At 37.1% G+C, this 72,089-nt stretch overlaps 5 protein-coding genes and 1 long non-coding RNA gene across 15 annotated transcripts; 3 read left to right on the top strand and 3 right to left on the bottom strand.

Annotated features, from left to right (window-relative positions):
• Positions 1-9,095: 9,095 nt before the first annotated feature.
• LOC112204028 lies at positions 9,096-9,989 on the bottom strand. The gene has a single exon (XM_024344913.1). The coding sequence runs from the start codon at positions 9,987-9,989 to the stop codon at positions 9,096-9,098; it is 894 nt and encodes a 297-aa protein (XP_024200681.1).
• Positions 9,990-11,466: 1,477 nt separating this feature from the next.
• On the top strand, positions 11,467-14,274 carry LOC112164708. 2 transcript variants are annotated; one of them, XR_005800864.1, is made up of 2 exons: positions 11,467-11,503; positions 13,445-14,274. It is a non-coding gene; the product is annotated as an uncharacterized LOC112164708 (long non-coding RNA). The 2 variants fall into 2 exon arrangements; XR_002922457.2 differs by lacking the exon at positions 11,467-11,503 and adding an exon at positions 12,134-12,170.
• A 478-nt stretch (positions 14,275-14,752) lies between these two features.
• LOC112164706 (cell division cycle protein 123 homolog) lies at positions 14,753-24,762 on the bottom strand. Of its 9 annotated transcripts, none has more exons than XM_040506481.1 (8): positions 24,600-24,762; positions 22,612-22,763; positions 21,211-21,295; positions 19,317-19,583; positions 18,358-18,447; positions 18,156-18,241; positions 16,820-16,880; positions 14,753-16,112 (listed from the first exon to the last, which is right to left on the bottom strand). In XM_040506481.1, the coding sequence occupies exon 8, from the start codon at positions 16,055-16,057 to the stop codon at positions 15,059-15,061; it is 999 nt and encodes a 332-aa protein (XP_040362415.1). In that variant the 5' UTR covers positions 16,058-16,112; positions 16,820-16,880; positions 18,156-18,241; positions 18,358-18,447; positions 19,317-19,583; positions 21,211-21,295; positions 22,612-22,763; positions 24,600-24,762; the 3' UTR covers positions 14,753-15,058. The 9 variants fall into 9 exon arrangements, with proteins under 9 accessions (XP_040362415.1, XP_024156770.1, XP_024156769.1 ...); XM_024301002.2 differs by lacking the exon at positions 21,211-21,295 and adding an exon at positions 22,452-22,527; XM_024301001.2 differs by lacking the exon at positions 22,612-22,763.
• A 6,279-nt stretch (positions 24,763-31,041) lies between these two features.
• LOC112202667 (disease resistance protein RPM1) lies at positions 31,042-34,172 on the top strand. Its single transcript, XM_040507004.1, has 2 exons — positions 31,042-33,844; positions 33,982-34,172. The coding sequence occupies exon 1, from the start codon at positions 31,042-31,044 to the stop codon at positions 33,823-33,825; it is 2,784 nt and encodes a 927-aa protein (XP_040362938.1). The 3' UTR covers positions 33,826-33,844; positions 33,982-34,172.
• A 1,519-nt stretch (positions 34,173-35,691) lies between these two features.
• LOC112202668 (phenylacetaldehyde reductase) lies at positions 35,692-42,059 on the bottom strand. The gene is made up of 6 exons (XM_024343669.2): positions 41,863-42,059; positions 40,680-40,849; positions 39,179-39,370; positions 37,837-37,999; positions 36,952-37,138; positions 35,692-36,074 (listed from the first exon to the last, which is right to left on the bottom strand). The coding sequence occupies exons 1-6, from the start codon at positions 41,972-41,974 to the stop codon at positions 35,930-35,932; spliced, it is 969 nt and encodes a 322-aa protein (XP_024199437.1). The 5' UTR covers positions 41,975-42,059; the 3' UTR covers positions 35,692-35,929.
• A 23,833-nt stretch (positions 42,060-65,892) lies between these two features.
• Positions 65,893-67,676, top strand: LOC112167092 (phospholipase A1-Igamma3, chloroplastic). The gene has a single exon (XM_024304056.2). The coding sequence runs from the start codon at positions 66,002-66,004 to the stop codon at positions 67,565-67,567; it is 1,566 nt and encodes a 521-aa protein (XP_024159824.1). The 5' UTR covers positions 65,893-66,001; the 3' UTR covers positions 67,568-67,676.
• Positions 67,677-72,089: the final 4,413 nt, after the last annotated feature.

Consider the following 72,089-nt stretch of genomic DNA (forward strand, 5'->3'; position numbering starts at 1 on the left):
GTTAAAATATTAACGAAGCACTACCCAAAGGTTTCTAGCACTAGCCTCATTCATGTACTCAAATTGGAGTGCCATCTCCATGTGGCGCTTCATCAGGGTAAGTGCCCTGGAATTATCTATCTCAGTTTGTGAGTCTTGAGCGGTTCCTTTAGAACAAGGCTCTTGGATTGTAGGCAATAAATATCTCGTGCCCGTAGAATCCAATGGAGTAAAATCGAGCTCGTTCAAGTTTGATATCCAAAAAGAAGAAACAAGAACGGATTAGTTCCGGAGTCAATTCTTCCACGAAAACTAATATTAAGATTTCCGAGCCTTAATGCTACCAAGAAATCGATTTCCAAGAAATTTAGATTAGACCGAAACAATGATGTTTTAATATGGTCACAATTTGATGCTTGCGGACACTCTTAGTCCGAATATTATGAACACTCTTAGTTCATTGATTACGAATGCTCTTAGTTCGTTTATTATGAACACTCTTAGTTCATTGATTACGAACGTTCTTAGTTCGTTTAGCGTGAATCCCCACAATTCCGCTTATTAAATAATCGAACTCATGTTCGTATTATACAAATCATGCAGCAAATAAAGGAATTTAAAAGACAAAAAAGCAAGAACTTTAATTGCAAAAGCTTACTTGATGATTCAGGTCTTGAGAACACGCGCGTGTTGGAGCAGGCGTGTTAGGGCAGCAGCAGTAACAATTGGCAGCAACAGCAGCTAATGGCAGCAGCAGGACTTGCGGAAGTGGGCTGCAGTGCTTGCGGCAGGAGGCTGCGGGGCTTGAAACCATGAAAGGATTGCAGCGGCTGTTCGATCCTAAGCTAGGATTGCAGTGGCTGTTCGATCCTAATCTAGGATTGTAACTTGTTTACAATCCTGGTTGTGGCTAATGGCTCGGTGGTGATACAGGAAGCAGTTTGCGGGTGCTGCCGGTCGGTGGCTTTGCTAGCTGGAACACGAGAGCTTGTGGCAGGAGGCTACAGATGCGCGCGGGGTGTAGGCTGCAGGGCTGCAGGTAGTAGCAGGCTCGGCAGCAGTACGGCAGCAGGCGCGTGGAGCAGGACTGTAAGGCGAGGGACGCTGGCAGGCTGGTGCAGGGACTTGCGACTAGGGTTGTAAGCTGCGGCAGTTCAGGGTTTTGTTTCTCTTTTCTTTTTCTTTTGGGCTAGGGTTAGAGCTCATGCTGATAACGTGCTTAAGGAAAATATGATTTGCAAAGAGATTGATGAGAGAATTGTGTGTGTTCTATTGTTGATAATAGGAGCCCTTTATATAGGGATTTACAAAGTACATAATCTTGTCATACAAGGAAATAGAATCCGAATATAATTTGGAAATCTAGAACCTTCTCTTCTATTACAACTCTAGAACTAAATCCTAGTTTGAAGAGGCACACTCAATGTCGATATCCTTCAACAGTTTTTATTTTTAGCATGTATTTTATTTTAATAATCACATCATTCATTCTCTAGTAACCTACACATATGAATCCTACAAAAAATTAGCCAAATTGGAAAATGTTTAACCATTTGATTAGCACAATGTTTAGTTTATCTAACGGACTACATTTGTTAAACACTTGTGTCACCTCCCTTCCCCCACCAGAACTTACTCACCTTAGATTGAAATTTCTCGCACACTCAAACGGGCAAATGAAAAACACTCATTGAATAAGTGGGAATAGCTTAGGCAACAACTTTATTTAACACAAGCTTACCCACTTTTGAGAGGAACTTTCCTTGCCAACCTTGGAGATGAATATCTAACCTTTCATTCAACTTCTTGAAGACATCCTTTTTGTTTCTTCCAATTGTCATTGGTAACCCCAGGTACTTCTCGTGAAAGTCAACTAATGGTACGTCTAGAATCCCTTTTACCTCATTCTTCACCTCTTTAGATACATTGGGCCCAAACGACAATGCAGACTTTTGGAAGTTTATATGCTCACCTGCTGCACACTCAAAGAGGAGAAAACATTGTTTCAGCGCAACACATTCTTGTATCGTTGCATTACCAAACAGAAGACTATTGTCCGCAAACAACAAGTGTGAAACTGAGGGTGCTGTAGGAGCCACTTTAACTCCATTAATAAGTGTCATAGAATCAGCATCATGAAGAAGCCCAGACAACCCTTCAGAAACAAAAAGGAAGAGATATGGGGATATTTGGTCACCTTGTTGTATATCCCTCGAGTTGGCTTGAAACACCCCACTGGTTGTCCTCTCCACAACACCAAAAAAGATACAGAATTTACACATTTCATTATCAGATTCACCCAATCCTCCACGAACCCTAGTTTCAGCATTACATCCTTCTGAAAACCCCATTCCACACAACCATATGCTTTATTGATGTCCAATTTAAGGACCATTTTGGGAGTCACCGTGTTCTTCTGTACTTGGATAGTATGAACTGTTTCAAAGGCGGCAATCACATTGTCTTGGATGTTTCTTCCTGGAACAAACGCACTCTAAGTACAAGAAATGATCTCAGGTAAAAACTTTTTGAGCCAATTAGCAAGTGTCTTCGATATCAACTTGTAGACAATGGAACAAAGGCTAATCGGTCTAAACTCTGTTACATGCTTGGGACTTGAGCACTTTGGGATAAGGGAAATCAAAGTATGATTGAAATCACCAAACTCCTTCCCATCATTTAACACCCCTAAACAAAAATCACAAACCGTGTCTCCCACTATAGGCCAGTAGGTCTTGAAGAATAAAGCGGGCATTCTGTCAAAACCCAGAGATTTTTGTGCTACCATATGCCTTAAAGAGACTTCAATCTCCCATCTTTCAAACCTTCTCATCAGCTTAACATTAACCTCATCCGATACCCTTTGCTGGATCTTGTCCAGAACCAGCTCAAGATTAGCACAACCCTCTGTAGAATATAACTTCGTGAAATAAGAGATAAAAGCATTTTGCACATCATGTAACTCCTCACACCAGTTACCGTTTTATCTGAAATCCCTTCCACTTTATTTTGCTTCCCACGACCTTTTGCATATGCATGGAAGAACTTGGTATTTTTATCTCCCTTAAAAGACTTTAATAAAATAAGTTTGTTGTCCTTCCGTTAAAAATAAAAAAATAAAAAATAAAATAAAATAAAAACTTTAAAGAAATAAAAATAAAGGCTCGTAAATAAGTAATTATGTGAGTCCGTGTGTGTGTGGCAAAATTAAAGAGGAACAAATCGGAAGATATTAGTATTTGGGTTTGTTAACTGTGGACCTTCCTCAAATTATGACGAAGCCAGCCTTTGGAGTGAGTACATGGAAGTCTTCCCCTGGTGTTGTTGCTACTCTACTGTCGTTACTATAATGTTGTCATTGCGATCTTCTCAATTATGTTGTTTTGGTTGCAAGTGATGTAATAGAAGAAGCAAAGAAATTTTTCCGCTTCTTTCTTACAGTTATTTGTACATACGCCCTAGGAATTATTTTCAGGCAGCGCATGTTTTAGTTAGGTAGCACTTTTGTTCCCTTCTTTTCCACAAGGGGTATTGGGTAGACCTCACTGGCTATCCAATGTACTAATACCTGTTTTACTTATCTAAATTGCTTAATAATATGTAATTCCTTCTTCTAAAAAAAATGTGAGTCCGTGTGTGTGTGTGTGGGGTTTGATGGATACATAGGTGGTAAGAAAAAAAATTTCTATTTGAAAGGTCATGTATTCGAGTAAGAAAAAAAAATTACATATATTTGACCAAGAAATATAGAAATGCGTAATGGTAGCTTTGTTGCATCGGTGCATTGACATTTGACGTGTTCTTATTCTTATTCAGACCCAATAAAACAAGTTCATGTTTTTTTTTTCTTTTTAAAAAGAGGATCAAAAGATTTCACTCATATCCCCATGGTGACTCGAACCTATGACCTCGATCTTAGGTCGTGAGTGCTCCAACCACTTAGCTAACACCCTCTAGAAAGACTTATATTGATTAATGTTATAAAAAAATGAGTCAAATTTGATTATAGTAAAGCCACTTTCCAATTAGCCAAGTGGTGAGGAAGTGCGCATATAATTAATACTTTGATAAAATATCAGGTTCTGATTTGGTTTACGGAAGATGTGGAAAAAGAAACTCATTTATTTCTGTTGGGTTAAAAATTGCACAAAGTGTAAAATATCACCCAACGTAATTTCACTCGTATTCATTAACAGAATAGAGTTTTAATTATCTTGGGTTCGACCCATTCAAGACAGAATGTGTCTCTTAATTACAATCCCTTGTTACAAGGGAAACACCCTTTGATTCCATTTATAAAGAAACCAGTGTGTGATTGTTTGTTTTTGCAGCTGCACTCGAATTTTGTAATGGGTTGCCTACGTACCCGGGAGGAGATCAAGCCACTTGTAGTTCAAGAGTTCCAATAAGTGAATGACCCATTGGAAGTCTTGGATTTTGGAATAGGAATAGTGTTTAGGATGTGGTTGCATCTAGATTATGATTCCAAATTGCCTACATACCCTTGCGGGATCAAACCACATGTAGTTCCAGCATTTGGGATTTAAATGGGTAGATGACCCATTTATTTTTGGATTTGTGTTTGAGATGTTTGTGAGGGTTTAGAGCCCTTGCATTTGCTTTTGGGTAATTTGGGAATGATTTGATTTTTCTGGTGTTTGGGTGAATTTGACTGGTGGAGTCAGAGATTTGGATCTGCTGAATTTGACTGGTGGAGTCAGGGATTTGATTTGAATTTGTGGTTGCATCTAGTGGGTCGCTAGATTGCCTACATACCCTGTGAAGGGATCAAACTATTGTAGTTCTGACATTTGTGGGTTTTTGAGCTTTCTTGGTTTTGTACCAAAAGAAATTTCATTTTGGGTTTCGAAGCACTTTTACGAAATCTATGTTTGAGTATTTTTGATTTGGACGCCCATAGCATCGAGTAAACTCCGAGTCGCACTTTTTAATTTTTGCTTGAAGATCAGAGGCACTTTCGAGCTTTTCTTTTTCTCTTTTGAACACCCAGATTTATTATGGGTCACCATCAGAAGCTCCATAGAGGCCCAAAGTGATACGGAGGTCCAGCTGCTATATTTTCCCAATTTCCCTTTTCACCTCTTTTTCACTTCTTATATTTCTTTCTTTCTTTCTTTCCATCGTCTTTACCCAAAACCCAGATAGAACATGAGCTCGGCGCTACTGCCAAGTCGAATTGGAGATGGGTCCGAAGATGGAATGTGATTTGGAGATGGGAGCAGGCATGGGTCTTCGACTAGAGGAAATCTCTCAACACTTAGAAGCTTGAAATTTTCTGTTGTGCTTTCCTGTGAGAAATTGGGTAGGAATACTCCCCACTCAGTTCTTCCTTCGTGTTCACAAGCCCAGCTCTACATCAATCTTATTGTTGCACTTAATTAAACCTCTTGTCTTATGCATAGCTTAATTAAGAGCTTTTGTCTTGTGCATGAATTGATGGTCTGCAATGCCACTTTGTCAGCTTCTGCAATTGTGTTGGAAACTTTGTTAATTAAGCCCTTTTGTTTTATGCATAGCTTAATTAATCTATCTCGTGGCCTGCACATCACCAGAGCACTCGTTCTTTGTTTTTTCTTTATTCATTCATATATATATTGCTTTATGCTTTGTCAAGTTCTGGGATGGTTTGGATCACATTGACCACACTTAAATTAAAGCTCCATGCCCAGATTAAATGCCACCGCCAAGACTTTTCTCATTTGGCCTTTATATTGGCACCGCTTCGAAGCTTTTTGGGACGCAAATATTTCAAAGCTGCTGCATTGAAATTTGAAGTTTGCTTAGTCACTTTTGCTGCAAATTCTCATCTTTCTTTCTGTTGAAGCACAGACTATGCAAACACAAGAACACAATAGTATTTGGGAGTTTGAAGCTTATTCGTTTAATGCATCAATGTTGGCTTATAACCAAGCCTTTTACAACTAGAAAGAAACATGACAGCCCACGTTATCAACAACCCTAAGAACGTGGTACATGGTTGGGAATAATTCAAACCTAAGCAACTGAACCCTATTAACTAGGGATTATTAACAAGAACAATAAATAACCAAACGTTAAATGTGTTTAACCCTAACAGTTTAACACAACAAACCCTAATGCTCCATCAGTTCCTCCCTTAAACTGTATTGCGGTTAGCAATCAGTTTACTCACAAGGCACCTTGCATATCCCAAGCAGCTCACGCATCCTTTCGAAAGTATCCAGCTTAAGAGGTTTGGTCATGATGTCTGCAATCTGACTTTGAGAACCACAATGTACTAGCTCCACTACTCCATCTCTTGTAAGATCACGCAAGAAATGGAACCTAACATCGATATGCTTGCTTTTTCCATGCATCACTGGGTTTCTAGACAGCTTAATAGTGGAACTATTATCACAAAAGATAGTCGTGCACTTACTTTGATTGCAGCCAAGCTTATCAAGAATTCTCCTCATCCATATTCCTTGGCATGCACATGAAGCTGCTGCAATGAATTCAGCTTCGGTAGTGGACAGAGTGACTACAGGTTGCTTTTTTGAGGACCACGACACAGCTCCTGAGCTTAGCAAAAATACATACCCTGAAGTACTCCTCCGGTCATCGAGGTCTCCTGCATAGTCACTATCTGAATAGGCTGCTAGCTTCTCATCATCTTCCTTCTTGTAACAATCTGAATAGGCTGCTAGCTTTCCATTACCTCCCTTCTTGTAACAAATTCCCAAATCAGTTGTTCCCTTCAAATATCGAAGAATCCTCTTAATGACTTGCATGTGTAACTCCGTGGGTCTCTCCATATATCGACTTACTAAACTCATCACATACATCAAATCCGGTCTAGTGGCTGTTAAGTACATGAGGCTCCCTACCGTTTGCTTATACGTCGTTGCATCAACTCTAGCCCCTCCTTCATCCTTCACCAACTTACACCCTGGAACAATTGGGTTCTTTACTGAGTTACTTCTCTCCATGCCAAACCTTTCCAACACTTCTTGGGCATATTGCTTCTGACTGATGTATATTCCTTCAGAATTTTGCACAACTTCCACACCAAGAAAGTGATTCATCATGCCCAAATCTGTCATGTCAAACTCCATCTCCATTGAAGCTTTAAACTTTCCAAACATAACTTCATCATTGCCTGTGAAAATTAGATCATCTACATACAGACTTACAATCAACATCTTACCTCCCTCTTCGGATTTTATGAACAGAGTGTGTTCACATTGACATCTTTCAAAACCCTCTTTCACAAAGTAAGCTTCAATCTTACTATACCAAGCTCGGGGAGCTTGTTTTACCCCGTACAATGCTTTCTTCAACTTGTACACTTTATGCTCTTCTCCCTTCTTCTCATATCCCTGTGGCTGCTCGACGTAAACATCCTCATATAACTCCCCATGCAGAAATGCACTTTTAACGTCTAACTGATAAACACACCGATTCTTTTGTGCTGCAATTGCCAGGATCATTCTGATTGTGTCCCATCGAGCTACTGGAGCAAATACTTCAGTATAATCAATGCCATATTGTTGAGCATACCCCTTCGCCACAAGCCTAGCTTTATACTTATCAACTTCTCCTTTCTCATTCAACTTTGTTTTAAAAATCCACTTCACACCAATTTTCCTTGCTCCAGTTGGTAAAACAATCAAATCCCACATTCCATTCTTTTCGATAGCACTGATCTCCTTGTCCATAGCTTCTCTCCACCTTGGACTTTCATTAGCTTCTTCAAATGAGCTCGGATCTCCAGTAGATGTAGACATGACCAAATTATGCACTTCTTCCTCTTCTGACAAACCCTCGCCTGTTTCGTAATCTTGCATCCACCATGGCCTCTTTCTACTCCTCCCTTCTCGTTCATTCGGTGAAGCCCTTTCTGAGGAATCTATGAGTGGTGTGCTATCGACTCCACTCCCATCAATTTGTTCTACTTCTCCTCCATTAGTTTGCACATTTTCTTCATTCTCATTTTCACTTTCACCCTGCTCCTCATCCTCTTCAATCTCTGATTCATCACCCCATTCTAAGATGTCATTCTTCATCTCTTCTGCACTCTTATTCCAGTCCCACTTCGCATGCTCGTCAAATACCACATCCCTACTCACCACAACCTTCCTTGAAACCGGATCATAGAGCCTGTATGCCTTAGACTCCTCACTTAAACCAAGAAGCACACACTTAAAGCTCTTGTTATCCAATTTAGTCCTCTTATTGTCAGGAATGTGAACATAGCCAATACACCCAAATACTCGAAAGTGATCCACTGTTGGCTTGATTTCACTCCATGCTTCCTCAGGAGTCATGTCTTTGACAACTAGGGTTGGGCTTCTGTTAAGTACGTGAACTGTCCAGTTGACAGCTTCGGGCCAGAACTCCTTTGGAATTTGCTTCTCTGACAGCATACTACGCACCAAATTCATAATTGTTCAGTTCTTTCTTTCAGCCACCCCATTTTGTTGAGGAGTGTAGGCAGCGGTGAGTTGCCTACGTATGCCATGTGTGCTACAAAACTGATTAAACTCATGTGAAGTAAATTCTCCGCCTCTATCCATACGTAAACAGCAAATGACCTTCCCAATTTCCTTCTCAACCAAGTTTTGAAACTTCTTGAAGATGACAAAAGCTTCAGATTTTTCAGACAAATAATACACCCACACTTTCCTACTAAAGTCGTCAATAAAACTAATCAAGTACCTTTTCTTGCTGTTCGATTCAGGCTTCACAGGTCCACAAATGTCAGCATGCACCAAATTTAGTTTTTGAGTGGCTCTCCATAAACTCTTCTTAGGAATAGAGTCTCGGTGTTGCTTCCCTACCAAGCAATCTGTGCACAAATTGGATGGAGCTTTAAGTAGTGGTAGACCACTCACCATTCTTTTGTAATGAAGTGTCCTCAATCCTTTGAAGCTAAGATGTCCATACCAACGGTGCCACAGGTGCGTTTCATCCTCAGAGACAATTTGAAGGCAGGTTGACACTTTAGGTTTTTGTGCAATGGATGCTAGCAGCACAAACATTCTGTTAGCCGACATTGTAGTCTCCATAATTAGACCTCTTGTGGGATGGTATAGCTTGCACAAACCATGCTTAATTAAAATGGCTAATCCCTTCTCCTAGAGTTGACCAACACTCAATAAATTGTTCCTCAACTCAGGTATATAATAAACTTCACTGAATACCTGAGTTATTCCACCAACTTGTAGCTTGATATTGCCTTTCCCCATCACAGCCATTCTTGAATTATTTCCAAGTTTTACTGAGTGCCTAAACTTCTCATTCAAATCCAAAAACCAACTCTTATTACCACTCATGTGGTTACTGCAGCCAGAGTCGAGAAACCATACCTCTTCTCTCTTTGAGTTGTGGAGTTCTACATATGACATTAGAAGCATCTCCTCCTCCTCATCAAACTCTGCGTAGTTGGCCCCTTTTTCCCAGTCAAGACACTCATATTGAAGGTGTCCTAACTTATGACATTTGTAACACTCAATTGTAGCCTTATTGAAAGGTATTCTGCCTCTCCCTCGACCTCTTCCTCTGTAGCCACCACGAGTTCTTCCTCTCCCTCCAAACCTCTCTTCTTCTCTTCCTCCAACCCTTACTGCATTTGTGATCTTCAAGGCATGTTCATCCTCCCTATGACCTTGCATCCTTTGCTCATGTACGAGCAGACTACTCTGTAATTCATCAATGCTCATTGTTGTAAGGTTCTTTGACTCCTCGATAGAACATACTACATAATCAAACTTCGGAGTCATTGACCTCAGGATCTTCTCTACTATCACGATCTCTTCCATCCTTTCACTGTGAGCCTTCATCTTGTTGGCAATGGTGAGAGTCCGAGAGAAGTACTCATTGACTGTTTCTCCCTCTTGCATTTGAAGTATCTCAAACTCCCTTCGAAGTGCTTGCAACTGAGCTCGTTTCACCTTGGTGGAACCTTGGTATTTCTGCCTCGTTGAGTCCCATATGCTCTTCGCTGTTTCTTTATTAAGGATTGTCTCCATAATTGTCCTGTCGATGGCTTGGAACAAATAATTCTTGACTCTCAGATCTCTCAGTTTTGCATCTTCGATTGCTTTTCGCTGTGTAATGCCCCGTACCTTAAAGTCTTTATTAGTTACTTTTTACCGTGGTTGACCGAGGAGTGACTTTTTCTTTAGTCCGGTAAATTAGAAAATTTATTTGAGATTGTCGTAGAATACGAAAATCGAGTTCGTGGACACGTAGTTTGTTTAAATTGGATTTATATCGGAAAAGTTATGACCAAAAATAGAAATTTCTATTTTTGGCATGGCTTTTTGTTTGTGAGCTTCTATTTGTGGAAGGGGGCTTATTAAAACAGATGGAAGAGAGAGAAAAGGGAAAGAATCAAAAAAAAAAAAAAAGAGAGAGAGAGCACGGGTAGAACCCGAGTCACCCCCTCCCCCTTTTTTCTTTTCTTTTCGCCGTCGCACTCCTCCGGCGAATTCGTCGCCGTCCGGCCACCCCAAGACGCATCGTTGGGCACGGCGTGATCCTCTCTTCCTTCTCCTTCTAGCTATGTAAGTATTTCACCTTGGGTAGCTTTGGTTTTGGAGATATGAGGAGAATTGCAGAAATGGAAAAAAATGGATTTTTGCTTTGATCTCAGTTTTCCGGCGATTTCCGGTCGAATTTCCTTGGGTTTTGGTTGTTGGGGAAGTACTGAATGTATTCCTAACCTTGTTGCAGCTCGTTTTGATCGGTGGAGGAAGATTTGAAGGTGTTTGAGACTGTGAACAGTACCGTGAACAGTAACTCTCGAATTCTTGGGTTCTTGTTTGATTTTTCTGGATATTCCTACTTGAATTTGGTTGTTGTTGCAGGTTTAGAGATAGTTGTGTGGGTTATGAAGTTGATTTTGGAATAAATGGGTTGATTGGAATTGAATTTAATCTTTAAGTTTGTGTTAAATTTGAAATTGTTGGATATTGAGGTTTTGTTGGTTTTGGATTGTTGAACATGGTTGTTGGATTTGTCATGTTGGTAGTGTTGGGTGAATTCTCTTGTTAAAGAACTATTGTGAATTATTTGTTAGGTAGGAGAGTGAATTTGAGAAGGTGGAGTTGGAATCGTGAATTAGAAAAAGGGAAAAATTAAGAATGATTGTGGAAATTTTTGGAAGGATTTATATTATCGATTGGTGGTAATTTGTGATGAAGGAGGTGAGATTAAATTGATTTAGTTATCGAAAGGTTCTTGTGAAGATTTAAATTAAGTGAAGTCCTTGATCGATTGAGAATCGAATTAAAAATCGGTTGAGTAGTTTGAGTTAGAGGGCATTGAGATTTTAAGGAATTATAGAATTAATCCCAAATTAAAGTGTGGGAGTTTTATAACAATTTGTGAATAACGGATGCTTATTCCGAGGGAAATAAGTTGTTTTTGAGAGTATTTCCTTATTATGGTTAATTATATCCATGCAATTGTGACAGGACGTACTGAGCCCTCGAGCGAGGAGGACACAGGCAGGCAGCAGGGTTAGCTGCGGGATTCACTTGTGAGTGGACCTTTATTTTTATTTAAATAATGCATGCAGCATGGTATTAAGTTTTGAAATGTGATTTTATGGAAAGAAAAGGATTAAAAAGGAAATAGTTGACAAGGAGGCCAGTTTGGCGCATGCGTATCTTACCTAGTTGGCAGACCCTTCTAGGTAATAGTCTGGTTGGCAGTCCCTTCCAGACTACAGCTCGGTTGGCAGTCCCATCCGATGCGTCATCTGGTTGGCAGTCCCTTCCAGATGACTTGAGGTAGTTAGTCGGCAGTCCCGTCTACTACATGTGGCTAGTTGGCAGTCCCAACTAATCACCGCCTCCTACTCCGGTTGGCAGTCCCTCCCGATGCGTCATCGGGTGGCAGTCCCTCCCCGATGGCATGAGATGCCTAGGAAGCAGTCTTTCCTAGCCATCAAATGAGTTTCATGGAAAAAGGATTGAGTTGGAACTTCATAGGGTTCAGCTGCATGATGGTTTTGTTAAAAAGAGAAATGGGGAAGCATACCATAAATTGTTTTGATTCTAGTTTCGGTTTTGTCCACTCACTCTAATGGATTTTATATGTTTTCCCCTGAGCCCTTCGTTTTCAAATGCCCAGATTTCAGATTAGCAGAGATTGCGTCCAGGCTCAAGGACTTTGGGAATCAGCGCTTCCGTTTTTGTCCGTAGGTTATTACTTAACCTACCTTGTATGATATCGGCTTAGTTTTAGTGTTGCTCTGATAAGCCTTTTCTTTTGATTTTGATGGATGTTGTTGTTCGGATTGTGGTTGCTTACAGAGGTTATATTGGGATTTGAACTTTCCGGATGTAATATATGTGCTTGGATTGTAAATATGATATTGTAGGTTGAGTAGAAGTTAATGTTGTAATCATATCCAGGTTTGTGAAATTTTTGGGTAGCCCATATTTAGGGGAGGTTCTGCCGAATTCTCGGTAGGATTTCGCTTAATGTGGGCCCCGCAGGCTCGTATCCAGGTAATTGGGGTGATTCCTGGGTCGGGTCCTGTCACGCTGTCCCTCAGTGAGTTCAGCCCTTTTTGCTGGTATTCCATCCTCCACTAAACCCCAGTACTCCTTTGATCTAAGGAAGTTCTCCATCAACATAGCCCAATGGTCATAGTGACCATCAAACCTTGATATTGCCAGCTGCACGAAGTTGTTCTCCATTGCCATCCCTCGATTACTCTTCTCTCTTTGTTGTTTTTCTCTGTTCTCTCACTCTTTCTTCTTCTCTAAGAAACTGCAGTTTCTTAATCACTCTCAATCAGGCCCCGTGATAGGGCTCTGATACCACTTGTTGAAGCACAGACTATGCAAACACAAGAACACAATAGTATTTGGGAGTTTGAAGCTTATTCGTTTAATGCATCAATGTTGGCTTATAACCAAGCCTTTTACAACAAGAAAGAAACATGACAGCCCACATTATCAACAACCCTAAGAACGTGGTAGATGGCTGGGAATAGTTCAAACCTAAGCAACTGAACCTTATTAACTAGGGATTATTAACAAGAACAATATATAACCAAACGTTAAATGAGTTTAACCCTAACAGTTTAACACAACAAACCCTAATGCTCCATCACTTTCTTCCCTTGACACGCTGCACCCACGAACACATACTTGTCACCTCTTGAAATCAAGTCTAGACTGTTTCATTTGATTGTCTTGACCTTTTACAAATATAAGAACCTGTGCATCAGATTTGTCTTGGAATTGGCTGTGACAAAGTGTGTGTTTAATTTTGACAACTTGAGACTCGCCTTGCAATTCCACTACACAGCTTTCTTTCTTGCTTGTCATCTTTTGGTGTTAAAGGCCTCAGACCTCCTCGGACTATTTTGGCCTTCTGCAAACATAAAGGCTTGTGCACCAAATTTGTTCTCAATTGGATGCTTCAAAGCTTGTCTTCAATTTTAACAGATTTGCTTGCTGTGCAGGTTCAAGAAGGACTAGGTGATTATAGTCACAGCAATGTCAAAGTCTTGAAGCTTTATTTTAAGGGTGAGCATCTTCTTCCAAGTGCCAGTTCTGGTTTCATCTCATTTGCTGCAGAATTGTATTTATTTTGACAGCCTTTCTCCGTCTCCTTCCTTTGAATCAAAAGGTCGGAACTGGCTTATTTTTGGCTGTAGTGTTTTGAAAGAATGCAGGGGGATCACGTGTAGTGTTTAAGTGAAATTGACAGAGTTCCCTTATTTTTATCATCATTTTTAATTTGAACCAAGACCTCTTATGAAAGCATGGCCTGGATGATGATTCGTGTGAGGTCCTCTGCCAGTTTCAGGGTGTATTAACCGAAACTTGAGACGTGAGAATGATATCGACACCTGAAGGCATGCCGTGTCAGAGCTCTAACAGTGTTGATACCGTAAGGCACCACCACTGGAGCTTTGATAGTAGTTTCGGCACCCTAAGGCACGCCGTGCTGGAGCTCAACGACAGCCGTGCTGCAGATCGGTGGAAGTCTCACCCACTTCTTTCTTGCTTTCTTCCACTCCTCAAGCTGCTGTGTTCCTCTCCTCCGTCCCCCCTTTTTCCTTTTCATGAAGTGCTTTTATATTGCACCGATCTTGAGTTTGGTTTGTATAAAACATAGAGTTTTAGAGTTCAACTTGGAGTGAACTACTTGGGGAACTTGTATTTCGTGAAGACTACAACTCTTGTATTTTGTAATTGCTTTGTAATCTAGATTTTGACAAAACAAGAAGGCTGACGTCTTGTAAAATCCAATAGACCAGCTTAATGACTCTTGTGCTTTTTCCTTTCACTTAGAGTTTTAAAAGCTATCAACTTTGTCCATCCTTGCTTTCATGAGAGGCTTTTAATTTTATTTAAATAAAACACTCATTTTCCTGATATGGACGGGCCTCGTTGTAATTGCATGTGCGAAGTTTTTCCATTTCAACAATTTCCTATAGTTAGTAAGCACAAGAAAAGAAAAAAGTTTCACAATACAAGGGGCAAAAAAATGAAAGAGTGAATCCTCCAGCACCTTTAGGCCTTGTTTGGTTCGCGGAATCAAAACTTTGGTGAAAAATCATTCATTTCCTCTGTTTAAGATGACAAAAGAAAGGAAAATGATTCCCCGGACCTATCCTAGAATTCATTTTCCCTCCCAATTTCCTGCATATATTTGTAATATATGACCATGTTCCTGGCCTTCAAACACTGGAAAAAAAAATTGATGGGACTCGCAATTTCCCATGCTCGTGGATAGAGCAAAGAATTGATTTTCTCTCATTTCCTTTCCGCAAACCAAATGAGGCCTTAAGAGATTCATTTTCTCTCACCCTTTTTTTGAATTAGTCACTCATTTTGTATTATTTTCTTGTATTAATTACAGACTATCCAAGTAACTTTTCCAAAATTACCAAATACCGGAATGAAAATTTCATACGTTGCTTTCTACACCTATGGGTTGAACTGTCCTACTCCTGCCAGAGTATTAAATAAGTAAGATGGCGACAGTCACAAGACTCAAGGAGTGTCATCTAACAATGTAAATGCAAATTTCATTCTTGTCCAAGCAATGAAGGACCTTAAGCACCTGCTTAAGGAGACCTACTTTGCCGCTGTAACTCTTTATCGGCATTCCTGAAAAACTGGTCCCAGCCACTCCCAGAGCTAGTGTCCACATAATCGTAGGGCACTGCTGTCTTCAAACCTGGCCTAACACCACACTGGCTCTCCACAATTCTGAAGTCCACACCATCCCCTTGTTCATTATCACTCTGTTCCAGTTCCTCCCATGTAAACATCAGAGGCAGTGTAAATGCACCCCAAGGGTTGAAATCCATAACCTTAACTCGCTTGTCCTTCGTCACGTATACATCAAAGGTATAATTTTCTGACTCGAATCTTGACCTTAAATTTTCCATAAAGAACTCTTCGATCAACTCTCCCAGATGCTCTTTGCTTTTAAGCAGAGAAGGGTAGAAGGTTGTGGCCTCGCGCTGGGAAATTCCAACTAAATTCTGATTCCTCACAAAGCAGCGGAATTCCATCTCTGGCTGAAGGGATGGGTACCATTTACGGAGAGCAAGGAAGAAGCTCTTGGGCCGTGAGGAGGTCTTGTCATTGCAGGAATCATAAGCATGACACAAATCATGCACCAGTGAGTCAGATGATCGTAGCAACAGTGCAATCTCACTGAAGGAAGAGCATCTGAGAGTCCCAGTTGTGCTAATCCAAGCAGAATCTTTTGGTGCACTCCAGTTTAGCTTCGGGAACACAGCACCTCCAAGTGATGCAATGGATTCCTTAATCTCCAACTCAAGTTCAGGAAAAGAAGGGGGCAAAGAAGGCTGCTCTGACTCATCATCAGATCCTTCTATTACTTGATAGTCATCTTCCTCCTCTGGATTATGAATTCTGTTGGGTAAGGCATCTTCATTTGAGATGGAAACTGGAAGAAGGAAGGGGCCTGAATCATCAAGAAGATATTGGACAAAGGATTCTGGAAGTTCATGAATCCGTGTTTTGATAGACACGGATTTAAACTTAGGGTACCATTCCTGTATCTGGCATCGATTCACTTCTTCTTCCTTCATTTCTTGGCTCAGTGTACAGATCAAAGGCTGTTTGCTATATGTTATTGTTTGCTATCTGCTAAACCAAAAGATATGATCAGTATAGTGTATCAAAAATTGATATAAATGAAACCATCAGAAATGTGCCCTCGCGTTGCTGCGGGCTTCATTTTTATTAACGAATTCGAAGTATGCAATGTGGAAAACAAATGATTACAGATTTGATTTGATTTGAAGTCTTTGATTTTGATGGAGGAATTGGGGATTAGGGGGAAGTTGGTAAGTTGTACTTGACCAAAGAATGTTGAATGCCTTATTCAAATGACTGTAATCTATATGCATGGCATAAAGAAATTTAGTGCAGCTTCTGTAGTGGTGCTGAAATCAATCATAAATGAGGCGAACCATAAAAGGTCCCAATCTTTCAGTTATGATTTACAAAGCAATAACCCAATAAGTTAAACAGAAATAAGGGAAAGCATCAATTGGGGATCCAACAGTGATAAGTAAACATGAAATTCTTTAGACAATAAATTCAAGCATTAACCCAGTTAAATATCCAATTGGGGTTTGTATGATACACATCTTCAAAATCGAAACATAAACCCAATCAAATGACATACCCACTAAATTGTGAGATCACACATTTGCATAACAAAATTTCAGTGATTAAATCCTTTCCACAGCAATCAAACACAAATATTGTTCCAATGAACAACATAAACAGACCCAATCACACTAAAAATAAAAAAAATAAAAAAAAAGCCAGCCCTATAAACCTACCTCAGAAAAAAGCAGATTCTCTGGAACTAGCTTTGACGCTTCTGGAGGAAGAACCACACGCCTGTATTACAAACACAGTTCATGCTCTTAGCAAAAAAAAAAAAAAAAGAGACAAGAAGAAAGAAATAGTTCATTGCACCAATGACTAATGATAAATGGATAGCCTTTATCTTTTATTTTTGGATATGATAAAAAAAGTGCAACTGGGGTTTGAATTGTCTGGGTTCCTTCCTAAAGTTCCCAAATTTAAAAGGGATATCTTTTATTCTCACAGCTGAAAGACCACATCAAATCAATTATTAGCATTCTCACAAAATATAAAAAAATAAATAAATAAGTTCCTTCCTAAAGTTCCCAAATTTAAAAGGGATATCTTTTATTCTCACAGCTGAAAGACCACATCAAATCAATTATTAGCATTCTCACAAAATATAAAAAAATAAATAAATAAGAATCAGCATATATGGTAAGAACTCATGTTAACGACCAAACAGCCTCTCTCTAATTCTAGTTTCACCTCTTGCTTTCCCAACTCATCAAACCCTAAGCTGCAGGTTTCATCTTATATCTGGAAGTTAGTTTTCAGTTCTCACAAACCGAAAAACCAGAGGAAATTTGGATAAAATCACAGGCCGATAGTTGGGCAATTTCTTGCTCCACATCCATTCCCTCACAGTAAACTTTTGTCTCTATGCTTAACTCCCCCATCAAAACTTATCAACTTGCAGCTGTGGGTTCCCACTCAATCCTTCTCTTTATTCCCAACCGTAATGCCATACTCCTTCATACCCTTCCAACCTTCAATAATTTCAAAGCAGAAATAGTAGTACTCCCTCTTCTTCATACTTCATTACACTTTTATTGCAATTAATGCTCTGTTTTTCTAGCAAGTGCCAACTGCAAGACGAATAGAATCTGCTATATACTGATTTAGATATTCTATTGCTAACACACAGTTCTATTTTCATTGTTGGTCTGTAGGAAGTTCCTAAGAATAGCCCCCCAATTATTGCCAATACATCTAATTCAAAAGCACCAACAGCAGCAGTCACTCCTGAATCTTCTGAATCAAAGGGTGCAAGCAAAGCAGCCATCAATAAGGTAAAGGATTCTAAAGAAAGTGATGATGAATCTAAGAGATCAATTTAGGACATGTTAGAATATCAATTCTTGATCAAAATTCAAAACCCGGTACTGGAAACTAAGCAATTAGCACCATTTTGATACATAACCAATAAGCATAAGGATACAGAAATTGAACCTTGATCGATTCTGTGAAGAGGAGCAGAAGGCCGGCTGAATTTTAAACAAAACTCAAATAAAAAAAGTCCCTCACCTAGTTGATCTAGCACGATTATTTTCAAAACCCAAGCACGATTGGTTTAGTTGCAGCAGATCACCTACCCAAACACAATTATTATCCTGAAACCAAAGATAAACCAAACTGCTAAAAACTCATTCTCAATAATGTGCACATAATCTTTAAAATAAAGAAGGAATGGAAACGAATAAATGAAGATGGTTCAGAGCCCACTTACAGTCAGTCTGTCTTCTTCTCCTACCCTGAGTCGCTTAGAGCTGCTTCTTCCTCTGTCACAATTGGGACTGGACAATACTTATTTCTGTCGCTGGAATGGATATTAATCACAAATTCAGAAGCAGAAAGACCTAACAGCTCAGAAATTATAAGGCAAATCGGGTCAAAAAGAACTCGTGCTGTACTTCTTCGATGTTGTACTGAGTGATAGCGATAGCTTAATAAACCTAGGGGCAGAAGGTTTATTATTGGGGATAGAGACTCTGATTTTGTTAAGTTTTATTTGTTTTTGAAGATGCATTATTGGGGATTAAGGATTTATTCGTTAAACATCCAGAGGAGTTGAGGTTACATAAGTACGTTGTTGTTGAAAAACTACGTGAACATATTGGTGATGATGACACGAGCTGTTCGAGAAACGCTATATCAACTTTTTAAGTTAGTGATATTCTCTTGTTTTAAGGAGGTAATTTTTCCTTTTCTTGTATGCAAGTTTATATAAGCAGGTTGCTTTGATTCTCCAAATATATACATGCGAGAAAGACGGTTGCTTTGATTCTCCAAATTCAAGAAACTTTTGGCTAGTTACTTATGCTATTTACCTTGTTAATCTTTTCATGACATATCATCTTCCTATACAAAATTTCACACAATCGTTACATGTACAACATGTACTTTCTTTTAAGTTGTGAAGGGCCAAGCTAGAATTCTTCCTGTTGGAGCAGTAGGCATTAATTTTATGATCAAATTAATCTTTTATCTCTTCACTCAAAGGGACTCAAATTTTTTCATAAAACATATTTTCAGATTTTACTTCTAAACCAACCCTTTAATTCTACTAGAAAACTTACCCATGCTTTGCTGCGGAATATGTTTTTATCAATGAATTAGAACAATGAAATACAAAAGGGAAATTATTACATATTATTGAAATAGTGAAAGAGTTTTTACATATTTTACCTTTTAGTTGAAGTCCATTCAACTGGAGCTGGTGCAAAAATGCTAGCTTTACAAAAGGGTTATAAGCTAATCTAGCAAAAGTTGCTGCTGGAGGCTGTTCAAAATAGTAAGTGCTCCAGTTGTTCAAAAGGTGATTGTTTCAGTTGCAGCTGCGGAAGATGCTGGGGTTGGTTAGCAAAATCCTTAAACTCCCAAACCGCTGCCTCTAGGAGTTTAAAAAACCTGGTCTTCCCAGCTTCTTCAATATATGCAACTTTCAAGGCCCAACTGCACAAAAAACAACAAACCAGATTTTTTAGGGTTTCTAATAGCATCTAAACAAATCAAAACAAACACATAGAACCTAAAACCATTTTACTGAGCAGATTATTTTGTCGTTTTTAAAGAAGGTATACTTAATGAATTTAAACTCCACAAAGGAAAACAAACGATTATTCACACAAAGAATAAAAGCATTTGAGAGATCAATACTAATTTCATCAAGCTTTTTCTGCTATGATTTTTGCTCCATTCTCACTCCATTATCAAACTCCAAAATTCAATAAACAGAATCTAAACAGTTCCATATAAAATCAGAACCAAACTCTGATTACAGAAACATTGTTTCCAAAAGTCACTACTGCTAACAAATTACAGCAACCCAAATCATACCTCACGGGCATCAATCTATCATGTCCCTAAATTTCAAATTTGATGTGCATCTATAGAATTTCAGACAAAACAATACGGCAAGTAAAGAATATCAATCCACACGTAGTTGAAATTAATGTCTTCATGATTCTGCAATTGTCATTGCTTGAGATTTCACACTGAAAAATAAAAGAAAAGAAGAATAGGAAAAAAAAAAAAAAAAAACTTATAACTCGTAACAATGGTGCACTTTGAATTGACTAATTATATCGAATTTGCGTCCTCTGTTTGGATTTTGTGAATTGCTCGAAGTATTTGATTTTTAATCTTCACCATGCTTTATACATTTTCTGGTTGCAAAATAATTTTTGTAACTCTATGAAACACACAGAATTAACTTTTCCAAGCAGACAAAACATATCCAAATATATAAGGGTGAACTGCTTGTGCTCACACCATTTCTGAATACACAGTGCTATTTAGAAATAGTTTATATATGCAAGGCAAGTGGTCATAACTGCATAGATATGACTCCACTACTTTTCTCTACTTGACGTGATTTCAAAGTTTGCCTAATATATAAACCAAATGCCTATATATGAATTGCACCTCTGTAGCTGTTTCACACTTGCCTGGTCACGAACCACAAGAAGAAGGCAGACACTTTATGGTGTGACAGTGAAGCAAATACATTAGTCCACAGTAGGATTATTGAACACTCATTCTCTCCGGCTCCGAACAATTGGCTGAGTTATCTAAACATTCCCAAAGATTATAACTTTATCTAAAATTCTGACAGAAAACCACACTCTGACCACTTTCATTAAACAACACCCCAAAACAAACCCAGACCAATTCCTCTAAATCACACTACGCAAATTTATACAAATCCAAGTCTCAAATATCCTCCTAAATGATAACAGTGAATTAAAAAAATAAGCAAACCTAGAAAAAATAAAAATCACACCCAAATTTGCTTAGCAACCAATTCAATTCAAAACTACAAACCAAAATTCATCGACAAAAACAACAAAACGAAACCAAACAAAAACCTTCATAATTAGGTTACAGAACTCCGCCTATGCTTATTAAAACCAGAAAGACGATGACCCATTTGGGTGCTTTTCACTTGGGCATTTTCACAAACACATGTAGTGCAGGTTGTAAGAGCGAGCAAAGAAACAGAGGTAAAAGGTGAATAGCTACTGTGAAAGAACATGGGTAATTAGGAAATGGAAAGAAATGAAGGAAACTCAGTAAACACCAGTTTCACGGCGGTGATTGCTGTGGAAAACGAAAGCTAAAAGGGTCTCTGCGTCTCCACTCTCTCAATCGTGATCATACAACAGCTGGGAAAAAAAACACATGATATAGCTATGTCAGTGGCAGAGCCGTAAAAGAAAAAATCAAATGAGGGGAAAATCATCTTTTCATATCCCATGAACATCAACAGTTAACTTACTCAACTCTTATATATAGTATAAACTAGAAAATTCTTCCGCGCGATGCTGCGGGTTTATAAAGCTTTACATAACCATATCCTCACTAAAGTTACAGACCTTCTATTACAACAAACAGGTTTGGATCTCTTTACTATCGAATAAAAGATCCGTGGATTCATTGATTGTAACATGCTCACTCAGGTTTGGAGATTAGACTCAAAAGTAACTTTCTTTCTACTGTAAGAAGAAAAACAGAGGTCAGAGTAGAAGTCTAGAATTAGAAGCACCACTATTCCGAGGAAGAGTACTGTTCGTAAGCTATTCTTACTGGTTTGGAGATTAGAAGCACACTGTTCCTTAGGGAGTTACTATTCATAAACTACAGTAACCCCTATTCTGGTTTTCTTTTTGCTACCATAAATGATAGTAATACAATGAAAATGAACATGTTCTCTTCAAAACTGACACAGCAAAAGTTCATATTCTGAAATCTAATCTATAAATGTCACAACAATTTTGTCTGGAGGGAAGACTTGTATGATCACTGACATTTTAAGTAAATGTCACATTTCATGTGTTTCTGAAATAGGGAAAAACCAAAGAATGAAAAATGAAATGGGCTAGATATAAGCCCAACCCTGCCCCCCAAAAATCCTTGCCTCTGCTAGTATATTGCCAGGACATTGACATACAGTACTCAACACACAGGAACAGAAAATCAAAAACGAAAGTATTAATAACAAATTAACTCTACTTGATGGTTCGATATCATAATAATAAAGGTAATATCGATCTTCATTCATAGCAAACTGCATAAGCAAATTTTATTTCAAAAATCACGGATAGTATTATTCTGTCACGCTTTCATTTAGTAGAGTTATTGTTACGCTTTCCATATACTGAGGCTTAATTCAAGGTGTATAGAAAATGACATTAAAAGTGTAAACAATAATTCAACTGAAGCTTATTGAAGATGCATAGAAAATGACCTTAAAAGTGAAAGCAAAATATGTGATGGCATAATGTTTTCATTGTTCACTCATCTAATCCTAATCATAATCACCATTATTATCAGCTGAAACCTTTAACCCCCAAAGCAGCACCATGAATCTGTTTGCCCACCTCCAAATTATTTGTGCCTACAATTGCAGATAGAATAATAAATAATGCCACACTTTCATACCCAACTTTTGATCTAATCATATTTCTAAAGCAGTCTATACCAGCCCAATTTTCACCAGCTCGTTTCACATGCTTGATCTTGTTCCATGTGCCTCCTGCCTTCATCATAATCAACTTTGCCTCTTGTCATGACCTAATCCACTCTGATGCAACTTAGAGAAAAGACCTAGTGCTTCTTCCTGAACCTATAGCACTATAGAACGCAGCATTTGAAACTAAAAATTGGAACACACATATTTAAAAAATTATGAGATAACTAAAAATTCACTCACTTTATCAGCAATGGATTGACAGAGAAGTGAGTTTCGTAGATTATATCCTCTAAGACAGAGGAAATACTAAAGAACATATACCACAGTTCTACATCAATGACGAAAACTATTTGATCTAATTCAAGTATCATATCTAAGTCCAACAGCTTCTCTTCAACACAATGCAAAGGTAAGCAAGTAGGCTCTCTTATGCCAATGCTAAGAACATTAGATTTATTCAAAAAATAAGGTCAATCCAAATTATTCAACACAATCCAAATTAGTTATAACACCACAAATCTTACATCAAATCCAGAACACAAAATCTCAAATTTCACATCAAATATGGCACATAACCCAATAGCCTCACATAACTCAAACTTAAAAAACCTCCTCCACTTTCTGCAACCCTATTTAAAACAACAAAACAGACAATCAATAATCAACAACCAATCATTGAAAAAGGGATAAGACCAAAAGAGTACCCAATCATACTACAAAGAAAACCACAAAAGAAAGAAAGAAAGAATGAAAGAAGAAGAGGAGAAAAAAAAATTTACGCAGGGCTTAATACCTCTCTCTTTCTGCAATCATTATGTATAATACCACCCTCACTCTGAAGCAAGTGTAACCCAAAAACTCCTCAATGTTTTACATAAAGAAAATTACAAACAGCTATTCTTTTTTGCTTTTATGCATAAGGCAGTCAATAGGTTCGACTATAAAGCTAGATTATATAAACTATAAAGCTAGATTATATAAAAGAGACAAAAGCCACCATTAGCAAAATAGAAATATACCCAGTAAAGCAAAACTTAAAAACAACAACACAGAGAACTAAAATCACCCCAAGATCTAATGTTCTAAATGCTGCTCTTATTTGCACGAAGTCAGCACAACAAAGCAACTATAAACTACTGCAACATGCAATTCCAATTCTATACTGAGTTAACCACATGTTTTCTTGTATTTTAAATCTCTAAATACCTTGAAGTCTTGAACCACAGCAAACTTGAAAGTCACCTCATGTTTTCTACTTTCCTGAGTAGCCGGAGCAAGCTTTATGAGAAAAGAGGCTAATGGGATTCAAAATGATGACTTGGGTTTCACCTAATCAATCATATTCTAATTCAAGCCAACTAACAACCCGTATGAGTATGATCACTTCAGAATTTCTGAACTTTACAGGAAACAAATAGGTACCCACTTTCAGGTTGGTAAGAAATCGAGAAAATAAAAAAACCCATATGTTTTTTCAGGAGAAATCCCTGTATGATAATGCAAAATTAAGAGCATATCCTCTAAGACAGAGGAAATACTAAAGAACATATGAAGAAACAAAACTATCGAAAACCAACACCACAGTTCTAAGAAGAAGAAAAAAAACTATCCAACACCACAGTTCTATATCAAGGACGAAAACTATTTCATCTAATTCAAGTATCACATCTAAGTCCAACAGCTTCTCTTCAACGCAATGCAAAGGTAACGAAGTAGGCTCTCTTATGCCAATGCTAAGAACATTAGATTTACTCAAAATATAAGGTCAATCCAAATTATTCAACACAATCCAAATTAACTGTAACACCACAAACCCAATAGCTTCACATAAGCCAAACTTACGAAACCCGATTTAAAACAACGAAATAGACAATCAATAATCAACAACCAATCATTGAAAAAGGGCAGATCGTAAGACCAAAAGAATACCCAATGACAGAACGAATGAAGAAGAAGTAGAAGAAGAACCAAAAAAAAAAATTCGCAGGGCTCAATACCTCTCTCTTTCTGCCGCAACTCTCTGAAACCCCCTTTTTCTTTCTATCCCTAGATCGTTATGAAGCTATTTGTCTCACTCTCCCGCTCTCTCTCGTTCTCTAGACTCTCAGTCTAAAACTCCCCCTAAAGCCTATATCTTTCCGCTCTCTCCCTTTTGATACATTGAACAAACCAAATACCACAAAAATCCATCGCACAACAACAGTAACCACCGAAACCAAACTGTAATTGAGACAAAAAATGAAGGGCAAAAGCGTCATTCAATTCGAGCTCTAAGGAACAGTGCTGTGAACAGATGACCGTCCTTGGATGTATGTACTAGCAAAGGAAGCCGCGCGTTGACGCGAGACTTGAAATTTAGCAGAAACAGAGGTGTAATGAGACAAAGTATACCAACTATAGCCATAGGCAGAGAAACATAAAATTTTATTCCAAAGTATAAGAAAAGTTGTTATGAATAAGTAAAAATTTATCAGGGGGACTTTACTGTTTAAATGGATTAAGATTAGTAGTGTGAAGGCAAACCTCAGGGTCCATCTAGAATGCAGTCCCCGCAAAACTTGAATTTCATTCACCTTGGTGGTTATCTGGAAAAAGGCACAGCAAATACTATTAGGAGAAAAGATTCAAAATGATTGTGAAAACTATTGAAAATATAGAATGGCACAGAGGAACAGAAGACATACCTTTGCCAATCCAAAATCTGCAAGCTTCGCATATCCATAATCTATTGCCTAAAAAATTTGCACACAAAAAAGGAATAGTTCAGAATTAATGTAGACAAAAAAATGCTGAAAGGAAGCAATGAATCCATAATATTTGCTTAAAATTTTCCCCGTGTTCAATAAGTGAAAGATCAGTAATGGCATTGATGAGCAAGATGTATTTCAGTTTTGAAATAGTTGAAGTAATTTTGAATAATCAGTAAAGAACTTACCTCTTCATCGACCAAGATGTAATGAAGACCGTCATATATCTTGCTGTTGTACCTCCTTGGCCTCCAGATTCTCAAAACGCGAACCCTGATTCTGAAATTAAGTTGAAAAGCTTTTATCTGACGGATTAACGTGTGCGCTATGTTTTCTTGGAGCTGAAAATAAGTGAGAGAAGATTTTAATGTTCATTGAGGATATAATATAAATATGCTGGAAGTGACTATTAATTTTAAACTGAAAATTGTATAAAAAAAGTACTAAATGAAGCTAAATTTACACATGACTTCAGCTCCTAATAATGCTAGATGTTGATCATATCGATGTTATGACTTGTTGTATTCAACATTTTGTAATAGATTTGTTAAATACAATTATTTGATCAGTTTGTTTGATTTTAATTCAGGTATTATGAGTATGGTGGAAAAAAAAAGTTTTAGAAATGAAGAATCATTTTCTACAGTTTGATTTCTTTGTAACTTTTTTTCAAATATCATTGATCTTGCTACATCAAGTGTAGTCAAACATATTTTAAAATGAAAAATGATAAGTAGTACACAATGGATTATTCAGTTTTGAACTTGATAACAATTGCACAGTCGATTATGAACTTGGAAGAAAAATGGATTCATTTGTTCAGAATTCAAAAATTAAAATGGGAAAAGAAGACAAAATAGATGCATGCAGCAGTTAAAAAATGGACAAAAAGATCAAAGTTGAAGAAGAAATAGGAAGATCAAAGTCAAGTATTATGTTACATATAAGCATTGTAATAGGCGTATAGAAACAACTAAGTAAAATAGAAGCATAAATGTATTTGCATTTCTTTTTACACAACATTTGCCTGTAATCACAGTATGCCACATTGATAATAATTCAGCTAGATTCTCCACAACCATTCTTATCAACCGGATTATCAACTACAAACTGAAAGTAGCTAAACTAATTCAGCTAGATTTCAGTTTGTATTCCATATCTAAACTAATTCACGTCTTAACAACTGCTGTTTCATATCCTTTTTTACACTGTCCCAAAGAAAATTGCTCATTAGATTGTTTATCAGTCTAGCAACGCGTTAAGGAATTTTACGATACAGACATATACATCCTTTTAAGCAACTGTTTTGTAAGAGTTACCACTTATCATGCTTCTCATCGATTGGAATCGTGCTGTGATTTAGCTTACTGATTTTGCACAAACTATGAAGAACTATTGAATTTTAACTATTTATGATTAAAATATATAACCGTTACAGTAAAAAAAAGAAGAAGAAATTGGGACAATATCAGAGCCGTCCATATTCCAAATGGACAGATCTGAGCCGTGCTTTACGTGACCGTTGCACAGTACAAAACGGTCAACCTTCCTTCTTCCTCCTGCCCAATGCGTTGGCTTTCTTCTCCCCTTCTGGCGCGTTGCATCCTCTCTTCGGCTGACACAGCCCGTGTTAGGGGTCGTCAACGGGCCGGGCCCGGCCCGGCCCGGCCCATTCATAGCAGGCTTGGGCCGGGCCTGGTCGGGCCTTGCTATATTTTTAAATAATTGCGGGCCGGGCCGGGCCGGACTTTATTAAAAATCAAAGGATCCAAGCCCGTCCATATAAAGCGGGCCTTGCGGGCTTTTTCGGGCCTGGCCGGGCTTGGCCTTGTGGGCTTTTTTGGGCCGGGCCTTGCGGGCTTTATTTATAAATAAATATTTAAAGACACAAGTATTTTTTTTTTAATCAAGCTTTGGAAATTCAATGGATAATGATCAAATACAACCAAAGATAACATATCTATATAACTATATTGTACCCAAAAAAATCTATATTTATATATAGATACTAATTTATTGATAAATAAATTTTTAAAGACACTAATTTTTTATAAATCTATATTTATATATCATACACTCCAAAGAGCAACCCCTATCGATTCAAAGAAAATGAAAAAACCGACCGTTGGATGAGTTTATTACAATAAATTATGAGTGTGGTAAAAAATTTAGCCAATTTCACCATATTTTCTAATCCGATCAGATTAGTCAACCGTAGACACTTATATGTTTTATTGGTTGACCGATGCCGTGACAACCTCGAAATGTGCTTATTTTTTCACATCACATTTGTATATATTCCATCAATGGATGTGCGTGGACATAAGATAAAAAAAATTAATTTTAATTACAAACACATTGGTCTATACCAATTTTCCTCCTAAAGTTGTATGACATATTCATTGTATTTAAATTGTTTAGGTTCATTCTAAAGCAATCATGAAGTGGAAAATGAATTCAGAGAAACCAACCGATCGATTGAGAGATTGTAATGTTTTATGGTGGTTGTAGAAAATCCAGCCAATTTGGTTATTGTTTCGAATTCGATCAACTAGGTCAAACTTAGTTACTCTTATAAACCTATATTTATATATCATATACTCCAAAGAGCAACCCATATCAATTCAAAGAAAATGGAAAAACCGACCGTTGGATGAGTTTATTACAATAAATTATAAGTGTGGTAAAAAATTTAGCCAATTTCACCATATTTTCGAATCCGATCGGATTAGTCAACCGTAGACACTTATATGTTTTATTGGTTGACCGATGCCGTGACAACCTCGAAACGTGCTTATTTTTTCACATCACGTTTGTATATATTCCATCAATGGATGTGCGTGGACATAAGATCAAAAAAATTAATTTTAATTACAAACACATTGGTCTATACCAATTTTCCTCCTAAAGTTGTATGACATATTCATTGTATTTAAATTGTTTAGGTTTATTCTAAAGCAATCATGAAGTGGAAAATGAATTCAGAGAAACCAACCGCTCGATTGAGAGATTGTAATGTTTTATGGTGGTTGTAGAAAATCCAGCCAATTTGGTTATCGTTTCGAATTCGATCAACTAGGTCAAACTTAGTTACTCTTATAAACCTATATTTATATATCATATACTCCAAAGAGCAACCCATATCAATTCAAAGAAAATGGAAAAACCGACCGTTGGATGAGTTTATTACAATAAATTATAAGTGTGGTAAAAAATTTAGCCAATTTCACCATATTTTCGAATCCGATCGGATTAGTCAACCGTAGACACTTATATGTTTTATTGGTTGACCGATGCCGTGACAACCTCGAAACGTGCTTATTTTTTCACATCACGTTTGTATATATTCCATCAATGGATGTGCGTGGACATAAGATCAAAAAAATTAATTTTAATTACAAACACATTGGTCTATACCAATTTTCCTCCTAAAGTTATATGACATATTCATTGTATTTAAATTGTTTAGGTTTATTCTAAAGCAATCATGAAGTGGAAAATGAATTCAGAGAAACTAACCGCTCGATTGAGAGATTGTAATGTTTTATGGTGGTTGTAGAAAATCCAGCCAATTTGGTTATCGTTTCGAATTCGATCAACTAGGTCAAACTTAGTTACTCTTATAAACCTATATTTATATATCATATACTCCAAAGAGCAACCCATATCAATTCAAAGAAAATGGAAAAACCGACCGTTGGATGAGTTTATTACAATAAATTATAAGTGTGGTACAAAATTTAGCCAATTTCACCATATTTTCGAATTCGATCGAATTGGTCAACCGATATGTAGAATATATATATATAGAATAATAGAAGTATAAGAACTTCCACACACACACACACACACACACACATATATATATATATATATAAACACACACACACACACACACACACATATATATATATATTATATATATATATATATAAACACACACACACACACACATATATATATATATATATAAACACACAGACACACACACACACACATATATATATATATATATATATCTCTATATATATATATATAAACACACACACACACACAATATATATATATCTATATATATAATTATATATATATATAAACACACACACACATATATAAATATATATACATATATATAAACACACACACACATATAATATATATCTATATATATATATATATATATATTTATTATGCGGTAATGCATATATATCCATATATATATATATAAACACACACACAAATATATATCTATGTGTGAGTGTGTGTATATATATATTTATAAACACACACACACACACACACACACACACACATATATATATATATAAACACACACACAAATATATATCTATGTGTGAGTGTGTGTATATATATATTTATAAACACACACACACATATCTACACACACACACATATATATATATATATATATATAATATTTTACGGGCTTTTACGGGCCGGGCCTAGCGGGCCTTTGGCGGGCCGGGCCGGGTTTTTGCGGGCTTTTGGCGGGCCGGCCCTCGGCCCACTGAGGCGGGCTTTTGCTGGTTTTTTGACGGGCCGGGCCGGGCTAAAAGCCCTCAGGGCCGGCGGGCCTCCATCGGCCCACTTGATCCGCGGGCTTTTTGATGAGGCCTAGCCCGTGTTGTGGCCCCAATAAACAGTGCACGGGTCTTAGAACTGAATATGAGACTTGGGATGAGCCCAAGCCCTATAATACCAGTTTTAGCACCCCCTCAAAAGCCCCGTTGGAGAACAAAAGTCCTATAATTGTCCAAGTTCTGGTATAGGGCCTCCTCCTGGTATAATTCATAGTTTCCCTTCTCGCAGCTTTCAACTTCCTCTCTTTGATGAAGATCATAGGCATCCATCAACACCATGCACAAAGCTATTAAAACTTCACTGCCATATCTTTGCCTCTGCAAAAGGAAAACTCAAGCTAATAATTAATTTCTCTCACTTTTCACCTCCAGGAAACTTGACTCGTCAACGACGTCCGTCTTAATTCGTTGCCTCAAATCAATTTTGACTAACACAGCATCGTCACACGGCTGCCATCAAGTCAAAGCCTCTACCGAGCAACGAAGTCGACGTCGTAACACGTAGACCCCTTAACATTTTTAAAAGGGTCGTTGGACTTTTGACAATTAACAACCCTCTCTTATTTTTGCCCTTTTCCCACCGTTGATGACTTATGATATGTGTAAGCATTCCATAAACTTGAGATGGAATGCAGGCACATTGAGAAGTCTTGTGGGTAGAAAATTGTAAAATATCTTACATCTACTTGATTCTAGGACCAGGTAAGCAGGTTGATCACTGGTAGCAAGTTACGCCTGCATTATATTTCAACAAAAGGTATCAGACTAACAGCAATAGCAATTTCATTTCAACAAAGACAGTGATCGACCAGAGTCTTGTTGTTGACCAGATCTTCATGGATTGGAACCAGACCACCATTGCAGTTCTTCTGTGAGCTTTCAGATGTTATCAAAAAGATCCATCAACACTTGGTACGTACGTCGTTCTACATCTACTATCATTTCTTTGAAAATTGCATTATTTCAATATCAGTTTAGTCTTTTGGGAAATACTTATTATCATTAATTACTACTCATGAGTTTAGTTTTGCAAAATACTTGAACCTTCTCTCTTCATTACAGAGAGATTGAGTAACTAACTCGAGGCTTATATGGCCTTGTCTGTAACGGACCTCTTAATTGGAAAACTTGCGACCATTCTTGAGTACGAAGGAACAACCATAGCAGGTGTTCGTCATGAAGTTGATAAGATTAAGGAGGAGTTTCTAAGCATGAAAGCTTTCCTAGTGGATGCGGAGGCCAACAAACCAAAAACTGAAGGACAGAAATTGTGGGTTGCAAGAATCAGAGACTTAGCCTATGATGTTGAAGATATCATTGATGAATTCATGTATCACATGTATGAGAAGCAAAGTGGGGGTCGACTTTCAAGGGGGCTACAAAAAACCATTCGCGCTCCATGTAATATTTGGTTCAGGCATAAAATTGCAAAGAAGTTGCGGAAAATTACTGACATGATCAAAGCCATTTCAGAGAGGAATAAAAGATACGGTGTTGGCCTTGTAGGAGGAGCAACTACATCCGAAGATATTCAGAAATTGGTGCAGAACCAAGCGGAGTCTTCGTTTTTCATTATGGAAGACGAACTGGTTGGGATTGAAGGCAAGAAGCAGATACTAATGGGATGGCTAATGGATGACGAGCAACACCAAACTGTTATATCTGTGGTGGGCATGGGAGGTTCTGGAAAGACAACTCTAGTTGCCAAGACCTTCACCAATGAACTGGTAAAGAGAAATTTTGATTGTTATGCATGGATTACTGTTTCCCAAACTTATGATGTGGTACACTTGTTTCGAAGCTTGATAAGGGAACTCTACAAATCAAGGAAGGAAAATTTCCCTGCAATTTTGAATGCCATGAGCCGCATAGAATTGCTAGAGTTACTAGTTGACTACTTGGAGTCCAAAAAATACCTAGTTGTTCTAGATGACGTGTGGGATGTAAAAGTATGGAGAGAAATAAAGGTATCACTTCAAGATAGACAACTTGGAAGTCGAGTCGTACTTACAACTCGAAATGAAGAAGTAGCATCCAACTCTTTTGGAGTTGAAAGCTATGTTTACCGTATTCAGCCCCTGCAACAGAATGAGGCTTGGGAACTCTTCAGCAGGAAAGCATTCTCAACTAAGCCACAAAAAACTTGTCCAACTGAACTGAAGTCATTAGCTTGCCAACTTGTGGAGAAGTGTGAAGGCCTTCCTCTCGGCATTGTGGCTTTAGGTGGTCTTATGTGTTCTAAGAAGTCGCTGGATCAATGGCAACAAGTCTGCAACAACTTGAATTGGTATCTACATAACCATTCATCGCTAGACCCTGTGAGAAACATTTTGTTGCTGAGTTTCAATGATTTGCCATCTCAACTGAAGCATTGCTTCCTCTATTGTTCCCTTTTTCCAGAAGATTATCTATTTAAAAGAAAAAGGCTGATTAGATTGTGGATAGCAGAAGGATTTGTTGAAAATGTGAAAGGGGTCACACCCGAAGAAGTTGCAGATGGCTATCTTTGCGAACTCTACTCCCGTAGCATGTTACAAGTTGCAAATGGGTTTGTTTCCGGAGCACCTTTGGGAAGGCCGAAAAAATTTAAGATGCATGATCTGATGCGAGAGCTTGCTTTGTCGACAGCCGAAAAAGAAAAGTTTGGTTATGTATACGACGGGAGAGAAGTTACGGAAGAGATCTCAACCCGTCGCTTGTCAATTCACAGAATGAAAGGAGAAATTAAATCATGGAGGGATATGTCAAAGATTCGTTCTCTTCTTGTATTTGACACTGACATGTTCTCATTGTCTTTCTTAAATACACTGGTTTCTCGATTCAAATTGTTGAGGACTCTAGACTTGGAGGACGTCCAAATTGATAAACTGCCCGGTGCAGTTTTCTACTCGTTCAACTTGAGATATTTAAACTTGAGGGGCACTTTAATCGAGGAACTTCCAGAGTCCATAAGGCATCTCCGCAACCTTCAATTTCTGAACATCAGGAATACTAAGATAGAGTCACTTCCACAAGGAATTACGAGGTTGATGAATCTGCGCAATCTAATTATGTTTCGCTACATTGGGAACCTGTACTTCAAAGTTGGGTCCTTCAAAGTTGGGAGTGGGACAAAAGTGCCATCAAATATTTGTAAGTTGCAGAAATTGCAAAGTATATCAATGATTGAATCAGAAGGGGACACTAGTAGACTCCTCGCGATCGGTAACATGACTCAACTTAGGAGCATCAGCATATCGAATCTGAAAGAAAGAGATGAGATTGACCTTTGGGTCTCAGTTCAAAAGTTGACTCTGCTTCAATCTATGGGTTTAATGGCAAGTAATGAAGAGGAAATTCTTCCGGTGAAAGCAGAATGTCCACCTCTTCCGCACCTTCGAAAGCTTGCTTTGGCTGGGAGACTGCAAAATGTAATACCTTGGTTTTCTTCACTGCATAGCCTCACAACTCTGATTCTGCATTGGTCAAGACTTGAAGAGGATTTACTACCTCAAATTGAAGCACTGCTCAATCTAACAAGGCTTAATCTTTGTAATGCATATGTTGGGGAAGAGTTGTGTTTCCGCAGGGGCTTTGCAAAGCTGATGAGCTTGGAGTTGTTGAATTTTGCCTCGGTGAAAAAGATAACTATAGAAAAAGGGGTGATGCCAAATCTCCGGTACTTATGGGTTAACGGCTTCATGGAGTTGAAGACAGTGCCATTGGGCCTTGAATACCTTTCTACTCTACAATATTTGGGCCTAAAAGATGTTACTATGGAAGTTATAACGCCTATTCGGAAAGGAGGTGTGGATCGCTATAAAGTACAACACATTCCTGAGATCATACATGTTTACGAACAGTCATCTAAGTGGGTCCACGAAAACTTGGCCTAGTATTTCTTTCTCCTGAAAGGTACATATATTTTATCATACTATACAAGAAATGGTACACAGCTATGAAAACTAAATGTGTCCAATTTAGTCTTTCAAGCCACATAATATATGCAATAAAAGAAAGATTTACCAAGATGGTTTTCTCTTGTTTCGCAGAATCAATCAAGTCCGGCAAGTATATATTGAAGTAGATTTGACTCAGTTTGATGAAGAATCCTTTCTGTACATGTGGGAAGATGCAAGGACCAATCTCGGTTTGTCTTTTGCCTCTTCAAGAAAGTTTCTGTTGTTGTACTTATTATTGTTTGTTTGCATTGGCATGTAATAATGTTGGATCGAATGCCACTTTAGCAGTGTGAATTATGATAAAGATTGGGGATCCATGTCGAGCACTTCGGAAATCTTTTTCTGTTACTTACTATTTATTTTGGAATTATTAGAGCAAGCAGCAGGTCTGTGTTCACCTAATTTGCTTCACAATAAGTATGATCTAATCCCTTCTGTAGCATGCGCATATATATTCATTTGATAAACATGGAAGCAGGGGTGAGAAATGTTTGCATCAATATCAGATAACATTAGTGAACGAAACTGATGTACTATCCCCTGTTAGAGTTCTAGCTTGAGGCCTTGATCTACATAGGCAATGGCTGCATAGAAAATGACACCTGAAACGGGCAGCTCTGGAAGGCTCCCCATGGCGGGAAGTGATGAATTTTGTGTTTATTTCATGCAATTGGTGGAATGTGGTTAATACTTGTGAGTATCTGAGTATCTTATTTTGAGACGTATGCTATATATGCCTGGAAATTGAATAACGGGTGGGTGTTTGCTATATTGTATGTTACAGTGTGTGCTATTGAGCTTCTTGTATGGTAGACTGAAGCATGTTTGCCACAGGAATTTGACGGCTTATATGAATTTCAGTGAAAGCAAGGCATCATCGAATATTTTGGGACTATGCATTCAAAGCTTATGGCCTTGTAGGATTCTAAATTTCGAACGCTTGAGCTTCGTGTTTGCCAAATTGAAACTTTCGTTGCCAATGCATATTGCTTTTGCTCTGCTTTGCTGGAAGAATCTACTCGTGACATTGGGGAAAAAAAAAGAAAGTTGTTGATGGTCCATTTATGAGTTCTTCGTGACATTGGGTCTCCAATGACAATCATATGGATTGCTCATATCTGATCAACCATATGAGCAAATTATCATGATATCAAATATTGTGTGTAAAATATAAACTCTTAACAGAGGAAGTAGTTTCTCATACAGTTCTTATAATTCTAGTTTAACTCGTGGGAATTATAGAGTTTATATGGGAAAATATTCCTATAATTAAGTAGACCGTGGGGTGTATGTAGCCTCACCCTATATCCAATTGATTCTCCTATCCTATCGATTTTACTGCGAGGGATTTACTTGCAGATGACATGATCTTAAGAAGGGAAATATGGGATGAAGGTACACTAAAAGGAGGATGATTCTATTGCCCTGCCCTGCCTACAAAAAGATCCCCGTCCTACCCTCCTCATTCCTTCCCCTTTTTTTATCTCAGGTTTTCTTACTTCATCGAAGGTTAAGTTGGTATTCAAGGTGGAAAAGGAGAAATAAAAGCAAATTGGGAGGTCCTATATATCCAAAGCATCACATTGCAAAACTCAAAATTAAGGCATAACAGATCAATTTTTTCCTTGTTTGTCTTTTGGGTCACATGGAGGCCAGAAGGCCAGGGGAAAAATTTCAACTCACCGCAGCTATTGGCTTAGACAAGCCTAAAATATCTGCCTCAAGGCAAGGGAGAATAAAGGGAGGGGGGATAACAACACTGAACTCGCAGCAAAAGGATCAATATCGTAATCAGACTCGGTAAGATACTGGATTAATCAGACTCAGTAATCCAATATTTTATTCAGGACGAAAACAGTACATAGTTGAGTTTATTTTATTTTTTTTCTATTTTCTGCAGATACATTTTTATATAGGAATTAACAACTTGCAGACTAAATCAAAAACACCAACTGAAACATTCTCTGGTTCTTAGAATATAATATGTTTTACCACGACCGACTTTATTTCAAAGACCTAAACTGCATGTAGACAAGACTCAGAAGCTGACGAAACTCTTTTCCTTCAAGCTTTCAATTGTTTCCTTGAGGCTAATGTCTAATGGAATAAACTCAATACCCAAGCTCTTTGCCTTTTCTTTGGACACCTGATATGTTGGCACAAAAGGTTTATCATCCGAACATCTGTCAATGCCATTTGAAAGGGAGAATGTTAGAATAGAGGAAACTAACATAAAAGCACCATATTTATACAACAGTGGCAGCGATCAGGATCCAACCCCCTCAGTGAAAAGATATTAGCTCAAAAGTCCTGCTAGATTTTTTTTAATTAATTTGAAGGAAAATCAAATAAGTCCACCAACAAAGAATCATTCTAGAATTCTACATTATTTTCTTGTCTTGTAACTTCTACACTTTTAAAACCCTTTGAATGGGGCAACTCAGCTACAAATGCACTTACTAATAATAGAGATCATCAATGACATAAGCTATCCTGCACTTAACAAAGTACATCCATACGCAGACAAAGTATAGCAACACCAACTTGACCATGACACTAAATTCTGAGCAAGTCAAATTTACATGGAATAATACCATAACAAATCCTATTCAATAATACAAGAATTGATAGATAATGCTTCTTTTTATAAACCCTTTTCAACTCTGGTCTGTGTCCGCAAGTTGAAAGATACATGAAATGCTGAACTACTTAAATATGTTTTGACAACAGATGTAGTTCCAGAAGCAACAGATAAAGATCAAGAAGAGCCCAGCTCTAACGAATTTTTGAATTACCATAAATTTTTGCATTAACTGATAAAACCATATTCACAAAAAAGAATATATATGTAACCAAGAGCCATGTGGTGCAGAAACAAGAGTGGTTAAGAAAAGAACTTATCTTTCCCACAGAAATTCTATTAAAAACAAGACATACGGATGATTTTAAATAAACAATTCTAGTTAAAATAAAGGAACACAAATAATTATATCTGAATAATGGGACCATGTTGACTTGGAAATGAACAGTTGCTAAATTGGCAGGAAAATAAACACTTACTTCTCTGGAAGTTGCAAATCAGGGTACAGCTCATGTATAATTTGCAGAACTTCAGTGAAGTGTGCAACTCTCTCGACTAAACAATATCTTCCACTAGCTGAAGGAATCTCAAATGCTTGAACATGTGCGTTGGCAACATCTTTGACATTAACCCATCCAAAACTTGCATTTGGATACGTTCGAGCTCCTGCATCGAACAAAAAGGGTAAAGGAACAGTCTACTAGTTCATGTTACAATAATACTTATAACCATTTGCTAATATATTTAATTAAAACCTCTACATTAGACTGAACAATATGCAATTAACTATATCATTATGACTTTTTAATAAGGCATGTCATTTCATGGACATTTGGACAGTTACGAACAGAAAACTAACAAAACTTGAATATTTTGAAATGTATAGAACACAACAATGGGGCATAAAAGCCCATATGAAGAGAAGCATCTTCACTCAACATGAAGAAGCATCCATTAAATTAAATAATTTTCTTGCTAACATGTTTTTTTAATCCTTCTACCATCTGTTGTACAAAATGGAAGAGGCCAACATTCCCTTCTGCAACACATCCACCACTGGAGGTTGCAGGAGTGTGTTAGCTAGGGATTGACTTGTAGGCACACTGGATTTGTCAAATTTGAGAGAAAAGAATCATGGAAGACAAAGCTAGCCTGGGAATTGAACTTGGCTCAGGTGTGTCAAAATTAACATAACCCCCTCCCTCGTATCTCTCTGGGGGACTGAAATTCTAGGCCATGTGTGGTGCTTTAGTTTGTGAATGTGTGTTTGCAAGTGCTCTGTGCTTTCTGAACCTTCTGAACCTCCACCCAGTGCACAAACAAAATGATGACAAAAACCAGATATAACGATGAAGAAATGTTACCCTTAATAATATTCAGAATTGCAGCAGCACTTGTATTTAGCGTTGGCTGTAACAGAGGACCGATCACCATTGCAGGATTAATTGTAACCATGTCAATTCCCTTCTCCTTTACAAATTTCCAGGCAGCATCCTCCGCCAAAGTCTTTGAAAGCACATACCATAGCTGAAGGAAACAGAGGGGAAAAGAGAAATGAAATTATTCATTTACTCATTACCTTAGTCATTTTCAGAGATAAGCATTCCCTATATTAGTGAAACCAGAAGCCAATACAAATAAACTATGACCATGCAGTCAAACGCATGCTACGATATTGTCTGGTGCAGAACATGATCAAACTAAAGCACATAGATGGCCTCAAGGACAAAACAGAGTATCAAAATGTTTAATCACTAGATTACAATTATGGGTGTAGGAGTCACATGTTAGAATCACTTGAAATCTTAAGAAGTAACTATTAACCAACAAAGAAGTCTCATTACTCAAATTCAGCAAGCGCAAGTAATACAGCATATTATAAGGTTTCAGACATTAACGGTAAGTAGCACATAGCAAAAGGTGACCTAACAGACAGAAGGACTAAGATGAAAAGACATGTTACAGTATTACAAAAAAACTTTCATGGTCAATACGCCTTTTAGAATTATGAGAAGGAAACTTGAAGATTCTCTTCAACATTGGAACTTTTTAATAACTCCAGCTCATCTCTGTATGATGCTAAGCCCCTTCCTATTTAGATGAAACAAAATATGCATAACATGATGCATGCATAGAAACATACCCCCACAAGGACACACACCTATGTATATATAACAGGGTCCAGCTAAGCCCCTATTTAGGTGAAAAGCATATGCACCTTTTGCAAGACAAGTGACTAATACATGCATTCATAAATACACACACCGGTAGCATCACACTACTAACCCCAGGTGTAATACCTAAGTGTAGGTGTGATGCGTAGAAACCCTACTGGTGTGATGCTAATATATTTAACAAGATCATACATGTTAGAAAAGGGACAGTTCAACTGAACCTAAAAGCTTGCTCTAATGAAATGCGTCAGAAATGAGAAAATTTCCTATCATATTCTCCATTGTACACTTTTCTGAGCCCCCATTTACAGAATAACAAAAGCTACTTCCATATTTTGAACAGACCTATTCTTCATTCGTAAACAAGTAAATTTACAGTCATACTATTTTGAATTGGTCACATCTCAGGGAATGGAAACCGATTCCAACAACTGATACTCATTTGCCTCTATATTTTCACTAGAAATGACTCAAAAATGGAACATATGTTTTCTAGTTCAAAGGAACATGAATGATGATAGTAGATGCATACCTTTGATTCCTTACAGACATCTGGATCAGTAAACCAAGTCTCATCAACCACTACATCAGGAGTTCGAGGCTTTCCATTATATGCAACTGCGGCTATAGAAGATGTTAAGACTACCCGTTTGATAGATGTGGATTTCGAACACGAGTTAAGAACATTAAGTGTTCCCTTTACTGCAGGATCAAGTAGTTCCGCCTGAATGAGGCAACAATTATGTAACAGTTAGAAACCATAACAACCCAACCTACTATTTAGCAATAGGGGGCTACTTTCCAATTTTATATTATTAAAGGAGTACAAAATGTCATTTTAAAATGAATTCTAAGGAAAGATGCAAGAGTCCTATATTTCACAGGTTAACACATTACATGTACAGGCAGCTTAGATTAGATAGATGCAAAAGTCCTAATTTTAGAATGTCATTTTAAAATTAATTCTAAGCCTTATTTGCTTAATAATACTGATAATAGAAAGGAAATAATTTAAACAGAAAGTAAATTTACAAAAAGCAGGTAACGACTACTTGCAGCTCAGATGTAATCTTAAGAAAGAACAAAAAACAAGAGGCCAAGCACCTTAGCCTGCTGCCATATTGAAAAAGCAATGAGGAAGGTAAACAAATATTAGCATGCTGCTGAAAAAGTTGTCTTTGTCAGAAAACGACCTACCCTGTTTCTCTTATATTCATTTGATACAGCTGTAAGTTATGACCTCTTGTGACATTTCATCCACAGTTCTGGAGAATCTAAAAGACTAGTTCACATTGTATCATGAGCTGTTGAAAAGAGAAGGCTAGGGGGCATCTTGCCCCTTCAATGACTTTCAAATACCTCTCTTTTAGAATGTCTTTATACTCCTTCATATATGGTCTTCCTATTTTCTCCCCGTATATATATCTCATGAGTTGCACAATTTTAGCCACAAGAAAATTTGGAGTGGATACTTAATGATCAACGTAAAACTCAAGTTTTCCAAATTTTCAAGATTAGAAGAGATTAATCCTTCTCTTACAGAAAGAATGGTTGAAAAAAAAAATGATATGCTGTATTAGTTCTTCCCCTCGGGAAATTAGTTTCCAACTAAACTTTTGGCCAGGAACATGACGAACAAGAGAAAAAAAAAAAAGTGTCAAAAAATTTGCATTTGTATTAAGATGAATTTATCACGCATGCATATTTGGTTGCATTATTATAGTCTGTAGGTAATGACTACTTAGTACTAATTATATGCATCAAACAACAATGGAGCAAAAAGGGTTTTCCATGAGATGGGAAATGAAAACTACTAGCCCATCAGGTGGATTGTAAATAAGTGATCGGCTGATAATGAGCATACCCACCTGCTCTGATCCCACAATTACTTAGTCTGAAATTCTTTAATAATTTAAAAGTTTATAAGCGACATTGAATAACACAAGAAAATAGATAAAGTGTTTTATACCTTCTAAACAGAAATCTGAAGCACATCAAAAACACTCAGAAAAGCCAAAGTATAAGGGGAGAACCTTTGGGTCTGTGACGTCATGATAAAAGGGAGATGCAGTGTGGAAAACACCCTCACAGCCCTCAACAGCAGAGTCAAAAGAACCTTCTTCCAATAGATCTGCTTTGAAAAGTTGAAGTCTCTCCTTAGCTCCATCAAGTGCGAGCAAGTGCTCCGTCTTTGTTGGATCATCTGCGTGAAAACACAACATTAGGACTAAAATAGACACTGACTCATTTTTATGTGAATAGAATAAACTGAATAACAGAGGAATATGCAGAATTTGAGAATGAAGGAAAAGGATGATAAGCTAACATTAAGACTGTTGTTGGTTAATGATTCTGCTCATTATTGATATATCAAGGCACTTGGTATTCTACCTTAGAAAACAAGAAAGTCTTACTACCAATGGGATTGGATTCTGATTGATTGATTTTTGGTGCCAATAAGGAATGAATATTCCTAATCCTAATTGATGAAAAATTACCTTAAGAGCCTTGTTCTATAATGAACAGGGGGCCTAACTGAAGCTATTATTGTGCCTATATAAAGAGGTACCTGACCCTTTGGATAGGTATGCAGGAGGGGCAAGCATGAGTGAGTTTTGCTTCAATGAGAGAGTGAGGAAATACCACTTAAGGTTTAAGTGAAGGCAATTTGAATACCACTCTAAAGGTTGAGATAAGTGTTGATGGGCAACGTGTGTAAGAGATGAAAGGGAGTTTTCCTTCTTTTTGCTCTTGATTTTTCTACTTGTTCATCGAAATCTTTTGTTCGAGGCTTGGTAGATGCCAATTTCTGATGCCCTGTTGGACACGGGGAATATGTTAAATTTGGGACGCCATAATGCAACAAATATCAAGCCTGCCCTCCTCTAGAGTTCATTCTATCTAGACTCATCCTATAGCCCCTTCATTTTAAGGTGGCTTCACTCACCTACCAGCTTTAATCACGGCCACCGTACCATGAACCTAGCCCAGTTGTAAAGTGCCGAAAATCCTACCAAATGCCCATCACGAAATTTGGGTTTCAAAGATCTCGAAAGCATCTCAAAAATTTTGAATCAAAAGATGAAGAACAAGGAACGAGAAGCATAATCTGAAACAGGGTTGTTGTTGTTGTTGGATGCATTGATCGATTTAACCATGCAGAATCAAAAGGATCAAAAGGATTGGTAGATGAAGAAATGGAATATGAAAACTGACTTGGGTTGCGAACAGAGGCCTTGACAGTGTAGCCGCGTTGGAGAAGGAGCTTGACGAGCCATGAAGCAATGTAGCCGGAGGCACCCGTGACGCAGACCACCTTGTTGCTCATTCTCTCTCTCTCTCTCTCTCTCTCTCTTCCGCCGGAAATTCACACTTTGTTGGCTTTGCCTCCGCTCTCGACTTTATATAGGAAATCGATCTTGGTTCGATTCGGTTATGCGGTCACCGCTTAGCTCATGCTCGATGGGTCACACTTTTTTGGTTCGGTTATGCGATCACCGCTTAGCTCATGCTCTATGAGTCACACTTTTTTGGTTTGTTACTCTCTTAGCGAAATGATGGAAAATGTAACCTGAAATGATAAAAATGTCACCTAGGTTTTTATTTGATAAAATTTTGTTAGTAATATTAATTTGGTTTTTATGAATAGGGTTGTCAATTCTGATACGACTCGATAACACGACTCGAAACTCGCACGAAATAAAGCATGTTGAACCCGCACGATTAAAAAGCAGGTCGGCCGTGGGTCAACCCGCCATGACCCATTTAATAAATGGGTCGGCCACGTTGACCCCAACACGAAGTGAACCGTATAATCCGATTATGCTATACTTTTTCTTGAAATTTTAGATGTTGGGAGTATTTGATCATAGGATTAGACAATTTGAAATATTTTGCTTTATAATTATTGGATTTAATTATTTATGAATATATATAATTATTTATATTCTTCGTCTTGTAGAGTTTTTAGTGAATTTAATCAATTTATGCATTTTTTTTAGTTAAATGGGTCGCATTGTTAACCCTTAAATGAGTCATTTTGTCTAACATGACATGACATATTTGTTAAATGGGTTAAGCGGGTTGGAAACGGGTAACCCGTTTAATAATAGATTGGGTTTGGGTTTAAATTTTTGACACGATTATTAAATGGGTTGGGTTTGGGTTTGGGTTTGTATCTTGCAACACGACAAATACCTTGACCCAACACGAACCCAACCCGACACGACCCATTGACAACCCTACTTATGAATAATGAGGTGATATTAAAAAATCTCAGTTTTTAATTTTTCTGATTCTCATTCTGCCCTTAAAGCCAATTCTCTCTATCTTCTTCTTCTCCTCCTCCACACAAACACAGATAGAGATAGTGAATGGCCAAAAATATTGATAGCTGCCAGGTGAGTTCCCTCGTTGAAATTTAATGACTCTGTGAAGGACTTTTTGTTGCTAGATATGAATTATTGGTGAAACTTGTTGTTCTTAGTTCTTAGTCGGTTCAATCTCATTTTGATGCCATTGATAAAATGCGGAAAAGTGAACAGTAGAGCCAAATTGAGTTTCTGGCTGAGCAGATTCTTAATGAGGTCAAGACTCTTTTAATGTGCTCTAAATGTTAATTTGAATTTCTTCTGCTTGCACGTATAACGTATTGTAAATTTTGTAATTGAATGGTAGTGCCCGCCATCTATCCATTGAAGACATTGCATTAGATGTCGAGGAAGATGTAGTGCCCACCATTATCCTAAACAAGTAAAAACAAATATTCAACAACCATTTCAAATATTCAACAACCATTTCAAATATTCAATTACCAAAATAGATGCAAACAAATATTCAATTACCAAAGTAAGCAAAGCAAAGTAACAAACACCACCATAGCATTCATGAAACAGCAACTTCTGTTAATCACTTAATCAAACACAACTTCTGTTTCAATTTTCAAACAGCAACTTCTGTTAGAAACAGTCTTTCTAGAAGCAGTATGTGATTTCAACTACACAGCAATGTAAAAAGAAACAGTAATATGAGCTACAACTCTAAGCCCACAGAAACAAAATAGAAGTGTGAACAAAATGATAGGAATAAATCCAGATAACCAGATAAGAGAAAAAGGCACTAGTTCAAGATACAAAATCACATCAACAAAGCTACTTCAAACAAATCAATCAAGCTACTGTTTTATGATTTTCGTGCTTGCTCATAAATATTAGGTTAGTGAATTTTGCACTGCACTTGATAAAATACTTGAATGATCATTATCTAGTTCTAACCAAAAGCATCAAACAGAAGCATCAAACATATTCAATATTCATTCAATCCAACCAAAAATAATATTCAATAATCATTATTCGAACCAAAATTAACTAAGCAAGGCAGCAACTTACCCAGAAATTGAAGATTTCTGAATCGATTCAATCGAACCAAGAAGGCGAGGCTGGCGAGCTCGATACTTGAAATGAAAACCCAGAAATTCATGAAAGAGTGAGAAACAGATAGATCTAAAACCCGCAACAGATCGATTCAAAAGTCAAAACCTAGAAATTCAACTTACCAATTCTGCACAGATGGAGAGATGAGTCGTGCGGCCTTGCCGGGGAGAGAGAGCAAAGACGGCGACAGTGAGTGTTCTGTCTCTATAGAGGTTAACTTAGGTTTCGACTTTGACTCTTTGAGAGTTTGAGTTCGAGACTGAAGTGAAGTTCGACTTTGAGTTTATGAAAAAAACAAAAAACGGAAGCAGCGCCTAGTCGCACAGCGCCCAGCACCCAGGATCACCCTCCTAGGCTCCGCCTAGTGATGCGGCTGAAATAACCTCACAATTTAACCCTGCAAAATGTAGTTGTTAGTATAGGATAAGCAGGGATCGTTCAGTCCGGGGATTGTAGGGTACACCTAAACAAAAAGGTCAATTTAAATTAGTAATTAATAAAACAAGTATTAACAAGTATTTATCTACAAATTTACACAAGAAACAACAATAAAAAGGGGGGATTCAACTTTTGGTTTCTAAGTTCCTACGAAATAAAACAAAAAGACAAATATATACATGTGATCGACTTCTTCACACTCAAATCAGAATTTCCAAACCATATCAACATGCAATGAATTATTTCAATCTAAACAACCTAAAATCGTGCCAACACTAAATATCAGAAATGAATTCGAAGTACAAGTCTGAAGAGATCGAGTACCACTTTAATTCTTCTTTTGAATCTCCTAAGTTAGGAAAAGTCCGTAACTCAAAATATTTCATATAAAACATCACGTTAATACTTGTTTTATTAATTACTAATTTAAATTGACCTTTTTGTTTAGGTGTACCCTACAATCCCCGGACTGAACGATCCCTGCTTATCCTATACTAACAACTACATTTTGCAGGGTTAAATTGTGAGGTTATTTCAGCCGCATCAATTTTTGGCGCCGTTGCCGGGGATTGTTAAAATTCCTAACTCTTAAAGTGTCATTAATTTTGTTATTTATGTAGAATGCATGCTAAATTTTTGTACTACACTTGTGGAATGGTGACAAATTGCGATTTATGCTTGGCCAAGCTATAATTGTGATTAAGTTTAAGTTTTATGAGTGTTACTAAATTAAGCATGTCTTTTATAATTGTTGTGCAATTTGTAGAGTTTTTTTTTTTTTAGCATGTTGTAAATTGTATGATTTTCACTTAGATTTAGCATGTTGTAAATTGTATGTGTTTCACTTAGATTAATATAATTAGGTTGTTGTGAATTTCGTAAAATACTTAATTGTTGTAAGTGTGTAAAAAATAAAAAATAAAAAATTAACTCAAAAAAAAAAAAAAAATTTGTTGTGACACAAGGAGAAGAGTCCAGGCTGAAAGACTATAAATATTAAGCGCTGCATGGGAGGCAACCCATTTCAACCGAAGCTGTGGAGGAGCCATCAACGAGAGTTTGACATTTCTATCCCTTCACTTGTTTAGGTTGAATTGTACTTGTGTCTTTTATTTTCGTTTTTGCTTTTTTGTTTTCATATTTATTATCGTAAATTTCATTCCTATATGCTTAATTGTTCCATTGCATGCTTATGATTGATTACATTGAGGACAATGCAATATTTAAGTGTGGGGGCAATGATTTATACTTTTGTCTTGAGTCATATATATTGAAAATACAAAAAAAATTGAAAAATGTCAAAAATTAAAAATTTCGTTGCTTTTATATTTATTGAGTCAAAATGATTTTGGGTGAAATATCTTCTTCATCGTAGGCGCATCTGATGGGATGTGATGTCTAAGGTCTAGTTTGGATCCGAGAAGTGCTGACAAAGGGTCTCGTCCCCTGTCAAACAAGTGAGCTGAGCTCCGCCAAAATCGGTCCCTTCTTCACCTGGTCATGTTCCAAAGGAGTTACCGAAAGGAGAAAGGAAATAACCCTAGTCCAAAACCTTTTTGGCGTCAGTCTTAGTCTTTTGTTTTTATTTTTGAGTCTTAGGATGCCCTTAACTGTCTAGGATGATTCAATATCTCTGAAATTATGGCTAAAAGAGGATCACAATATTGAGATGATGTTAAATGGTATTCTTTAGTTAATTGAGATATATGAAAAGCATATGCATGTGTAGTGGATATGGATTTCGTGACCTTGGTACAGTTTATGAGCATGTTAGGATGAGTTTTAATTCATAAAAGCCCACGTGAGATATTTGAGCCATGTCCCTTTTTCTTGGAGTGATAAATAAAATATATTCTTATTTTATTGGCGATGTTTTGATGATCTCATTATTCTTTCATTTGATTGATTGCTTGCCATAGATTAAGTTTGATGGACTAGAGAATGCTAGAATTCACTCTTGTGCTTGTTGAGACTTTTATCAATACATGTCCCTGATTCTGGAAAGGATAGAGGCACTCTAGGAACTACCACCATAGACAAATTAACCTGTGTCCATATTTGTGCCCGTCGTGGGACCCCCTTAGATAAACCACTTTGAGCCTACATTAAGCCTTTTCTTTCATCACCCTAAAAATCCTTAACCTAAACCCTAGTTAGTCACAACCTGACCTTTTGTTCTAAAAACTTAGTGGAGCTATCTTTTGAGACTTACTACATGAGGGTGGCAAAGATGAAGATTTAGAAAAGGTAAAAGTGCAAGTGTGGGGGTAGACTTGTCCATGAGGAAAGAAAAAAGTATGTGAAAGCCGTGAAAAGAAAATGAAAATGAAAAAAATGAGTACGGCTAGGAAAGAAAAAGAAAGGAAGACAAAAAAAATGTTTATGGATTTTAGTCCCCCATACTTGGTGAGTTTGGAGATTGTTTTGAATTGAAGGCCTGCTATAGAAAAATGTGGTCTTTGTCCAGTTCACTAGAGTTCAAAGGAAGTTTGGGCCCAACATGAAGACATTAGGCCCTCTTATTTTGCCTCTATGGGATGTAACGTTTTATATGCCTTGGTGAATTTCTAGAAGTCTCTCTACATCAACATGAGCTCTACTAGGTTTTTAGGATACTTTGACATTCCTTAACCTTTGTTTCTTAAAACCTTGAACCTTAGCCCCATTTCAACCCTTCAAAGTCCTTTTTGATCCTTAAGATGGGATAGCCTTTGATCTGTGGAGATGAGTTATAAGAGTTGAACCTATGGCTTGGGTCCATCTGTGCAAGTAGTTGATATCTTTCATGAGATCTTGAAAAATTATATTCACAAAGTGCTTTTCATTTCTTATATATGTGAGCTATTTGATTGCCTCAAAATATTTTCTCTCACATATAATTGAGTGATTATAAGCTTTTAAGCATTGCCTTCTTCTGAGTGAAGAAAGAGTGGATATACCTTGTGAGGATATGAATCATACTTGTCTGAAACATGCTGAGCTCCACCCATCACCATTGTTACAACCAGGTCCTACTTATTTATATGTGGATTATATGCTTCAATTAACTCTCGAATATCTAAATATTGATTCTTGATTAAGTGCTAATTTTAATGCCATGAGAGACAGGATTCATGAGACAAATGTTAAGGGCAGTATAGTCTTTGTGTGTCATTTGTGTAGAGTCTGGTAATGAATTGTTTAATTTGGTTGAGTCTTTTGTTTTGATTTTGCTAAGGGACTAGCAAAAGCTAAGTGTGGGGCAAAAATTGATGCGGCTGAAATAGCCTCACAATTTAACCCTGCAAAATGTAGTTGTTAGTATATGATAAGCAGGGATCGTTCAGTCCGGGGATTGTAGGGTACACCTAAACAAAAAGGTCAATTTAAATTAGTAATTAATAAAACAAATATTAACAAGTATTTATCTACAAATTTACACAAGAAACAACCATAAAAAGGGGGGATTCAAGTTTTGGTTTCTAAGTTCCTACGAAATAAAACAAAAAGATAAATATATACATGTGATCAACTTCTTCACACTCAAATCAGAATTTCCAAACCATATCAACATGCAATGAATGATCTCAATCTAAACAACCTAAAATCGTGCCAACACTAAATATCAGAAATGAATTCGAAGTACAAGTCTGAAGAGATCGAGTACCACTTTAATTCTTCTTTAATCTCCTAAGTTAGGAAAAGTCCGTAACTTAAAATATTTCATATAAAACATCACGTTAATACTGAAGAGCATCCGTCAACATTAAATATGAATCATTAAGTGCAGTTAGAATTATGAATTCAAACATGTATGCATCCATAAGAAGTTACAAACGCACAAACATGTAGCATATAATCTCGACCATTGTACATAGCCTTTACCACTTCAATTTATGCCCCAAAACGATTAGGTGAATCAGAACACAAATTTGGCTTTATCAACCTGCAGATTAACATAATTGTTCAACCAAAATCATATGCTTAAAGATATAAAGGATGGCACAAAATCAGATTATAAAGATATCATAAACAAATCAAGAACATAAAGAAACAAATCTGAAAATTACTAACATAAACTCATTCTCAACAAAAATCCAATTCCAATAATAAAGCTCATAAACGAAATCTGAAATTCAATACTAAAGAGTACGAAAACAGAAATAAGGGCCATGAATTACACTTTTTGATCTTCAAGGAAGCTTGGAGAACGTCAAGAGAACACAAGGCTTGGCCTTCAAGAACACGAATAGCCTTGGAGAAGTCCTAAAGCTCTTCACGACAAGAGGCTTTTTCTGAATATTTGGAGAGGATTTTGGAGAGAAGAGAGCTAAGCTAATGAACTGAATTTTGTATGAAGAAGTGATGATTTTGGAGTAGAGAATGATTGCTATTTATAGTGGAATTCTCATCTCTTGTGATGCAATCATTTCCAATCATCTTGAGGTGATTTCTCCTTCAAATTTGCTTGATTTTCTCATGACAAAGTCTTGATTTTTCTGATCTCTTTTCCCCTTAATGACTCATTGTATATTCCTTGAATAGTGACCAGATACATCCCTTATTCCTCTCCTTTGATTTGCACTAATTTCTTCTTCTAATTGTGCACATAATGAACTCCTACAATCAAGAAAAATCAGAATTTAATTAGTGTTATAATCAATAGTAAATAAGATAATCAAGAATAAATATTGATTATAAACACTCCCTTTTATCTCCTTCAATTCTTCATGATTTTTGCTTTAAGTTTTCCTTGAATTCATCAGTCAAGAGTTCTTAATTTGATGGACTCTCTTTAAAACAAGAAAATCAGAAATTAGATAGTTTAAAAGAAGAAAGTTTCCTAAAACAAAATAGGAAATATTTCCTAAAATGAAAGAGGAAAGTTTCTAAAATAACTCATCCTTCAATTACTCTCATTTCTGCTCTTTTTCGCTTGTTTTCTCCATTTCAGTCCTTGAAGTACCTAAAAATATAAACTATGTTATAATTATTAATTTTAAGAGAATAACTTAGCAAAATGAGGGAAAATATATAATTAAAATGTCACACTTTGTGCTCTTATCACCTAGCCTGACTAGGCGGCCAACTATCAGCTCGACACCCAGCTCGACCGAGTAGCCTAAAATCCGAACGGCATCCCAGCGCCCAGTGCCTAGGTCGATTTTTAGAACCCTGCACGTATTGTAAATTTTGTAATTGAATGGTCTACTAGGTCCTGTATTGATCTGAGTACTTCTTTCAGAAATCTAGTCTCAAATGAGAGGATCATATGGTTTGTGTTTATGAGGTGTTTGTTTTGTGACGGTAGTTATAATACTATGATTCAAATCATTAATTCTCTGGAGTCTGGACTACAAGTGATACTCATTTTTGACTTTTTGTTATTTTGTGTTCCTTTTAGGAGTTGTCGGGTGGATCTTCTTGGACATTGGATGTGTTCACTGAAGCATTTGTTAGAAAGTTGAAGTCATATCCTTTGAGTTAGCTTGTGGTATTTTTTTCTAGGTTCTGAGTTATCTTCATATTTGTCCAGACAATTATCACCTCCTATCAGAGCCCTTCTCCAGCCAAATTCACCAACCACCGCCGCCAGCTTCCGATTGAGTTTGGCGTTTTACCATGGCTACGTTCTTTCTGGTGATAGACTGCTCTTCTCTCTTCACAGCTTGAAGCTTTCGCCAAAACCAAAAGCATGTTGCTATAACAATAAGTTATGTGCTGCATGAAGGGATATATGTTTTAGAAGAAAATAATATGAGTAGTAATTTTCTGTTGACTCATTTTGCATGGTTAATGATCATTAGAGTCTATTAATGTCTAAAAGTTCAGCGGTAGCTGAAGTTCGGTTAACGCTGATCCGATGGGCGGACAGCTACTTGTGATATTCAAAACTTCCGTTTACTTGTCAAGTAAAATACAGAGGGCGTCAGAGGGAGACCGCGTTGGGCGGTCTTCTCTTCTTCGATGCCTAAGTTAGTCAATGTATTTATGTTGACAAAGTAACTGTAGGTAAGTAGTAAATGCGTAATTAATGAGGAGAGAGGAGAGAACCTTTTATAGGTGAGGAGGGAGCTGATCTTCTCCATGTTTTCGATGTGGGACTGATGTGCTTCAGTCCCCAGCTTCTGGAGCTTCTGATGTTGTCTTGGCGCTGCGCGTCGGCGATGATCTGGGGGTAAGCCAGGGCTCAGGCGGTAGCCTACTTGGCTGTGTTCCCATAGGTCACTCCTTTGGCGGGAGTTGGTACCGCTGTCGGTAGTATGAACGTGGTTCATTGCAGCTAATTATGCTTGCAAAGCCTATGTAAGTACAGAGTCCACATCCTCTCATGTAAATGAAAGGGGAAGAAAGTTTTTTGATTCCTAGCATCGCTAGTATAGATAGTGATCTCCTGAGGCCTTTGTCACGCCCTGATTTTTAAACAGACTTAAAAATCAATATATAATTCCATAATTATAAATGCGTGATGGTTTAGCCATCAATACAAAATACCTGAAAAACTTTTTCTTTTTTAAACCAAGTACATACTGATGCCCTGAACCCACTATGTCAATACAGACTCGCTCAGCAGAGTCAAATATTACACAAGTTTACAAATTAAATTGCCACAACAAAATAATAAGTAAATGCTCCTTAGAGCTTACTACAAACGAAAGTCTTAATAACGGTAAAATCGCAAAATGGGCTTCCTACCGTAAAGCTGCTAGCACGCTATCTCAGTTTCAACCACGATTACCTTGACCTACAGGATTAACCCCTACACCATTGAATAGTGCACCGGGTTGCCACATAACAACTCGGTAAGCTTATGAAAGCTTGTATGAGTAAACTCAAAACCACAAAGCAGAAATACATTCTCAAGTCACCTCAACCTAAACAACGATATGCACATAACTCACACCTACAACTATCAATTTCATCTCCTTCCATATCATGCTTACATAAGTCTATTCATGACTACAACCTCATGCTCAGATTCTCAACCTAGCGTCCAATTACACAAATTTCAGTTAAACAAATCTTCCTCAAGCAATGTTTGATACCATTCTAACACACTACGGTGAATTTCAAACTCACACTCATTCCCTTTCCACTAAAAGCCTTTGTCATCAACATGACATCGAAGGTGAAAATCAATGAATCACCTTCCTATCCTCACCACAGAGTACAATTCGTCACCACTATGGCCTTTAAGATAAATCAAACCATCAATCAATAAAATCAAGAAGAAAACAAGGAAATCACAATTCAAACAAGCGAAACAATTCCTGGTAACCCCTGCATATAGTTTAGTTCAGGAGTCACACTAAGTCAAGCAATTCAAGTCATAGTAGTCATCGAAACCCCACACTCTGACATCCGTAGGTAGTTCCGACCATCACAGCAATCCTCTCGATCATTGTTAACTTAATAACAATTCAATTCCGCTACCAAGTAGTCATCACACTTGACAAGACCCGTCCCGGATTTCACCTTGAAATCCAAAGTGGCCATGCGGGGCCCACCCTAGAAGAAATTCTACCAAAAATTTGGCGGAACTCCCTCTAAAAGTGGACTACCCAAAAACCTGTAGAAAGACATTTACACTTCTAAAATAATCCACCCTTTAACTTCTGGAGCCACCATGCTCCCTAAATCACAACATCTCCCATTTCACAAACCAATTCTGAATTTAAAATATTAATTTTATGGGTTATTAGAGCAATCTAATGTACAGGCGTACAAAAAAGAATAGAATATAAGATAAAGGACCGATACTTTTGTAATGCAGAAGCGATAACAGTTATGCCTCAACCCCATGTACGCTCGACCTCAAGCTAAACTGGCCTGCAAACTGGGCATTTGAAACCAAAGGGCCTAGGGGAAAAGCATTGAAAATCGTTAGAGTGAGTGGACGAAAAATAAATAATTTCAAATGAACAAGTGAAACTTAATGCTTTCCTAAGTTATTCTCTAAAACCTCGCATGCAGTAACAATCTTGAAAACACTCTTAATCACCATCTTTGCTGCAATCTTAATCCCATAAAATAGAACATCTCGCAATCTCTTAAAATCTCCAATCCCTCCTATACGTAATCACATTTCAAACATCCTGTTAAATTACTCGTCTCAAATCATATCTCAAAATGGACGATGACTAAAGGGGACTGCCGATTAGTCATCTCATGCCACCTGGAGGGGACTGCCGACCAGTGACGCATCGGAGGGGACTGCAGACCGGACGAGGAGGTGATGGTTAGAGGGGACTGCCGACTAACTACCTCATGTCATCTAGAGGGGACTGCCGACTAAATGATGCATCGGAGGGGACTGCCGACCGGAATATTCTAGAAGGGACTGCCGACCAGAATATTATCTGGAGGGGACTGTCGCCCAGACTATTACCTGGAGGGGACTGCCGACCAGGTAAAGCATGCATGCACTGACTTACTTACCTCCTCAATAAACTGGATTCAATCTCTTTAAGGCAATTGCTTCCGGAAAGAACCCGATATTAATTCACTAAATCCTCAATAATTCATCGAAAGCATAACTCAGGAATATCTCGATAACTCAAACCTTAATATCTCAATAAATTCTCGAAAGCATAAATCTCATACTCGATAAATCAATAAATGCTTTCGGAAAGAATTCTCAATATAACTTCAAAGCTGATAAGTGCGGAACTCAAAACTCAATAATCTCGATAATTCCATCGTGCTCTAATATTTAATAAATCATTCGTATTAGTATATCATCATATAAATCAATATTCGAAATCAATATAATTCTCATAATATTTTCTTAATCGATCACTTCCCGAAATCATTTCCCAACTCAATAACTCATAACTAACTATCTCGAAAATCTACTAAAAGCCCTCAGGAAGGAATTTCAATACTAACCCTTGTAATTCACAAATAAATCTCAATAAACCAAATTTTATAAAATCATAAAACTCAATAATTCAAATAATAAATTAAACCTCAATTAGAAAATAATAATATACTGCATGTACAATTAATTTAAAATAAATGTCCACTCACGGTTTGCGGCAACAACGGCAGTCTAACTTTCCCGTCCTCAACTCACATATCTGTCGTCCTGAATAATCAATATAATAAATAATTATTTCTCAAGAACCGAGACTTAATTTACGATAATATATTCTATACCCTAAAACCAATAAATCATTGGATGCTCGAAATCAACACGGAACGAGCCCAAACTTCATATATTATATCCAATCAATAACTACATCAACATATCAAAAAATAGGATCGATCCCATGGTCGTATCTTCCCAAATCAAAATCCGAACCTTCCAAAATTTTGAAAATTCCGATTAATATCCAAACCTCCTCCAATTTCCACCAAACACCTATCAATAAATTCGTAATAACAAGTACTATCGAAGAGACCAAAACAACTCACCAGAAATGATCAGAAGCGCCCTCACGCGCCGCCACTAGCGGCTGTGCCTGGCCCCCACGCGCCCCCGGTCAACCACCATATCTAGCTACCAAATTTTACCAGCATCATCAACTCAACATTCTAAGCGTCTTTCTCAACTACAACAAATCCAGAAAACGACTAGAAGTAGTTCAACAATTAAGGAGAAGTTTGAACCCGAATTGTGAATAGTAACCCAGAATTTCAAATCTTCGATTCTTCCTTCTCACGTCAAATCGCTGTAAAATACTTGGGGAGCATCATCTACGTCCCAAGGTGCTTCCAAAGAACCTAACTTGATTGTCTGAGGTGGCTGGAATCGGAAGAAACTGGCGTTGACCTCAATCTGCTACAGTGACCATCCTCTTCTTCTCGTTGCTGCACCTTCCACAGTTCATATTAAGCTACCAAACAAGCCCAGAAATGAAGAGAAGGAAGAGAGCTTTCCAACGACATCTTATATGTCAAAATCCGTCGTCGGATGAAGGAGTTATGGCCGAAAGAAGGTGAAGAGGTCGGAAAGGAAGAGAGAATCGGGGAGAGAGAAGAAAGAGAGCTCGGTAAGTTTCCGAAAATGGAAACTTATTACAGTAACTCGGCTATTTATAGAAAATTATCATAAATAGTAACTTTATTATTTTGGCCATAACTTTCGCATATGAACTCCGATTTTTACGTACCACATATGCACGCGCTCGGTTTAACGTCCTCTACAACTTTCATGTAGGAAAGTTTCTCAAATTTTGACACAAACAAAAAGTCAAGTTTTAGGGCCCTTGATAACGCTATAAGCAAGCGCATAATTTAACCCTGAAAATATCGTCAGTAGTATAAGCAAATAGGGATCGTTCTATTCCGGGGATTGAGGGTACACCTGTAATTGAAAAAATAATTAATTAATTAGTAAAAGTAAAAAGTATTATTTACAAAAAGAATATATACAAATAACGAAATAAAAGGGGGGTTTAAGAATTATAAAATCAAAAGTTAAAGTAAATCAAATAAAGAAAACGTAAAAACATATATACAAGGGTGGAACGCAAGGAACAAAGATCAAAACCAATTCCATGTAATCAAATTCGATTCCCTATAATTGTTCATCTAAGTCATCAGAAAGGAGTTGATCATGTGAAACATTCGAAAGCAAATGATTTCCCATATTTTACTTTTCAATGCTAATTAACCTAAGCGAAAGCACCTAGATCAATCCTATCAAACATGCATTCAAGCACTAGAAAGCTAGTTAATCATAACATGTTTAACGCATTACACATAGAGAAAGGCTATCAACTCAAGTGTACAACTTAGTTATGGAAAAGTCCACCTAATTGCAATCCTCTTCAATTAAATTCGATTCTTGTCCAGAACCTTTACTACTTTTGATTCAAGTTACACAAAGCAAAAAGTTGATTCATGTTCTTAAACCTAGCACCAATTACATGCAAATCCTATAAGTGTCGACCCAAATAAGATAAACATATAAAAGTTTTCTGTAAAGCAAATTTAATCGAACAAACTCACATAAGCAACTTAGAATCTCAATTATAGAATTCGAAAACTTTATTTAAACATAGAAATTGGGCTTAAACTTTGCCCTAAACGTTATTGTTAACTAGAAACAAGTTCATACGAAATCAAACAAGGAAACCAAAAGGTTACAAGGAAAAGGAACGAATTACACCGTGAGTGGAGATGGAGATGGAGAGCTAGATGGTTGGATCTTGAATCTTGGAAGCAAGCCTTCAAGGTGGATGATGGAGGATATGATCTTCACGGCTCATTCTTCTTCTTCCTCTCCTTGCTTGAAAACGCAGAGCTTTGCAACTAGAGAATGGAGAGAATTTTTCTGAATGAAGAGGTGTTGTGGTGTTGTTCTTCTGTTTGATGGTGTCTTGGTGTGTAGAATTGTGTAGAGAATGCTCCTATTTATAGGAGGATGACAACTTAGTCTCCAAGTCTTCAAGATTGATCCACACAGCATTAGCCAATCAGAGAACGCCACGTCAGCTCTGCTATGTCATCCAACCAATAAGAAACCTCTAATTTAACACCTTGATTTAGGGAGATTATTTTTGAATTAATTGCATGATTATTTTCTGATTTATCTCCTCAAATAACTATCCAATCATGCCACACAGCTTCGACCAATCACAGAATGCCATGTCAGCTCTGTTGAGTCATCCAGCCAATCAGAAGCCTCCAAATTACATCCCATAATCTTTCCAAATATATTATTGCTGATTTTGCCCTGATTTTATCTGATTTTTCTCTTAATTTTCGGCCAAAATACTCTTGAGTGAAAATAGGAATGAATCTGGACTTGTTTTGGACTTTTTCTCCCTTAAATCTCTCCATGGCATAATTATCCTTGATCATCTCTTGATTTTTGACATTAACTCCATAATTTCCCATGGCAAAATCAGCTTTAATTCCCCATAATATCTCCCACGTCATCATGTGGTCTCCTAATGCCTTCAGGTTTCCTAGCCTCATCAGGATTCCTGCGTTGACTGGGATTCCTAGTCGAACCAGGAAAACTCCATTTCTTCATTTCAGCTCATTTCTTCTCCATTTATTTCAATGTACCTATAAAATAAAAAATAAATTAAAAATGATTAAATAAAGGAAATAACTAAGAAAAATATGAGGAAATAATTATTAAAACGTCGCATAAAAATGCTCCTATCAGCCCCCTAAAATGTCGAAACGGAGCCAAAAAGTAAATGTAAATGTCTTTTACCGATCAAAAGACTCGTAAACTGATAAATTTAGGTTCGGGACATTACAACACTAATCATCGCACAAATTCCACCGGTCATCACACAGATAGCCATCATCCTACTGATCATCGCACAGATTCCTCGGGTCATCACACAGATAGCAATTATCCAATTGATCATCACACAGATAGCAATCATCACAAAGATTCATCACACTGATGTCAGCGATTCATTACACAGATATTCCTACACAAGCTTTACATGACAATCATCACAATATTCATCACACTGATTTCAATGATTCATTACACAGATATTCATACACAAGCTTTACATGACACTCATCACAATATTCATCACACTGATTTCAACAATTCATTACACAGATATTCCTACACAAGCTTTACATGATAATCATCACAATATTCATCACACTGATTTCAACGATTCATTACACAGATATTCCTACACAAGCTTTACATGATAATCATCACCAAGATTCATCACACTGATTTCAACGATTCATTACATAGATATTTCTACACAAGCTACCATATCTTAAATCACCAATAAAGATGGTCATACTAGACCCATGGTATCTCAACAAATGAAATTCTATTATCACAACTCAATACTCAATTTCACTATTTCCAACGATAATGAACTCAATACGTCCTATGCTGCCCATATCACAACAATTGCACCAAATATATATACGTAGTCATCCACTCATGAATGCCACTAATACCAAATATAGTCATAGTTAATCTAATAACTACAAGACAATATGGTAATTATGCTCATAACGAATATCGTGAGATTTACTCACCTCTGATTCCTACTGCGTCTTCAAACACTAACCAAAACAAGCACAATCCCTGCAATCCGTTCAACACAAGTCCGACAAGCACCTAAACACATAGGGTCTCGATTCAGTGCACGAATCACAAAGTGATTAAAGTTCGAAACTTCAAATCAAACAACAACCCTGAAAGTAATGCCAATCGAGGTGAAACCTCATCCAAGACCACCAAAAGTCTCTGGAATGCTTTTACGACCGATGTGACAAAACCACAAGTCGATCGGATAGTCAGATCCTCACGGATCGAATAATCGAACGGTCCGAAACCGTAAAAATCATAACATATTCATACGATCTCCAAAAATTGCATATTATATATCGAAACGCTCGTATCGACTAGTAGATCATATATAAAACCAGAAATTGTCCCCTACATGGCCGAAACGTCACCACAGGAAGTGGTATAACCACCAACGGCCAAAACTCAAAACCATTTTAATCTAACCGTCCAAAATGTCACGAACACCAAATAGAACAACTTACCTAGGGTTCGAGCCAACTCGACCTAGATCGGCCTATATCAAGTCTGCAAGCCGAGGATCACTGTTCACTCCAAGTTGAACCAATTCCAACGTGAATCGATTGAAACCACCACCAAGAATCGACAGAGGAGGCTGCTGCGAGCTCCACAAGCTTGGTTTGAAGCCTCGCCATTGTCGGAGATCGGAGAACCGATCGGGTCGGACTGCCTCTAACTTCGCTGCCTTGCAGCGCCGCCGTGGGTGAGAATCGATGCTAGAGGATGCCACAGGGAGGAGGCGAAAGGATCTGGGCTCGTCTGGTAGTCTGCCGTTGCCGGAGCTGCGAGTTCCTGCTGGGTCTGAAAAATGGGTCTGGGTCAAGTTTGACGCAAAGAAGAGAGAGAACGGAGATTCTGATTTCCGAAAATGGAAGCCCAAATGAAAATAGTAAATTTCCCGAAATGGAAATTTCTATTTATAGTGATTTCCAAAAATATCCGAAACTTCCACAGACCATAACTTCCACATACAAACTCCGATTTCCGCGTTACACATGTCCACGAACTCATATCAACGCACTCTACAACTTTCATGAAGGAAACTTTTGGAGAAACCCAATGAATAAAAAGTCAACCCTTGTGCCCCCTTATAATGATGTTTCCTGAATAATTATTCGCCCGAAACACTTCCACTCCATCCACGAGCTACGAAATCGTCCAATAACCACTAATTAAATTCTGGAAAAACCTCAGAAAATAATAATGAATTTCCGCGATACTACAACTTATGTTCATTCTTTGATTCCTCTTTGTATGTAGGTTTGAACACAAGTTTTGGAGTTCAACTCCTTTTCGTTGTCTCCACTCTAGACCATCGACCCACGGTCTTACCATCGACCCGCCGCAGCCTCTCTCTGCTCCAAACGTCTAGGGTAGCGACGCCGTCCACCTACAACCCATACTCTGACTAGACCACTCACCATCGGACGCGTGGTCCCTTCTACTCGTCAGACTGAGCATACAATCTTGACGGAAAAGTTTTAAGAGAAAAGGTTTTTGGTCTCCTAGGGTTTGGGGAAAGAATAATTGATAGACTAATTTGTAATATCTATTTTCACATGATGTTGTGTGAAGTTAGTCCACAAATGTCAGTTTGGATAACTTCCGATAATTACTTCTAGTGCCCCCTTTTTTTCCACTAATCTCCTTATTTTTTTTATTTTTAATTTTAGTCAATATTTATGAGTCTTCAGTCAGTAATACTTCTTTTGGATAAGTGCAGTTTAGTTTCAAATGGTCATTCACCATATAACTAGAACCAAGATAAGCAAAAGCACGAAGGATCTTTATTCCACTACCCAAATCACTTGTTGTAGCAAGCTTTTACAAGAAGAAACATAAACTTAATTCCTTCAAATTGAAGGAATACAATTAATTTCTTCTAAATCTAAAAATCCACCAATATCCAAGACTAATCTGACTGTCCTTGTAGCTCGGATAGCCACCTTCATACCATTTTCTGAGCAGACATTGTTCTCAGTCCTTTTGGGATTCTCTGTCTTATATACCCTTGCATTGAGTTAACATGAATTTGAGAGCCTGAATCCAAACACCAAGAATCAGGAGTAACATCTACTAAATTTATTTCTAATTTTACCTTTCTTTACCAGCCATTTCTTGAAAGAACCTCATCATGCAACCTTATTTCTTATACAAGAAGCACTTGAAGCTATTGGTTTTCGATCTTGGTCCTTAAGTGAAAAAAATGGCTTCTTCACTCCAGAGGTCGATGGCTTACTGGGGTCACTAGTACTGAGAATGTACTTTTCTCTTTCCCTTATATTTCTGCCACTGAGACTTGTTCACTAGATTCATAGTTACTTCCTTATCCCTCTTCAGCTTGTGTACTTCTTGAACAAAGACTATAGTAAGGTTATTCTGGTTCTGTTTATCCTTTTGAGCTTTATAAGTGGTTTTCAATTGGTTAAAGTGGGAAGGCATTGAGTTCGAGGCATAGTGCACAGTGAACTGGTCATCCAAAGGCATGTTCAGGTCTTTGAGTTTTGAGGCAGTGTTAATCAATTTCATAATATGCTCTCTCACAGTCACTCCTACAGTGCTATTGGTTTCATGGAGGTTAGGGAGCCAAGCAAAATATCCGTTTCAGCTTTGGCATTTTCAGTAAATTTATCAGCATTGAGTCCAAAAACTCCCTTGTAGTTGGCTTGTCAGCTATGCTACCTTTCACAATACCAGTTCATCAATCTTTTCATGATCAACAATGACATTCTATTTCTCTCACCTATTCATTAGACTTAACTTTCTCCAAAAATCAATGCATTCATGAATAATTACTAGTGCAACTTCAATAAGACAAAAGTCAATCCCAACTATCCCTAAGTAGATCTCTATGTTTAATCTCCACTTCTTAAAGTTGGTTCCATTCAGTGGTTCTATGGTGGCTAGGCTTAGTCCAGTGTTGTTAAAAGTTGAAAAGAAAAGAAAAGTCTAAGTTTTATGTCTTTTAATTACTGTGGAATTTTGAAACAAGCAAAAAATAAGAAAAACAATCAGACAAACAAAACAAAACAAAACTGCAAATGCAGTTGCATGTCATAACTTTAAACACGTACATAAGCAAGCCCAAATTTCATTCATCATTATCAAGCTTCCCTGTAGGTTAAAAAATGATAATATATAGTTTCTAAATTAAAAAACCAACAAGTAATGTTATTTGCATGTTCAGTCAATACCTGTGTGGTAAGAAAAGAACAAACAATACTGAATATGTACTCAATTTTACTGTGATGTACTGTATCTCATTCTAAAACATGTTAGAAGCATTCTCATGTAAGAGATACATTCATGATTTCAGATGGCATACACAACTTTCCTAATGCTGTAACTTAATGATCAATAAGAAAATCTAACAGAATGATTTGTTGTGTGCAAAATTACTAGAAAACCTTACTTCTTTAGAATTAGCAATTTGTTTTTTATGCTTTTATCATCAATGTAATAAAAGACACTAAATGTAGCCAGCGAAAATTTTAACAAGTTCTATAATTTTGGGAGCCTTTTAACTGTTAAAATTTTGCATGCACATTATATCAATGATATCAGTTGAAAATGATTACAAAAATCATCAAAATATCGATAAACCATCTTAGAGTTATTCAACATCAACCAAGAATTAAAGAATGAATATATCATAAATTTCATCTGGCACTTAAATGCACCACAGGTGCATTCTAGGGTGTCAATCTTATACTCGGTAATGAAATTTAAAAGTTTTCTTAAAAAATTACCTGGACACTCCGGCGCTGCATAATTGGGTTTCATGCAATAGTGTATCGAGCTACTCTTGTTCTATGAACTGTAGAATCAATCAAAATTAGGTAATAAGATTTCAGCAAAGAACTCTAAAGCCCGAATTCCTTCACCTAGAAAAATGACCGTTTTCTGTGCTGTATGTTCAAAACAGGCCCAAGATAACAAGGCCTTAAAACATCCCATCGGCCTGATGTGTTCTTTTAGAGTTTTAGAAAACATTTTTTTTTTTCATATGAAACCTTAAAACACTTTCATGCAATAATCGATCTATGGTTTTGTGAGAAAAGATCTGATACCAAATGAAAGCTGATATACTAAAATACAAATATAAACAGATTTAATCACTCACAAGAATCACATAGAAACTAGTCAACAAATAATGAAAGTGCAGGAAATTGAAGTGCAAAAGGATAATGATTACTGACCCCAAGGGCATTGGTAATCTTAAAGCAAGATCTTCTGCAACTGCTCTCTGATTTAGTATTGCTCTGTGCTTTTATAGAGGCTTGAATCCACAGACTCCTTCCTATAAGTAGTCATGTGTCGCAACTCAAACTCTCCTCTATAATCCATATCTGCATGTTTATCAAATAAACAAGTAAACATCTACTTCTTTTAACTTATCAGAAACATTATAGATAAAGCCTCTAAAAATGAGTCCTAAATCAATATCAGTTACTTCTTGTGATAAGGTCCATAATGTTTCAAGTTAAAACGTCCTTTTCCTACTCCCAGCTAAGGGTTTTCACGCACAGTGATCCAGCATATCGGTTGTGTAATCAATTAATCATCCTTGTAAACTTATAACCCAGGTTATTTGTTCATTCCTACTGCCCACGTATCTCTCAACGCCATAATCTCTGATAATCCATTCTTACTTCCCTGCTAAGGTGAATGTTGATGGGGCATACCTACCCTCGGGAAAACTCAGAGGTTTGGGTGCGTAATTCATAACATGACCTATCACGCAGTTTAGCTCACAAACTGCATTGGATTACTTCCTAAAACCATGTCAAATTGTTCTTCTCCGTATGAGAGAGCTTCTCTTGTTTGGGTAAGACATCATCTAAAGACCCTTAAGTAGGAATCAAGTTGTACTTAAACATGTTAATATGCCTGGCTCATTTTGCTTAGGATTCCTATGTTTCTATGTCCTGTTCTACTATTGCTCCTCAAATGGATGGCCTCTCAAATCAAAAGATTGTAATCGTTTTTAGTTCTTATTCCTTTAGTGAAACAAACTTATAATCATTATGGTTTCTCTGCCTTTGCACACAGATGGATTTAAAGTTGGGACGTCTCCATTATTGAAGGTCCCTTCCCATCCAAGACATCTTGACAATTCGGGTCCTGCTTTAGCTAAAAAAGTATGAGCAGTATTACCATTGAGAATCAAACCTGATAAGATCGTCTACCTGTCCCTTAGCTATCAAGGAATTACAGGACCATGCACAGAGCATCTTACTCATTACTTATTCATTCAAATGAGCTGAAAAAAAATCTTCTGGTACGATCTTACTTTCATATTTATGCAAGCGCCATCCCCCACCCATTACATATAAGCTGCCAGTGCTTGTGAAAATGGTATCCCCTACTTTTAGCTCAGTGGGAAACAGAAAACAAAGTGTCATGCCAGTGACTCCTTTAACTACTGAGTCTCAACGATCATCATCATAATTCTATTACCTCCAGAAAATATCTGGTCATTTCAACCACCGGTTGTTCTACAAAAAAGCCCCTTCCACATGTAGGTAAATTCAAATTGCTTATATGATTTTAGTTTAAAACAGGAAAACACATGGTCTTTGTATCTTTGATTCCTCCTCCATCTGTATTCGAGTTGCTTCTTCTGATGCTGCTGGGTTGTTTGGATCTCGAGCTGTTTAGCATGGATTGTTCTAGTTAGCTGGGTTTTGGCATTCTTCTGTACCCAAAAGAAACAGAAAAGGAACTTAAAAAAAAATAATGGCAATAGTAAATACGCATGGTAAAGTATTGGAAACAAAAGAAACAGAAGATCCAGGTAGGTATACTTTAAAAAGAACACTTAAAAAATAAAAATAAAAACTTGGACTGATACTAGTTTAAATTGGGTGAACAGGATGAATATTATGTTGCTGTAGTAAATTGTTTTGGAATGGAAAATCTGGTTGAAGTGAGACTCAGAATAAGTCAGTAGCTAGATTTGCCATGAGCATGCACGCATAAATCAGTTGTTAGTTGCAGAAGCTTTACTCTTAACATTTTGGGGATACCATCTTACCTCATTACTAATGAAACTAAAACAGGAAGGAATAGTAGAGCAATCCTGGCAGGTAGGCCTGGCAACGTGCTGGTACAGTGCGGTTTCTTAACAGGTCAGGTTCTTAACTGGCCGACTGGTAAGAACCCGTTATCTTAACGGGTTTGCGGGTTTTTCGTTGGAACCGGTTAAGACCCGTAAATTTTTTTTTTTTTTTTTTTTAACTTTTTATCAAAGCAACTAAAACCAATTATGACTTATGTATATAACCCCTCATTTGTCATTTTCTCTATATTAACTTTTTTGGTTTTCTATTTTGAAATTTTTTATTTTCTATCTTTTTAGATATTTTTTCGTTTCCTTTTTTGACAAAAAATAATTCACAAATCACAATTATACGACGATCCAACTGTCGGACCCTTACAGATCACCTAGAGGATCATCTTTACCGATTTATACGATGATCCAACGGTCGGATCCTCACGGATCGCCCTTAGGTTCATCCTCTAAAAATTATACGGAGATCCAACGGTCGGATCACCTGGAGGATCATCTTTACTGATTTATACGATGATCCAACGGTCAGATCCTCACGGATAGCCCTTAGTTTCATCTTCTCAAAATTATACGACGATCCAACGGTCAGATCCTCACGGATCACCTAGATGATCATCTTTACCGATTTATAGTATGATCCAACGGTCAGATCCTCACGGATCACCTAGATGATCATATTTACCGATTTATACGATGATCCAACGGTTAGATCCTCACGGATCGTCCTTAGGTTCATCCTCTCAAAATTATACTAAGATCCAACGGTTGGATCGTCCCGGATCGCCCTTAGAATCTTCCTCACAAAATTATATGATGATCCAACGGTCGGATCCTCACGGATCGCCTTTTGAATCATCATTGCACAATTATACGAAGATCCAACAGTTGGATCGTCCCAGATCGCCTTTAGAATCATCCTCACAAAATTATACAACGATCCAACGGTCGAATCCTCACGGATCTCCTTTTGAATCATCTTTTCACAATTATACGAAGATCCAACTGTCGAATCCTCATAGGGAATAAGAAAAATTATAAAAATGCCCTGGTTGAAAAAAAAAAAAAAAATGGGGAACCATATGGGTAATGGGAAATGGGTTTTTGGGAAGGATTTTGAGTTAACGGGTTACAACAGGTTTAGCCCGCAAAACCCGTTAATTTGCTGGTTTTTTGCGTGCAGGCTTTTTTTAGCCCGGATTAATAAACGGGCGGGTTTGTGCGAGATTTTAGCGTGCGGGTTACGGGTTTAATTGTCAGGCCTACTGGCAAAAATGATTTTAGTCCCATTAGACTTTTAAATTCTGATTACTGCTTAAGCCCGAGTTAAGGTTTATTTCTAAACCTTAAATCCTTTTCTTACCAATGCGAGAGAGGGTGTCAAACTTAGGACCTCTATTAACATTTGTTGGAGAGAAATGCCTGACCATTTGACCAAATGATACTGAAATATATATACTAGAATACACTGAGTGCTAATGAGAGAAAATTACATCAGTATCACTTATTTCTTTTTAAAATATTTCGCCGTTTGACTCTCTAACAATGTTTATACCCCTCATGTACTTAATACAGTGGGTGCTTACAGGTCCAGGTGTTAATTCCTCATCACCGATATCACTTGACTAAAGAAAATTAATCAATCTTATATCTGTTCGGAAACACCCATAAAACAATAGTAAACCCTAACCTGGTAAATCCAGTAAACTCTAATTCATCCCAATTCATGAAAGAAGTCCTAAGAAATAAAAATTTAAACTGGATTTTGAATAGCAGCTCGACATATAAAAATTATACGGATGACATGTGTTGGGCTTAAAATTGAATAAACTACATATGAATTTTCAAGGGTTTTTATTTTATTTATTTGTTTAGTTTCGAGCAAAGCTTTAGGAAGTTTTTTGTCCGGATATACTTTGCACAGCAGTAGGCAACTAGGCACTGCCAAATCTTGACATGCCAAAAATGCAAATTATTATCTGAAGGGAAAGGACTATATCTGTTGGCATAGAGACAAATGCATTTTTGATAAACAGACACATATTTATATCAACCTAGATTCGTCAAAAACCCAACCCGGCCAAATCAGTGTTTTAGGTCCTTGAACCCAATCATCTTCAACTATGAAATACTTCAATCAATTCTATTTTTTTTACAGTAATGCCCCGTGATTGACAAACCAACTTTTAGCTATAAGTTGGTCCACTAGTGGTGGCTGATAGAACAAACCACTCAATTCAGTCTTGAACACGCATCCATATACACTTCACATATCACTCCCAACCACTCAATATTCTCACAGGGTTCAAACATTCATATAAGTTCTAGCATTTCTTCATTACTCATCTTGTAAATTCAACCTTGTATCCCTTCAAGCAAAATAAAAATTAAGCTCCTTCCATGACTCGTCTTCTATTATCTCCAAACCAACCCAATATCAATCCTACACTACCACCAAACTCTCAAGGCCTTTTGCAAAAACATTACCTGATCAACAAAACCATAAACCTGATATTTCCAAACATACCCTATTCACCAAATCTAAAAACCACTACCAAATGCTCATCATCATCATCACTCTCAAGCGCCCCAAGCATGCATCATGAGTGGGATGAAAATATCCAACCTGAAACCCTAGTCTCCCACGATCAGGAACAAAGGCCGCTATCCGAAATGTGGAAGGAAATGCAAGGCCTTAATAACTGGGAAGGCCTTCTAGACCCAACACTCAATCCACATCTTCGACAAGAAATCATCCGATATGGTGAATTCGCCCAAGCCTCTTATGATTCCTTTGACTTCGACCCTCACTCCAAGTACTGTGGCACGTGTAAATACCAAGGTGCTCATTTCTTCGAAAACCTGGACATGGCAGATCGAGGCTACCAAATCAGCCGATATCTATATGCAACTTCCAACATCAATCTCCCCAATTTCTTCCAAAAGTCGAAGGTCAGTAGCGTGTGGAGCACCCATGCAAACTGGATGGGCTACGTGGCCGTAGCCACAGACGTCGATGAAATCAAAAGACTTGGTCGAAGAGACATAGTGATTGCATGGAGAGGAACAGTCACATACCTTGAATGGATTTACGACCTCAAAGACATTCTCCGGCCAGCTTATTTTTGCAGTGATCCCTCAGTGAAGATCGAATCTGGGTTCCATGAATTATACACCAAGAAAGAAGATACGTGCAAATACTGCTCATTTTCTGCTCGTGAACAAGTTCTAGCAGAGATCAAGAGGCTCCGTGAACGCTACGAAGGAGAAGAGATTAGTATTACAATCACAGGTCATAGTCTTGGGGCTGCTTTGGCTATTTTGAGTGCCTATGATATTGCAGAAATGGGACTAAATGTTATACGTGATGATGGTAGGGTGGAGACTAAAATTCCAATCACCGTGTACTCATTTTCGGGTCCTAGAGTGGGAAATCTTAAGTTCAAGGAAAGATGTGATGAGCTTGGAGTTAAGGTGCTGAGAGTGATCAATGTGCATGATAAGGTACCTACAGTGCCTGGTATCATTGCAAATGAGAAGTTTAGGTATCAAAAGTACATAGAAGACACTATTTCATTTCCTTGGAGTTATGCTCATGTTGGAGTGGAGCTTGCACTGGATCACACCCAAAGCCCATTTCTCAAGCCCACTAATGATTTTGGGTGTGCACACAATCTTGAAGCTCATTTGCATTTGGTTGATGGGTACCATGGGAAGGGCAAAAAGTTCTGCTTGGTTACCAAGAGGGATATTGCACTTGTGAACAAGAGCTGTGATTTTTTGAAGAGCCAATATGGCGTGCCGCCACACTGGCGGCAAGATGAGAATAAGGGTATGGTGAGGAATAGGGATGGGAGGTGGGTTCTGCCAGAGAGACCCAAAGTTGAAGCTCACCCACCTGATATGGTTCACCACATTGAGCAACTGCTCAATAAATCATCTGGCTCTCAACTTGAAATGCCTTGATTACGACTTGAAAACTAATACTTTTCTTGTGCTTATTAGTTGATCATTTTCTTTTTCTCTACATTATGTTGACTAATTATGTAAGGAGGGCATACCATGGAGTTATGTGCAGAAATAAGAAATTTGTGTGTACAGAAATATAGAATGAGTATGCATGAATATTTGATCTATATATATATATATATATATATATATTATGAAGTGCTAGAATCAAATATTTGAAAATAATTCAGACGTACCAGCATCAAATATTTTGAAGTGAATCTTGTAAGCATTCATATACTTTTGCTCTGACAGTTTCTTGATTAGTTTGCGACCTTTAAAACTTGTATGCCTCAATGTTTACATCATTGTCAGCAGTATGCTGTTGCAGTAAGGCTGCCAAAACAATTACACGACAGGGAGAAAAGAAAAAAAATTAGTAGTTGGAACTTTCTAATTTCAGATTAAAGTGTGGAGGTAAATTAGCTTCGCAAAAAGTGAAGAGAGAAACATGTTATACTGTGTAGTTATCTTATATATATTATCTTCAATTGTATTCTTATCTTTATCTCTTTAAGAGAATCAGTTGTAACCACAGATATAAACTACAAGCATTTCAGCCATCTTTGTGTGGTTCCCAGTACCGCAAAATATTGCTCTTTACATTCAAACTTTGAGAACCATATCGGGTGAGAAATGAAAGAAACTGACTCAAACAACAAAGTTTCACAGATTCTATATATATGTTAACAATAACTTGTGCTTGGAAGCAATCAGGCTATTTTCCTAGAAGAGTAGTATTCAACTATGGCATTTACATCTATGTTATCAGCTAGTTGTCTGTGTTGTGTGCTGCAACTGATATAGCAGCTTCAAAGGTATAGTTAGTGATCAACTGGTCCACTGAAGACGCAAAATGATCCTCAACTCAATAAAATGATCCTCATCATTTAAATTACAAAGAAACCAAAATGTAGAATGAAACAGATTAAACCCAAGTGTAGAAACAGATAACAAACCAATACAATAGAAATAATGAAGATTCTGAACTATAGCATAAATAGTTACATACACATTTGATGAAGAAAAAGAAATTGAAAATATGTAGCCACCGAAAGAGAAGGAAAAACTTACAATCTGCAATCAATTTTGGTGCGGCCAATGGAGAAATCCAATGAACTAACTATCCAGAACCAATGTTCTTAAACTTAAAGAATCAATCCAGCGACCAAGTTAGATTCCTTAAAAAAAGAAAATTAACTGGTGAAGTTGCCACAGGAGGAGAAGGTGTGATTAGGCCTGGCATTTAAACCCGTAACCCGCAAACCCGCACGCTAAAAACCTGCACAAACCCGCCCGTTTATTAATCCGGGCTAAAAAAAGCCCGCACTAAAAAAACCCGCAAATTAACGGGTTACGGTGTGATTGAAAGGATTCGAGGAAACAGTTACGGTGTCCAACGAATTTCATGTATCCAATTTTGAAATGTAGCTTCATGCAACGAAATTCTGAGAGAGGATCAAGGACCCAATTTATAAGTTGGTTTGAGATTGGATGGACCCAATTACTGAGAAGAGGGAAATCATGATGCTTATTGCAGGTTTGGAAGCATCACTCTTGTTTTCATGAACCAGCAAACACATAAAAGAGCGGTTGACTGAGGCGCGCCTCTGTCACATAAAAAGCGGGTGCTTCTATTGCACATCCGCTTCTTTTTTTTATCTGAGTTGAATTTACCATGTCACTTTGATTTATTATAACAATGGACTTGCATTCAGCTTTTCTTTTTAGTGTGGTTATTACTTGACTTTGTAGGATATTTAAGTTATTTTTCATTTCTTTTTTCTTAATTAATTTTGCATTTTTAATTGTTATTTTGACAATCTGGGTTGTGGTTTTTTTTTTTCTGGGTTCATCTAGGTCAAACTTCCCCATACCTATCTTCCCTTTCTCTCAAATCTTTCTTTATCTCTTTCTATTTTTCTAGCATCCATTCTGAAATCCATACCCATTTTTTTAATCTTCGTTCAATCAAATCTTTTTTTTATCTCTTTCTTTTTCTCTAGCATCCACTCTGAAATCCATTCCCATTTTTTAATCTTCTTTCAATTTCATTTCTTTGGCGGGGGACATGAAATTGAACAAAGATTTTAAAATTTGTTGTTGTTTTTTTTTTTTTTTTAAGAAATTGAGCTAACTGAACCCTTTCATCGGGCATACCATTACTCTTCCACCACTCCTAAAAACCACAGATGGAAGAGCTTCTATTTATTCGGTTGAATTGTCGGCTGACCCATGTTTGTGTCCTAATGATTATGAAGTAATAGTACGATACAATAGTGAGTTTCTTTCTGTAACCAGTCTTGCATATTTTAGATCAGAGGATGATACTTGGACTCAAATAGGTGATGAAAGTTTCGCCAGCAAAGTTAGATGGCGATTAAGAGTATTGAAAGTGATGTTTTACTGGATAATAAATGCAAGCTAAAAAGAAAAAAGGGGAAATATCACCAATGGTCACTGAGTTATGACTTATTCGACACTTAACTCACTGTATTTTCAACAATATCACTTAACTCACTCAGTTTTACATCCGTCTTTCACTTAACTCACTGCCATTAATTCTACCGTTAGAAGCCGTTAAAATTGAGGGTATATTTGTCAAAACACTTAAAAATCATTTTTAACTTAAAAAAAACTACATTTATTAGACTTTTTTTCAATTTTTTTAAATTTCTGAAATTTCTAATAAAAAATAATTTTTTTAACTTACATATAATTTGAAAAAAAATTGTCTTTTTAAAAATAAAAAAAAGTTAGAAATTCATTTTTTTAGTGTTTAGACAAATATACCCTCAATTTACATTTATAGACTTTTTTCAATTTTTTAAATTTCTGAGATTTCTAATAAAAAAATAATTTTTTTAACTTAAATATAATTTGAAAAAAAAATTGTCTTTTTAAAAAAAAAAATTAGAAATGCATTTTTTTAGTGTTTAGACAAATATACCCTCAATTTTAATAGCTTTTAACGGCAAAATTAACGACAATGAGTTAAGTGAAAGACGGATGTAAAACTGAGTGAGTTAAGTGATATTGTTGAAAATACAGTGAGTTAAATGTCGAATAAGTCATAACTCAGTGACCATTGGTGATGTTTTCCCAAGAAAAAAACCACAACCCATATTGTCAAAATAACAATTAAAAAATGCAAAATTATTTAAGAAAAAAGAAATGCAAAATAAATTAAACATCCTACAAAGTCAAAGTAAAATATAGAAAGAAAAAAAAAGTGAGACATTTATTAGAAGGGCAGACATGGAAAAAATAAAATTAGTTATTCAATGTAATAAATATTGAGTTTAAAGTGATAGTGGAATCCACATGTCATTTGTTGAGTGGGGAAGGTTGAAAGGGAAAGGTAGAAGGGGAAGGTAGCTAGCATTATACCCTATGTTCTCTTCTCATTCTACACATTGTTTTTTAATTTCAAATTTATTTGCTCACCCATTTGGAATACCTAAAATATCATTTTTACTATTTTGTTCACCCTACATATATTTTTTCGACAGAGGCAATAGTTTCATGGAGGCATAAGAGGGATTCGGAAGTTTATAATAGCTTGGAGGCCATGATGGTAATTGGTGAATCATCTTGCATGCTTGTATTTGATTTTTTTTTTTTCTTTTTGTATTTGAATCATCTTTGCATCACTGCATGTGAGAAAATTAAAAGACTTGCCAAGGAAAAAGAGCTTGATTCTTTGTTGGTACCTATACTATTATCAAGAAATGTCACGCCCCTGATTTTTTAACACAAATAAAAATCGATATATAATCCCATAATTATACATACGCGATCGTTCAGCCATCAATACAAAATACCTGGAAACTTTTTCTCTTTCACTACACACATATTGATGCCCTGAACCAACTATGTAAATATTGACCCACACCACAGAGTCATATATTACATAAGCTTACGAATTAAATTGTCAACAGCAAGATAAAACGTAAATGCTCCTCAGAGCTTACTACAACGGAAGTCCAAAATAACGGTAAAGTCACAAAATTGGCTTCCTACCGTTTAGCTGCAAGTACACAACCCCAACTTCAGCCACGATTATCCTGACCTGCAGGATTTACCCCTACACCGTTTGAATGGTGTACCGGATTGCCACACAACAAACCCGGTAAGGTTTTTCAAGCCCGTATGAGTAACTCAAAACAGTTAACACAACTCACACCAGAAATAAGGAAAACACTCACGTTTTGATTTCCTTAAAACACGAAATAAAGGAAAATAACTCACACTTTAATTTCCTGTCAAATCGAAATAAAAGAAAGCAACTTACACCTTAGTTCCTTTTAAAACGAACATAGAAAGCAACACACTCCTTGGTTTCTATCAAATATAACATAGAAAACAACTCACACCTTGAATTCTATCAATCGTACCATAGAAAGCAACTCACACCTTGATTTCTATCAAATCGTTAATAAGGAAAACAACTTGCACCTTGTCCCCTTAAAAACCGTTA

Source organism: Rosa chinensis, chromosome 5, assembly GCF_002994745.2.
Source record: "Rosa chinensis cultivar Old Blush chromosome 5, RchiOBHm-V2, whole genome shotgun sequence".
Lineage (NCBI taxonomy): Eukaryota > Viridiplantae > Streptophyta > Magnoliopsida > Rosales > Rosaceae > Rosa > Rosa chinensis.

Coding starts and splice junctions, on each gene's coding strand:
- LOC112202667 (XM_040507004.1), top strand. CDS start 31,042: ATGGCCTTGTCTGTAACGGACCTCTTAATTGGAAAACTTGCGACCATT.
- LOC112202668 (XM_024343669.2), bottom strand. CDS start 41,974: ATGAGCAACAAGGTGGTCTGCGTCACGGGTGCCTCCGGCTACATTGCT. Junction 38,000..39,178: donor ATGTCTGTAAGGAATCAAAG/GTATGCATCTAC, acceptor TGTTTCCTTCAG/CTATGGTATGTGCTTTCAAA. Junction 36,075..36,951: donor GATTTGCAACTTCCAGAGAA/GTAAGTGTTTAT, acceptor TGGCATTGACAG/ATGTTCGGATGATAAACCTT.
- LOC112167092 (XM_024304056.2), top strand. CDS start 66,002: ATGACTCGTCTTCTATTATCTCCAAACCAACCCAATATCAATCCTACA.
- LOC112204028 (XM_024344913.1), bottom strand. CDS start 9,989: ATGGAGACAATCCTTAATAAAGAAACAGCGAAGAGCATATGGGACTCA.
- LOC112164706 (XM_040506485.1), bottom strand. CDS start 16,057: ATGAAGGAAGAAGAAGTGAATCGATGCCAGATACAGGAATGGTACCCT.